At 31.6% G+C, this 72,089-nt stretch overlaps 6 protein-coding genes and 2 long non-coding RNA genes across 15 annotated transcripts in view; 4 read left to right on the top strand and 4 right to left on the bottom strand.

Moving 5' to 3' along the window:
• LOC133037362 (uncharacterized) overlaps positions 1–990 on the top strand; it is a 3,727-nt gene extending 2,737 nt beyond the window's left edge. For both annotated transcript variants that reach the window (XM_061114422.1, XM_061114423.1), the window contains exons 8-9: positions 1–37; positions 382–990. The exon at positions 1–37 is cut by the window's left edge and continues 140 nt beyond it. In XM_061114422.1, coding sequence (XP_060970405.1) covers positions 1–37; positions 382–765 — 421 coding nt within the window. In that variant the 3' untranslated portion in view covers positions 766–990. The remainder of the gene's footprint in view (positions 38–381) is intronic.
• Positions 991–5,628: 4,638 nt separating this feature from the next.
• On the top strand, positions 5,629–11,640 carry LOC133036557 (uncharacterized). Its single transcript, XR_009687159.1, has 2 exons — positions 5,629–7,275; positions 11,504–11,640. It is a non-coding gene; the product is annotated as an uncharacterized LOC133036557 (long non-coding RNA).
• A 7,943-nt stretch (positions 11,641–19,583) lies between these two features.
• On the top strand, positions 19,584–23,128 carry LOC133037363 (uncharacterized). 2 transcript variants are annotated; one of them, XM_061114425.1, is made up of 3 exons: positions 19,584–20,136; positions 20,796–21,292; positions 22,050–23,128. In XM_061114425.1, exons 1-3 carry the CDS (start codon positions 20,094–20,096, stop codon positions 22,899–22,901), a joined length of 1,392 nt encoding a protein of 463 aa, XP_060970408.1. In that variant the 5' UTR covers positions 19,584–20,093; the 3' UTR covers positions 22,902–23,128. The 2 variants fall into 2 exon arrangements, with proteins under 2 accessions (XP_060970408.1, XP_060970407.1); XM_061114424.1 differs by lacking the exon at positions 19,584–20,136 and having other exon boundaries at positions 20,637–21,292.
• Positions 23,129–37,165: 14,037 nt separating this feature from the next.
• LOC133036558 (uncharacterized) lies at positions 37,166–38,169 on the bottom strand. The gene is made up of 2 exons (XR_009687160.1): positions 37,580–38,169; positions 37,166–37,474 (listed from the first exon to the last, which is right to left on the bottom strand). It is a non-coding gene; the product is annotated as an uncharacterized LOC133036558 (long non-coding RNA).
• A 2,235-nt stretch (positions 38,170–40,404) lies between these two features.
• LOC133037484 (protein SHORT-ROOT) lies at positions 40,405–43,016 on the bottom strand. The gene has a single exon (XM_061114872.1). It carries the CDS (start codon positions 42,233–42,235, stop codon positions 40,691–40,693), a length of 1,545 nt encoding a protein of 514 aa, XP_060970855.1. The 5' UTR covers positions 42,236–43,016; the 3' UTR covers positions 40,405–40,690.
• Positions 43,017–54,712: 11,696 nt separating this feature from the next.
• LOC133037485 (peptidyl-prolyl cis-trans isomerase CYP65) lies at positions 54,713–60,524 on the bottom strand. Of its 2 annotated transcripts, XM_061114874.1 has the most exons (11): positions 60,141–60,524; positions 59,962–60,024; positions 59,753–59,856; positions 57,917–58,008; positions 57,718–57,807; positions 57,537–57,612; positions 57,070–57,443; positions 56,303–56,559; positions 55,915–56,203; positions 55,328–55,441; positions 54,713–55,216 (listed from the first exon to the last, which is right to left on the bottom strand). In XM_061114874.1, the coding sequence occupies exons 1-11, from the start codon at positions 60,266–60,268 to the stop codon at positions 55,010–55,012; spliced, it is 1,794 nt and encodes a 597-aa protein (XP_060970857.1). In that variant the 5' UTR covers positions 60,269–60,524; the 3' UTR covers positions 54,713–55,009. The 2 variants fall into 2 exon arrangements, with proteins under 2 accessions (XP_060970857.1, XP_060970856.1); XM_061114873.1 differs by having other exon boundaries at positions 54,713–55,441.
• Positions 60,525–65,010: 4,486 nt separating this feature from the next.
• Positions 65,011–66,655, top strand: LOC115715169 (uncharacterized). The gene is made up of 4 exons (XM_030643991.2): positions 65,011–65,340; positions 65,542–65,689; positions 66,133–66,203; positions 66,287–66,655. The coding sequence occupies exons 1-4, from the start codon at positions 65,134–65,136 to the stop codon at positions 66,506–66,508; spliced, it is 648 nt and encodes a 215-aa protein (XP_030499851.2). The 5' UTR covers positions 65,011–65,133; the 3' UTR covers positions 66,509–66,655.
• Positions 66,656–67,703: 1,048 nt separating this feature from the next.
• The window catches only part of LOC115714998 (adenylyl-sulfate kinase, chloroplastic), a 4,907-nt gene continuing 521 nt past the window's right edge, over positions 67,704–72,089 (bottom strand). Inside the window, exons 1-7 of one of the 5 annotated variants that reach the window (XM_061114875.1) lie at positions 72,041–72,089; positions 71,095–71,266; positions 69,923–70,072; positions 69,714–69,832; positions 69,526–69,610; positions 69,396–69,442; positions 67,704–68,919 (exon numbers count right to left, since the gene is read on the bottom strand). The exon at positions 72,041–72,089 is cut by the window's right edge and continues 521 nt beyond it. In XM_061114875.1, coding sequence (XP_060970858.1) covers positions 68,821–68,919; positions 69,396–69,442; positions 69,526–69,610; positions 69,714–69,832; positions 69,923–70,072; positions 71,095–71,218 — 624 coding nt within the window. In that variant the 5' untranslated portion in view covers positions 71,219–71,266; positions 72,041–72,089 and the 3' untranslated portion in view covers positions 67,704–68,820. Of the gene's footprint in view, positions 68,920–69,395; positions 69,443–69,525; positions 69,611–69,713; positions 69,833–69,922; positions 70,073–71,094; positions 71,948–72,025 lie in introns of those variants that run through there. The other 4 variants (XM_030643775.2, XM_030643776.2, XM_061114876.1 and 1 more) reach the window with 4 other exon arrangements.

A 72,089-nucleotide genomic window follows, 5' to 3' on the forward strand; every position in this document is an offset into this window, starting at 1 on the left:
CCCACAAAATACCATTCCAATTGGTCACATACCACATGTACTTTAGCCCCAAAATTTCTTTAATAATATTCATTAGAACAATATTCAATTATACAAATGATATTTTTATACAATATGGCTTTTTTTAAAAAAAAAATAAATAAATAATAATAAAGTAAAATAAAAAATATGAGAAAAAAACAGGTAACTGGTTACCTTAAGGAGGAGGGTACATCTCTAGTTAGCCTAAACTATTTTTTCTATATTTTTATTTTTTCCGTAAAATTATTATTTATTATTTTTCTTTTGAAAAAAATTGTAAACTTTGCCAAAAAGGCCTATAAAAAATGAAAATTTTCTTGCTTTTATTAGTTAATTAATATGTGTGTTTTTTTTTTACAGGTTCTTGCAAGCTTCACTTGTTATGAAAACGATAACGTTGAAAGGTGCCTAAGAGATGGAAAATTTGTGAGTGAAGAAATTTACAATATGGCTTCAGCTTACAGCCGATCAACTCAAGATATACTAAACGTATATCCAGACCTGCAAAGCCTGAGTGAATGTAAATTAGTAAAGGATAAGTTTAGTTATGTCGTTTTGAACGAATGTGTGCCGTTTCAAGTGGCAGTTCGGTTGCTTTGGCTCTCCATGTTGTCGCTTTCCGTAATTATGGTCGTTTTGGTCCTAATTTGGTTCATCAAAGCTATTCAAGACAAGGCTAGATGTTTCTCCTTGTGCTCTCTAATCCCTCGACCTCAACCACGACCCATCATACACAGATTTTAGAAAAATAAATTATATATATAGGATTTTAATTTTGATTAGAATTTTTTTTTATAAATAATTTTTTGAATAATCAAAATGAGAATTAAAATGTCAAAATTAATAGTCTATGGTTGTCGTAAGACAGAAGAAGTAGAGCCATGTGGAGAATATCACAATTGTAAAAGAAATTATTAATAATGTAGCTAATGAGAATATTTCTACTTTTTTTTTTGGCTTAATATAAAATTTCAATAAGAGACCACGAAACAACCCAAAGGACAAAGCCTTAAGTGGAAACAAGAGGTTTTGCCTCCTCGGAAGACAAAAAACCAAAATAAAAAACCGACCACGAACAATGAAGCACCGTCGCATGAACCTCGAACCTCCGTCCACCACGAACCCATAAACATCGTTGCACGAACCTTAGTCAACCTAAGAAAAGAGAGAAGGAGAGAGATCGATGCATTCCAAAAGGAAAAAAAGAGATCTGAGTATGAACTGTCCCTGAGGTTACGTTGGTTGCCTGTCTGTTTTCGAAAAGAGGCCACCGACCTGGGTGTTGCACGAAGATGGAAGAGGAAGGTCGTGGCAGAGAGTTGGGAGATCAGAGATGTTCAATCGTTCGTGGAAATCGATAGACATTCAACATGAGAAAAGAGAGAATAATAGAGATAGAGAGGTAAAGTTGGGCGAAAGAGAGAGTTTGGAGGAAGAGAGGGAATGTATGAATGGAAGAGATAAAATATATCATCCTAAATAAAATCCTATCGGGATAAAATAATTAGGGAAATCCTTAAATAGGGATAAAGGGTTTCCCCTTTACCTCATTTGGTTCCAGCAAAACAATAAAAAGTGAAAATTTAATTTTTCCTGTGACCAACCAAATAAGACCCTTCCTCCAAAGTGTGATAGAAGACTCATTAGGGGCGTGTTTGGCTAGTCAATAAAAAAATAATCTTTAACTTTGTTGATAATGTAATGTTTCCTTTTTTTTAGTGCTCAACCAAACATGGCCATTGTGATGTGGGATAAAAACTTTTAACATACCTTTTATCCCACTTTTTAATTTTTAAGTATAAAAAGTGGGATAAAATGTTCATTTTCTATAATAGTGAATGTTCTCGGCTTGCACAGTAGAGGTAACATCAAACTTGTTAGTCAATGCTTCCAGCACCACAACAATATTATTTTTGGCAATGATAGCGCCAACAACCCACAAACCTCTACAAGCTACATCCACAAAAATAGTAACAGTACATGTGCGGTAAATAGGTAGCAAGTCATCTTCTCTAAAAACTACTGAAAAGCTTCTGATGTTGGGGATCAAGAATCTGATTCACAAAGTTTTGAATCAAAGCTTTGACACTAGCCACCATAAGGTAAACACCCTCATGAAAAGCTTTATTCATTGACGTCCACATATCATAACACATGCAACCTACAAATATACTAAATTGCAACTTGAGAGCAAGAGGGATTCTAAGATGAAGATCGAAGTTCAAGATTCAGTTCAGTAAGGAAAAAGTATTATTAAAATGTAAATTCTCAGATCTCAAGCCTCATTAACTAAAAAACCAGACACCTTTAGTCACAAGACAATTAAAGAATAGATGTTGAAAAAAAATCATCACCTCCATGACAGATGGAGCAAGCCATATTATTACCAAAAACCCTTTGGAAGTGGCTCCCAAAAGGTAGGGCATCTCTACTAAGCTTCCACATGAAAATGTAGAGACGTTCATGGATCTTAAGCTTCTGAAGATCTTTCCACAAAGGGTCTAGATGGCTCCACTGTTGCTTTATCAAAGCACTATAAGCAAGTTTGGTGAAAAACCAACCTTCATGAGCATCCTTCTAAATGAGTTTATCAGGGTGTATGGATGGCATCCTCTTCAAAGAAAGAATTGACTCAACCAAGCTAGGCACAAACCAGTGGCGAAGCTTATCAGAGCCCCTACCACCATTTGCCTTAACCAGACAAAGGGTAAAAAAGGATGGGGAAACCTCATTAATATGATTGAAGGCAATTCGATAATTATCCCATTTAATTCAAAGAATCCACATAGCATTTCATACGTCAACAACATTATTAGAACCTACTAAAAAGCAAGTTTCATTTCTCAAAATCTCTCTAGTAGTCAAAATCCCAACACGTCGTGCTCATTAGGGTGCGTTTGGAAAGCCACAATGTAATTGGATTTGTGTGTAATTGGAGGTAATTACACAATTTAGCATGTTTGTCTGACCATGTAATTACACTATAACTGTGTAATTAGAAGTAATTGAGGGGTTCCAATTACACTCTTCAATTCTCATGGCCCCCCATGAGAATTGAATGTAATTACACTGTGTAATTACTAAAAACTTTCCATATTAAACATTAGCTACTAAAAAATATTATTTTCCCATGTAATTACTAACTATTTTACCAAACAAGATATTAGGAATTCATATGTAATTACCACCTCATATCCAAACACACCTTGCATTTTAAAATATAGTGTAATTACTAAACTGTGTAATTAACACTCTAGTATATACCCTACCTAGTAATTACACACTTACTTCCAAACACACTCTTAATAGAGCAGAAAAATTATGTGTTGCGACTATACTTGGCCAAGAATCTATGACACCAAAGGCCCTATCACATGAAGCTAATTTTCATTTGGCCCATGCTCATTAATTGAGGTATTTTGAAGATAATTCTACTTTGTTATCAACAATTTTGATTTTGAAATATAATTATCTTTGTGGTCAATAGAGATCACATGCAATTAATATGATATATATTAGATTAAAAGTGTTCTTATGATTTATTATTTATATATATAAATATAAAAAAAAAATACAATAGGAATACTTCATTTATCCCTATAAGATAGTGATATTTTATTAACTATTGATTAGGTTGACTTTTAAAAGTTTACACTGTATATTAATGGAATAGAATGCACACTATTTTAACTAAAAAATGTGCTTTAATTTTGTTAGAACTTTTCTAAAAGAATTAGAAGAAATATTGATTGGTCAATCTTTAGATTTTGTACAATTTTCATAAAATAATAATAATAATTATAATATTAAATTGTTCATGATCAAAATTTTGTTGCATCTATACAATAAAAAGGGTCATTTACAAAAATCTATGACTCTGTTGTAATGTTGATTAAATTTTCTATTATTATGTTGCTATAAAAATTTTCTATTATTATTATGTTGATTAGATTTTGTATACGAAAAAAATACATTATTGTATTTATTTATATACTAAACAGTATACATTATTATAGAATAATATTTATAGACTGTATTTATTTATTTATTTATTTATAGTCTTACGAATTCACATATATTGTTCTCTTGTTATTTTGTTGTTGATTTTTTGTTATATGTATATATTTTTATGTAGTTTTGATGTTGTTATCCTGTTACTTTTATGTGATTTTCTTGTTGTTTTATAGAATATCGTAAAAATATATATATAAAAAAATTTGAACATAAAAATATAAATATTTTACTAAAAATAGCTTTTGTGTAAATTTTCCTTTAAAAAAAAAAATTGCATCGGTTGGTAAAGCTCGCATATGCAAGCTTTATAAACTAACGCAATGCATATTATGGATGTGGGTCCCCAACGCAAAAAGGATTCCATTTTTAAAATTTTAAGATTTTTCTCGTCTTATTTTTTAGAGACCAATTAACAACTGACGTAAATTAATGATAATTTTGCATTAGTTGAAAAGCCTCGCACATGTTCTTCCCTGGCCTATTCCGTCACTCAACACTGTAAACAATCGCACAGATCGACATAAATAGTACTTTTTGTAGTAGTGTTCACCCCTATTTATAATTGTTGGGAAAAAAACAATAAACTTCAAACACAACGAAATAACAAAGAAACAAAACAAAATAATTTATTTAATTTGGTTAAACTACCAAACCCATGAAGAGAGATATATTTCGCATATCACTTTAAAATTTGTGTCTCAATCTCTCCACCCAAATCCCAATACACTCTTTGCTTCTTCTTCACTCTCACCACACAACAAACTCACACACACTTCTCTTCTCACAACTCACTATTTTTCTCCATACACATACCTCTCTTTTAGCAACAAAATTTGAACATCAAGACAACTTGAGTACAAGACATTCCAAAACTTTCTTAAAAGACTTATCAAAATTTGGCCAACAAAACTTTTCTTTTCTCTTAATTAATAATAACTCAAAAAAAAAAATTACAACTTAACAAATGTAGATAGATAAATAAATAATTTGAGTAAAACACCAACAATAATTTCCCACATAAGACAGGCTACCAAACTTGACAATAAAAAACCAAGGAAGTACTGTACCGCTTCCCTTAAACCCCTACACAACTTGGTATATATATTTAGACAACAACACAAGCAATGGGGTCAAAATGGAGAAAAGCATTCCCAGGACATCAAGGCTTTTGAAGCACAGGTTCTACTTGCATTCAATAGTTTGCATCTAATTAAAATACTTAGATTCAAAATAACATAATTAGCTGTTTGTATAATTTAAGGTACAAATATGTTAATAAATAATCTTTCTAGACACCTAAGCAATTAATATAATTAGTATAGTTAGTTAGGTATAACGACCTGATTTAACAATAATGATTATAATGATGATAAACAAAAAAAAAATAATAATAATAATACACCTCCTTTTTCAAGGAGTCCACATTCCACACCTAAACCAATCTTCACAATATATTGTTTGCGTGGCTATATTGCACTATTCATATTGATTAGTCATAAATATCATTAGCTAAATCACTTATATTAACATCTAATTAATGATAAGAACTATTATATATGCTTGCATTACATACTGTGAAAACTACTCGTGATAACTAACTAATTGATGTGTTAATTGGTTAGAGTTTCTTAGTGTTAGTTAAAGCTATTGTTAGTTTCTTAGGTTGTTAATTTTAATAGAATATAATTCTGATGTGTATATAAACACTTAATCATTCAATAATGTAATCAAGCTATTTTGCATTTCTTCTCTTTTGAGCATACTCTGTTCTTTCATCTTCTTCTTCTGTTTTGTTTCTTTATGGTATTAGAGCACTTGACTTGCGTCAATGGCTTCCTCCGATGACCACTCATCTCAAGTTGGAGCCTCTGATCCTGTTGTTGTGCCAACTCTGTCCTCCTCAATGACACAACCATGGAACCCCTTCTCAAACTCTTTGACAGCTTCGCTTATCTTGAAACTCGATTGCACGAATTTCTTTTCCTAGAAATCGCAAGTCATACCTACTGTTATAGGTCATGATCTTGATGAGTTACTCTTCGGTAACAATGCTCCTCCTTCAAAACTCATCAATAGCGATGACAATCCCCTGTTCTTGCAATGGCATCGCAAAGATCAACTATTGTTGTCCTGGCTCCGATCTTCAATGACTGAAGGAATCTTGGCTATAGTTGCTTGCTACCCCACATCGAATTCCGTTTGAAAGGCTTTGGAACAAAAATTTATAAGTCAGTCCAAGGCAAGACTCCTTCAACTCAAAAGCCAGTTAACAAATCTGCAGAAAGGTAATTTGTCCATTTTTGATTATGTTGACAAGATCAAATCCGTGTGTGATTCTTTGGCTATTGCTGGACATCATGTAAATGATTTTGATCTCATTTTACACCTGATTAATGGACTTAGTCCCAAGTTTAACTCTGTTGTCTCCTGTATTAACTCTCGAAGTGAAACTCTTTCACTTGAAGAAGTTCAAGCTCTCTTGATGTCTCATGAGTCAAAATTGGAAAGACACTCCACTGTCTTGGATCTTTCAACAAAAATGGCAGCCAATCTTACCTTGGGATCAAGAAGTGGTACATACAGACCTTTTAATGGCTCTAGAAGAGGTCAAGGTTCTGAAAATGTGCCAAGATTCCTAAATTGAAGAAATGGATCTCGACCTACCAACAATAACAAACCTCTTTGTCAAGTGTGCATGAGATTTGCGCATACTGTTGTCACTTGCCACTATAGGTTTGATCAAAATTGGGTTACTCCAAAAACTTCTACTACTCAGCCACAAGCCAATCTCACAGAGCAGTCTCTTGACTACGATCCTCAGGCCTTTGTTGCTCAAATTGTGCTAGATTTTTGTGATGATGTTGGGTGGTATGTGGATTCAGGTGCAACCAATCATATTGCACACTCAATGGACAATCTTGAGTATGTCACTCCCTACACTGTTCAAGAAACAATTGTTGTTGCTAATGGTAAGAAATTTGTCATTTCTAACATTGGTACAACTACTCTTTCCTTAAATTCTCATTCTTTACATTTGAATTCAGTTTTGTAAATTCCTTCCATAACTAAAAAGCTTGGTTAGTGTATCCAAACTTAGTAATGACAATGATGTTTTCTTAGAATTTCATAAAGTGTGTTAAGGACAAGAAAAAGGGTGCAATCTTGCTTAAAAGGAAAATCAAAGATGGTCTCTATCACCTAGGAGATGATAGCTCGAGTCTTTCCAATAAAGCTCTGCAGGTGCTGCTGGGTTTTGTGCCCTAAATAAAACCAATTTTAATATATAATCAAGTTTACTAATTAGTAAAGATCAGAAATCATTTTATGTTGCATGGTTCACATCATTTATTTCATGATTATAAATTGTAATACTCGGAATTAAGAAATGGATTAGCAAAACCCTATCTAGATAATTATGTATAATTGAGGAATTATATTATTATATAGTTCAATATATGTGATTTTATATGAATTTTAATATATTAAAGACCCCGTTGGTGAGCCAGGGGCATTTTAGTAATTATGACCCGAGAACGGTAAAATGATAAATTAATTTAATTACGTGCTTAATAGAACTATATTATTATATAGTATGCGTGTGTTGTCTTTTCAGGTGTGTTCTGACAGGTTAGCGCGGTATAGTCACAACCGGGAATTTCGGGCCTGGGTTCGGGCCCGAAATGTAAATTGGATTGATTATTTGGCATTTTATTTGATGAATGATGATCTGAAATTTATTTGAAATTAATTGAGTATTGAATGACTATTTTACCCTTGTGAGGGTGTATGTGGGTATTTAAGCCCTAAGGGCATTTTGGTCATTTGACCCCTAATTACTATGTTTGGAAAATATGATTTTTGAGGAAATGAAATGTTAATTTCTGGTCTTTTCTTTCTCTCACCCGACCCTCTCATCCTCTCTAACCCTCTTCTTCTTCAAACTTGATTTTTGAGAAGAAAGCTTGATTTTTGGCTTGTTTTGGAGCTTGATGCTTAAGGATTAATTGTGCTAAGCTTTGAATTGGAAGTTGAGGTAGTCTTCATAACTTTGATTCTCATTTTGCTTGCTGAATTTTAGTGTTGAAAATGCATGAATATGATGGTAATGAAGATGATAATTACATGTTGCATGAGATGATGTTCTTTTGTTAATTTAAGTGAGTTTTGCTTGAATTCTTTGTATGTTGTTTGTTTGAGCTCTAGATGGAGTTCTAGGGTTTCTTCTTTATCTTGAATTCAAAGTATTTGATGATGATTGTTGCTGGAAAAATAGTTGGGATGCATGATTTTGAAGCTTTAGTTCAAGAGCTTGGATTTTATGAGTTAAAGTCATGATTTGTGTTTAATTGTGGGATTTTGGATGCATGAGATATATGTTTTTAATCCTATAATATTTGCTAGCTGCTGTAAGTGGATTAATTGTGAATTTGGTTGTGAAAAGCAATTGTTATGTTTAAGTTGTGGAATATGTTTATTATGACATATATTGATGCTTTGGAAAGTTTGGGAATGTTTGGGGATGATTTGAGTGAGTTTTGGGGGTTTAAAGATTGAGAAATTTTGTGTTCTCTGCCCAGACAACCGGAATTCCGGTTGGTTCAGGGCTGCTCCATCCAGAATTCCGGTTGGAGTTCATCGGGAAATGCTGAATTTTGTTTTGGCCATAATTTTTGACTCGGGACTCCGTTTGGGACGTTCTTTATACCGTTGGAAAGCTCTTTTCGAGCTCTATGTGATTATCTGTATTTGAAATGCCATGAATTTATTTTATGAATTTGAAATCAGGGGTTAACCCTATTTGTGAAAATCCCAAATTATGTGTGACTAGGATTACCGGCACCTGGTCAGGAGCACCCGGGGATTTGGAATCTCTACTATTGCAGGACATCAGGTAAGACAGTGATTAGCACGTAGAGTATGCTCAGTGGCGCTTATATTGAGAATGATATGCATGAATGTTTAGTAACCGGGATTAGGGTTATTACCCTAATAGGAACGGTCTAATAGCCTAGGGTTATTACCCTAGTGATATATGTGTATAAATGTCATGCCATGTTAATTGAAATGAGATTTAGGGATTATGCGCTCAAGGCATAATCAGGTTGGACTCGGTACTCATAACTGAGATGAACCACTTCTAAGGCCTTAATGTACTTAGACGTGTGAGAGTAACACGTAGGTCTACGTCATGTAGATTTAATTAGATGTGTGAGCGCAACACATAGGTCTACGCCACGTAGACGTAAATAGGCATGATGAAATAATGATCAGGTCTATGCTATACAGACATATGTGAATGAGCATAATATATTTCTTATGATTTATACTGTCTTACTGGGCTTGGCTCACGGGTGCTCTACTGTGCAGGAAAGGGTAAGGCATTAGCTGATCAGCCATGAGTTTTAGGAGCAGAACGAAGAATGTACATGTTCATGCCACTTCAGACCAAGCGGGTTATGGGTCTAACAGTGTTGACTTTTGTATTCTGCTTTGCCGCTTAGGTCGGCTAGTAAGAAAGAACTTGTAATAAGTTTGTAAATATTTTTGGGATCCCAACTATTTTGAAAAGTTTAAATATATTACAAGTTTATTTTCAGTCTGTTTAATATAAAAGTTTAAATTATGCGCTATTTTCATTAGTAATCACGATTAGGGGATTAGGGTTTCATAAGCATTTTGGGTAGCGTGCCTAATTATTTAGGGCGTTACATAAATTCTATTAGGTCCAGAACATATGTAATTGTTAATGATTATAGTGTTGTCATCACAGTGGAATACAATCATGTTTATACATTCGAAAGTTTAATTCCCTGATTTGTCAGTTCACTGGATTTAGATTGGCATGATAATCAGCGATAGGTATGCTTACACCTTAGATAAGTATTATGTCCTTTCCAGGGCATTGACAAAGTTTACCAGTATCAGATGTATGGAGTATACATTGGAAGGGACAGATATTGAACTTTGATTAGATATGATAATTTTGTAATATCTATTCAATTCAATATCACCTAGTTGATCCTAGATCAAATGGTCTTAATCCTGACATGATTAGGTTCGATCTCAAGAGTATTATACATGTTCTTTGATTTGTTAGTTAAGCCTACTTTTTGGTCACGGTGATACGTACATTTTGGGAACATGGTAGTGCAATTGAGTGGGAGCGCTAATCATAGATATGGAATCTATAGCTTCTATAGGTATTTTGAAGTGAAACGATAATTTCCTTTGAGCTTGCTAAATAGAGATAAATGATAGAGCGCTCATTTTAGTGACTATATTAGTTCACTATAATATCATTTATAGGTGGCAAGTGTTTTAAGGATAAACTACATTGAAAGGGTGTAACAGTAATTTTATCCCTATGCAATGTAGATCATCTATCGAGGATCATTGATTATTGGGATTATAACAATGGATAATTTATATCGTATCTATATCGTGGAACATATAGAGCGTTCTATATGACTAAGAGTGAAATTCCAAGTTCTATGTATGGATGCAACAAGGAATTAATAAGTCAGTGAATTTACCTTGTAAGTTCTGGGTCTGCTTATTGGAAGCTCGGTTATATAGGCCCATGGTCCCCATACTAGTTGAGACCATACTGCTTGTAAGACTCAGTTAATTGATTTTAATTAATCAATTATAATTCTAAAATTAGACTATGTCTAGTTTATGAATTTTCACTAAGCAAGGGCAAAATTGTGAAGAAAAGAGATTCTAGGTCTTATTTATTAATTGAAAGACTTTATTAAGTCTAATTAATAAATATATTAAATGAAAATATTATTTAATAATTAATTTTTAGTTATTAAATAATTGAAATTGGTATTTAAGTGGTTAAATTGGAAAATTTGCGTTTTTGAGAAAATGGGATGGAAAAATGACGAAATGACAAAATTGCAAAGTGGGGCCCATTATCCACATCATGGCCAGCCACTATGTGTGCAATTTACCATTTATTTTTTTCATTATTTTAATGCCAAATAAATCTAACCTAAACCTAGGTGGTTACCTATAAATAGATAGTAATGGCTCACACTTAAAAGATGGATGATTGATGAAATTTCTTGCCTTCAAGAAAAAGTTGAGCCTCCTATTCTATACCATAGTCGAAACCACATCCCTCTCTTTTCTTCTTAAAATTTTCATACCTTGAGTGATAAAGTGAATGCCCACACACATCAAGTGGCATCTCAATCATAGTGTGTAAGACTGTGAAGAATCCAATCAACAAGAAGGAGAATCGGGCTCAAGAATGAGAGAAAGAGATCCAGGTTCAGATCTTTATAAAGCTCTGCTACAGAAATGAATCAAGGGCTAGAGATCTGAATGGAAGGAGTCATTATATTCCGCTGCACCCAATGTAAGGTTTTCTTAAACCCTTATGTGTTTATTTCATTGTTTTAGAAATTCATATTAGGATGTTAATGAAACATAGATCCTGGTAAAATATTTTCAACAGGTGCATCTTGCAACTTCAGACATTCAATCCAAGTCTATGTTGAGTCATTCTAAGTCTTGTAATCATTGTTGTACTCAGGTTGATACTTCAACCTTTTCTTGTACTAAACAGAATAATAAAGGGCCATCTATTGTCTATTCTGATGTCTTTAATCCTACTGTTTTGCTTTCACAAACTGATAATGACATAAATAATTAGCATAATAAACTTGGCCATCCAGCTTCTTACACTCTCAGTAAGATTTTAAATAAAGCCAATATACCTTGTTACCTTAAGAATCTAAAATTTTACAAAGCATGTCAGTTAGGAAAAAGTCATAGACTACCATATCCATTGTCTCAATCCAGAGCTAATCAACCTCTTGCACTGGTGCACACTGATTTATGGGGTCCTTCCCATATTTCATCCAAAGAAAATTACAAATACTACATTGTGTTTGTAGATGATTATAGTACATTTTCTTAGATTTTTCCTTTCACTATGAAGTCTCAAGCTTTTGAAACTTTTATCAAGTCTCAAGCTTTTGAAACTTTTATCAAGTTTAAAAGTCTTGTAGAAAAACAGTTTAACTTACCAATTAAAGCTGTTCAAGCTGATGGGAGAGGAGAGTATAGGCCTTTTGAAAAAAAATTAGCTGACATAGTGTTCAAACAACCTTGTCCTCATACTCATGAAAAAAATGGTGGAGTTGAGAGAAAACATGGACATATAACTGAAATTGGTTTGACACCTTTAGCTCAAGCATTTCTTGATCTCTCTTCTTGGTGGCTTGCATTTTAGTGTGCCACTCAATTAATCGAATGCCTACACCCGTGCTTGATAATCTTAGTCCATTTGAGTGTTTGTTTAATGAAACTCCTAACTATCATATTCTCAAACCATTTGGTTGTACTTGTTATCCACATTTAAGGCCCTATCATCATCATAAACTTGAGTATAGGTTTGAAGAGTGCTTATTTCTTGGATATTCTCCAAAGCACAAAGAGTATTTGTGTGAAAATGCTGCTGGAAGAATCTTCATTGCCAGGAATGTTATCTTTGATGAGTTATCATTTCCTGCTTCTAAGGTTGGTACTTCTTCATCATAGGTAAATTTTGAAACCACAGCTTGTCCTACTTTGTAGTTCTTTACTAGTTTTTCATATTACTTCACCTGAGTTTACTGTTGAGCCATCTAGTAGGGATGAGCATAAAATCCAAAAAATTGGAAAAACTGTTCAAACCGACCTACCGAACACCGTTGGAACTGAAATTGACGGAACTGAAAACCAAAAAAACCGCTAACGGTTGTAATCGCCATTGAACGGTCAGTTTTTTTTTTGGGTAATAAACCGACCGAAAAAACCGAAACCGGCCGTTATACATATATATATAAATTAATTTATTAAGTTTTTTTTTTCTTTATGTATTGTAGTTACTAATAATATATAATAATAATAATAATAATAATAATAATAATAATAATAATAATATATTATTTTATTAATATTAAAGTTAAAAGAATAAGATAATTAGTTTTTGAACAATTAATTTGTATGTTTGTAGTTGTAAAATGTAAAATAATGTGTTTATAGAATAAATTGGATCGTATTTTTTTAAAAAAAAATGGTTTGGACGGTTTAAACCGACCAAACCGTGGTTCAAAACGGTCGGTTTTAAGATACGTTCTAGATTGGTCGGTCGGTTTTTGAATTTTACCAATCCAAACCGAAAACTGAATTCTAGATTTTTATATAGAAAAAAACCGACCAAACCGACCGATGTTCAGTCCTACCATCTAGTTCAACATCAAGTGCTCCTAATATAATTCATTGTGCAGATGAATCTGTTGATAACACACCTATTGCAACAGCTGCCAGAGTTGCTATTGATACTCATGTTGCACCAACTATTTCAGATGTTTTAGCAACACCTACGCCACTAGCACCTGCACAAACAGCTTTTGCTCCTGCAGAAGTTCCAGCAATACAAATTGCTTCATCTGTTTCAGCTCCATCTCTTACACCTGTTGATCTCTTGAATCAAGACACAATAAATTCACACTCATTTGCAACAGGTTTCCCTGTACCAAACAATGTTGAACACATTAGATAGATATCTATGCAACACCCTGCACAAATAGTTTCATTTGATTCGAATGTTGATGCTACACTCCCTAGAACTCACTCTATGGTTACTAGATCCATGAGAGGTATTTACAAGCCTAAAGCCTATTTGGCTACTAAGCATAGGCTACCAGAATATTTGACATTAACCAGACCAGGATGTGGCATTCATTATCAACAAGCTATCCCAATTTATTCATGCTCCAACTAATGTTCATTGGGAAGCTTATAAAAGATTGCTTCGATACTTAAAAGGCACTTTATCTCACGATCTGTTTATTTCACCAGCAACTCATTTTTCTATTGAAACACACTCTGATGCTGACTGGGCGAACACAGCAGAAGAACTTAAATGGTTTCACTCTCTCTTTACCGAGTTACAGGTTGTGCTAGCTGATGTTCCAACCATATGGGTGGACAACCAAGGGGTTGCTGCTCTTGCATCTAACCCTGTATTTCACACTCGCTACAAACATATTGAAATTGATCAATATTTTGTTCGTGATCATATCCTCAACAATAAAGTTTTTGTTAGATATGTGCCCTCCGTTGATCAAGTCGCTAACATCCTCACCAAATCATTGCCAAAAGACCGATTTCACTACTTGAGAGACAAACTCAAAGTTGTATCTTCCCCTTTTCATTTGAGGGAGGATGATAACCAACTAATTGATGTGTCAGGTAGTTAGAGTTTGTTAGTGTTAGTTAAAGCTACTGTTAGCTTCTTGGGTTGTTAATTCTAAAAGAATGTAATTCTCATGTGTGTATAAACACTTAATCATTCAATAATGTAATCAAACTTTCCTGCATTTCTTCTCTTTTGAGCATACTTTGTTTTTTCTTCTTCTTCCTCTGATTTGTTTCTTCAACTCGAGATGCTTGTACTAATTGCATTTTCTTATTTTATTTTATTTTTATATTTTTTCACTAAAACATAGTTAGACATCCCATTTAATCTAATATTTATATTTTTTTTTTCTTAATTTGATCAAATCCAATTAGTAATTAGATTTGGAAATCATCATTCAATCATTCAATTTAATTAAACCTCAAAATCTAATTCAATTACAAATTGGATTGGTTGATTTTTCAATTAGATATTTATTTACACATTTCATTTTTATTATAAACTTAAAAACATGAAAAGAAAAATACATAAAATCTATAATATATATACATATTTTATTTAAATTTAATACTCTATAATAATATCATATTACATGTTTAATGCAACAAAAAATTTGAAATAACTACAACAATAACCAATAATTACAAATACAATAAAAAAAAACAGTAAGAATATAATTAATATATATTTAATATTTCTATTATATATGTATAAATATAAATAAGTTTTTGCAGCTTTTTTTTTAATATATATTAAATATACTTAGATTAGATTGATTTTTAATTAAATTTTGAGATTAACATCTAATAATTAATTCAATTAGGACTCGTTTGGTATACCGTATTGTATTGTATTATGTTGGATTGTATTGTATTGTATTAGTATTATTTAATACAATACTATGTTTGGTATTGACTTATATTAATATATTGAATTGTATTAGTATTTTTTAATTCAGGTTCCGGTTCCGGTCCCGGGTCCAAGTCTGGGTCCCAAGTTCGGATTAAAGATTGGTGTTGACCCCGAATCCTTTGTAAATATTATAATACAAGCTAATATGGACCATTTGTTGTGTATTAAATAATACAACATACATTGTATTAAAAAATTTAGTCGTAATAATTAATACAATACATTGCTTTATCCAAACATAGTGTTATTTATTATTTAATACAATACGACTCTTATACGGCGTACCAAACGAGCCTTTAGAATCTTATTTTGAACATTCAAGTGAATTCTTATTAGATATTCAACTTTTTGTAATTAGATTAAATTAAATGAGTTTGATTCGATGGTGGCGTTTGGTTGGGAGGAATGAAAATATAGGAATAGGAATGGGAATGAGAATAAGAATAGGAATGAAATAAAATTTAAAATGCATAAAAAAATTGATAAAAAAATCATTAAATTTTTTCTCTTGTTACATTAGAATGATCTTTCCTTCCTTTTTAAAATAGAATAGTCATTCCACCAAAATGGTGGAAAGAGCATTCTATTGGAATGTCATTCTAATACTTTAAAATGCAACCAAACAAAAAAATAAAATTAATGAAAATTATTTCCTTTTCATTACCTAATTAAACGCCACCTTAATTCAATTAAATTGAACCATGTCTAATTCTAAAAAAACACCAAACTAACATAGCTGCCCCATGAAATGATTGCTCACACACTAAACAAGAAAAAAAATCAGAGAAAAACATGCCATTCTTGTTGGTCACCTACCAGTACAACCAACACCATAAACACATATGTTTAAGAATATTCAGTACATGTATCTTTATATTGCTTCTTTTTATAAAAGACCACATGCGACATGCTTAGGTAGGTTCATAATTCATAATAGAAATTTTATTTATTTATTTATTATTTGAACTAATTAAGATGACGTTTAGTTGGAAGGAATGAAAATATAAAAATAAGAATGAGAATGAGAATGAGAATAGAAATGGAATGGAATAAAATTTAAAATTGATAAAAAAATTATTAAATTTTTTCAAATCTTGCATTGGAATGGTCTTTCCTTCTATTTTAAAATGAAATAGTCATTCCACCAAAATGATAGAAATGTCATTCCATCGGAATGGTATTCTAATAATTTTAAATGCAACCAAACAAATGAATAGAATGAAAATTGTTTTCTTTTCATTCCATTCTATTTTATTATCTCCAACCAAACACAACCTAAGTGTTAAGACCTATAGGATGTGCAAACAAATATTTTTAATGAGAAATTTGCTATATGTATTTATATACAAAATGAATTATTGTACAAAATTTACATAGACATGAGATTGATTGAAATAAGACTTAAATATTGAGAAAATATAATCATGATTTGATTATAAACTAGAATATATTTTATGATAATTTATTAGTGTCGCATAAATGCGGTAACAAAAGTTATTTATTTGGAGCTCCTAATATATTGAGAATTTGAAATATGTCTTATCTAAAAATTTTAGAATAATTTAATACATGTCTTAAGTGATATAAATTCAAAGTCGTGTGCATTATATAACAAAGATCTTTGTATGAAATAAAGATATGTAAGTAAATTATTAGTTGAAAAATACATATGATTGTCTATGCAATATAAATTCGTAAATTATATGTTGTGATAGCCTCTTGAAGAGTTTTTGATTAATCAAATTTTTATTTTTTTGTATATTGAAAAATATTAAATGTATGTACTTTATCCATTAGTAGAGAAGTCCTGAAGTACTTCATATGCATCAATAATTATAGATATATGATCATTTGATATATGGAAATTAAGATCATACAATAAGAATGGAACAAATATATAGTCTTAGAGTACCATCATTGTCACAAATAAAAAATTATATTATCATAATGTGTTATGTTCATATTACTTAAATTATTAAACTTTGGTATGAACAACAATGTATATACACATGCATAAGTGATTCAATAAGTTGAATAAATATTGATGTTCTAGGAACCTCTCATCCATAATTTAGAAGTCCACACATACTCTAGAAGAGTTATAGTGTATATATATATATAGATAATATACAATGATATTTTAAAAAGGCTAATTAGCAATTTTCCCCCCGAACTTTGACATGTACTTAAGCATGCCCCTTGAAATTTTTTGGCCGTTAAAAATTCCCCATGAACTATTAAGATTGTTAGATTTAAGGACTTTTATCTAATTTTAGTAAAAAAAATTTCTAACATGGATGAAAGTTCAAGGGACATGATTTAGTGCATATCAAAGTTTGAGGGGCGTGATTTGGTAGATATCAAAATTTGGGGAGCATGGTTTAGTACATAAACAATCACTGAAACAGTAAAATTGAATGAAATTAGACAAAAGTCTTTAAATCTAACAATCTCAATAGTTCAGGGGGACTTTTTAACGGCTAAAAAAGTTCAGGGGGCATGATTTGGTATATGTCAAAGTTCGGGGAAAAAATTGCTAATTTGATAACAATAATCTTATGAGGTATATTATCACCAAAATAATTGTACATTGTATGTGCATGAGCGGGAGAAATATTTATGTTACACTCTTTTTCTCTTAGTTCAAGTTTTTATCCCACTGGATTTTCCTGACAATGTTTTTAATGAATATGAAATATATATTGAACTATTTTTTCCTTAGCTCAGGTTTTGTCCCACTGAATTTTTCTGACAAGGTTTTTAACGAGACAACTTTAAATCATGCTAGCATACTTGCACTTTATGAAGCAAGTAGAGAATGTGTGGGAGTGAGATCATTGACATAACATATTTAAAAAAACATATGGATTACACTCAATAAAGAAGTATAAACACCAAAAGTTCTTTATGAAGATAATATGCTTGCATCACTCAACTAAAAGGAGGGTACATTAAATGAGATAATTAAAACATATTTTACCAAATTCTTCTTTATACTTTTCAAGAGAATGCATATTGGTGTCCAACATATTCAATGAGTGTCAATCTTGCAGATTTATTCACAAAGTCATTACCAATATCAATATTTGAGAAGATGATTCACAAGATTGGAATTTATCAATTTGAAGATCTCCACGAATGCCTAAATTAATAAAGGGAAGTTTATTCATACTGCACTCTTTTTCCCTTGGCCTAGTTTTTTGTCCTATTTGGTTTTTTGGTGTTGAGAATCATGAGGTTCTATCTTAAAACTAATTGGTGGTAAGTGGAATAGCTCATGTTCTTATATATTGCTCAATACTCTACCATTTATTCCATGTGGGACAATGTCCATAATATTCTCCCTCAAGATGGTGGCTTTTTTTTCTCACCAATCTTGAACCGTATCAAAGTGGACATGATCACTATCTGTATAGGTGCGAATCGGATATGATCACATGCCCGCAAGGGATATGGCTCTAATACCATGTTGAGAATCATGAGGTTCTATCTTAAAACTAATTGGTGATAAGTGGAGTAGTTCATGTTATTATATATGGCTCAATACTCTACCATTTATTCTATGTGAGACAATATCCACAATATCTGGCAAGATTTTTAATGAGACAATTATTATAGACATCCAAGGGGAAGTGTTATGAAATATTATATATATGGATGTCTATATCACCCAAATCAATTATAACATAAATATTATTGTATTTCCCTTTATTTCATTGATTTAGTTTTCTATTATTCTAGTCATATTTTTATATTAGCCTTCTCCTTTGGCTAATTAGGATTTTTGTCCCCTGAACTTTGACATGTACCAAATCATGCCCCCTGAACTTTTAAGGCCATTGAAAATACCTCCTGAACTATTGAGATTGTTAGATTTAAGGCCTTTTGTCTAATTTTATTCAATTTTACTATTTCAATGATTGTTTATGTACTAAACCATGTTCTCCAAACTTTGATATCGACCAAATCATGCCCTTCGAACTTTGACATGTACGAAATTATGCCTCCTGAACTTTCATTCATGTTAGACTTTTTTACTAAAATTAGAAAAAAGTCCTTAAATCCAACAATCTCAATAGTTCAGGGAGCATTTTCAATGACCTTAAAAGTTCAGGGGGTATGATTTGGTACATGTCAAAGTTCAGGGGGCAAAAATCCTAATTAGCCTTCTCCTTTTTATTATTCAAAAATATATATTTTTTTTAATTAAAAAAATAAAAAACAAAGAAATGACCAAAAGCCTTAATTTATGTAAAAAAAAAATTACTTGAGGCCATAGTAAAAATTAAATTTTTACAAAACCATTAATTTTAGCAATAATAAATATGTTTTTAACCTTATCTAAAAATCCGAAATTGATTGGATTCATTGGATGGTCTAGTAAATTCTCATATTAATTTTGGTTGACGTGACGTGAGTGAGCACAAAATAAAACTAAAACTAATGATACTCGATGAGGTTAGGTTTTTGCCATTGATGGAGATTGAAATTGATTTGAAAAATATATATATCACATTCCATTCCACCAAAGAAGCAACATTGTCTAATTTTTATTTATTTATTTTTAATTATTATGTTATTGTGTAATAAATACTTAAATAGTTAGTAGGTGTGCAAGAAGAAGACCAGTTACACAACGACAAAGAAACTCCAATGGTGGCCCATTTGGAAATTCAACTGTCAAGTTCACATGAAGCTCACAACCCAAGCACAGTAAATATATATATATTTTATATGAAGAAATTCCTTTAAGAAAGGAACCCAAGATTTTGGGCTCCCTTTTTCTCTAGTCCCAAAACGAAAGAGGAGGAGAGGACTATTTTCCTTCTTGGTAAGGAGTCAGCGTCATCAAACCCAGATCCAATTTCCTCAGAAGTATACTACCCAACTTCTGCTTAACCCTTTTTCCCTTTCTCCAACTCTCTGAAACCAAGCCTTTTCTTCCATGTCTGGAAATTCGGCACCGCTTTTACTTCGACTGTTTTCAGGTTTGATTCTTCAACTTCTTCTTCGCTTATGGAGCCCGCATGTAATAGATTAGGATTTAGAATTAGGACTTTAGGAGTTTTTTCTTTCCAATTTCTTAATTTCCTATATTTTTAATTTTTTATTGCGTTATGGTCGATGTTGCCAACTCTGAATTATTCATTTTTATTTTATTTTATTTTTTTGTACTATATTTAGAAAAGGATTTAGTGATGGTGGAGTTGTTGGAGATCGAATCTTAATTGTAATTATACTTTAATGACTAACTGTTTTATATTTTTCCAATCAAAATTTGGTTAAGTTTTGATTGGAATCAGATATGGAACTAAATTTTTGCTCAATTATGCACTTTGAGTTGGATTCTGATTTATGCAAGTTAGTGAAATAAGTTAATTTAGCAGGATTGGGAAGAATCATCTTTTTTTTCCTAAATTTTTTACATTTTTGATTGTTAATTTGGTTCCCATAAGCGTTCATGAAATTAATATTCTTCAAAATATAGGTTAGCGTGGTTGTGACCTATATTTGGTCAAGTTTCATTGGATCTCCATAGGCTGCATTTTTTTAGTTGCAGCATTTTGTTGGAGATAAAAATAAAAGGAAGAGAAAATGAGGATGAAGAACAAATACAGGAAACCAACCACTTTACCTTGCAATGCAGGGAGCAGATGTTCAATGTCTGCTGTTGTCTGGAGCTTGGTTGGTTGTGTTCTTATGCTTCACCTCTACTCGCTTGTTCGCCATAAAGATGTGGTTACTGGGGAGATTCAATCACATACAGTTCAGAACCCGCAATTGCGTGAACTTCAGAAAGTTGATGAGGAAAAAATCCAAATGCCTCCACCTAGGAAGAGATCTCCGCGTGCTGCGAAAAGAAAGCCAAAACGACCAACAACTATAATCGAAGAATTTCTAGATGAGAATTCCCAACTAAGAGGCACATTCTTTCCTGGTCAGAAAACTGCTATAGATCCGAGGAAGGATGGGAATGATAGCTTTTATTATTCACCAGCTAAAATTTGGTTGGATACTGATGGAAATCCTATTCAAGCCCATGGAGGTGGGATTCTATATGATGAGAAGACAATGACTTACTACTGGTATGGTGAATACAAAGATGGGCCAACCTATCATGCACACAAAAAAGCAGCTGCTCGGGTAAGTTGCATTTAAAGCATTGTCTGGTGCTCAAATTTAAATAGATTTTAGAGTATTTCTTTTTGCTTAAAGAGATATGCAAGTGTATTTATTGGTCTAGAGTTTGAGCTTCAACTAAGAACACATATTTTCTTCAAAGTATTGCATGAAGATTTACACCTCATAGTTCATCATTAGAGAAAAATCTATGTTTGACAAATTAGAGGGAGAATAGGGGGATGTATTTTCTTAACATTGAGCTTCATAAGGCAACAAAAGCTGTGTAATATGCATCACGCACAAGGGTCACCAAATTGATTTTCACCTTTTAATTTCAGCTCTCTGTCTCCAATCATTTCTTTAGTTTGCCATGTTGAAGCGAGATGAGGAGTAAAAGTATCTTGAGCTAGGAAAACTATGTACCTATCTCTTTCTGCTTATCATTAGATCATGGGAGTGTTACAACTTTAAATTGAACTAAGATTAATGATTAGACACTGAAGCTTGCATACTGGTCATATCTTTTATTTTAATGTTAAGGGTCAGAATCATATCCTAGTCTTGAGATTATATTTGTGTTGCTGATTACACTTTTTGGTCTCTTATACTGAGCTTCGTCTATCTGTTATCTGTCCTCCATTTTCTGCCTCTGTTTTCTTTTCCTTTTCAGTTATCCATGTTATATTTTGCCTTGTGTCAACCTATAGCATTAATTTTTCGGTTGTATTACTTGATTAGAATTCACAGTTGTTTAACACGGTACACTTATTTTATTTAGGTTGACATAATTGGAGTAGGTTGTTATTCTTCAAAAGATTTGTGGAAATGGAAAAATGAAGGTATTGTGCTGGCAGCAGAAGAGACGGACGAAACTCACGATCTCCACAAATCCAATGTTCTTGAGCGGCCAAAAGTGGTTTACAATGAGAATACAGGCAAATATGTTATGTGGATGCATATTGATGATGCCAACTACACCAAAGCATCTGTTGGTGTTGCTGTTAGCGATTACCCTACTGGTCCATTCGACTATCTATACAGCAAACAACCTCATGGCTTTGAAAGCCGAGACATGACAATTTTCAAAGATGATGATGGGGTAGCATATTTAATATACTCATCTGAGGACAATAGTGAGCTTCATATTGGACCGCTAACAAAAGATTATCTCAATGTGACTCCCATAGTGCAACGGATTCTTGTGGCACAACATAGGGAAGCCCCAGCATTGTTCAAGCACCAGGGAACTTATTACATGATAACATCAGGCTGCACTGGATGGGCTCCAAACGAAGCACATGCGCATGCTGCAGAGTCAATCATGGGGCCATGGGAGACTATGGGAAACCCATGTATTGGAGGGAGCAAAATATTTCGACTGACCACATTCTTTTCTCAGAGTACATTTGTAGTTCCTCTGCCTGGATTGCCTGGTACATTTATTTTCATGGCAGACAGATGGAACCCAGCTGATCTGAAGGACTCAAGGTACGTATGGTTGCCTTTGATCGTTGGAGGGCCAGTGGATCGGCCTTTCGACTACAATTTTGGTTTCCCATTATGGTCAAGAGTGTCAATATTCTGGCACAGAAAATGGAGACTTCCTCAGGGATGGCGTGTCATGAAATGAATGTAGGGTCTCTTGCTATAATCTGTGTATAATAATGAAAGCGTTTTACCATTTTTTTTTTCTCACTGGCTCAATAGCTTTTGCCAATGATTTTTCTTTGTGGTAGTTTTGTTCATAATAGCTTTGAGGAAGATTACTAGTTGCCTAGAGAAAAGGTTTATTGTTTGGAGATTTTACCAATAATCACCTCCACTTTTAACATCATATGTCATCATTCGTCACTTAAATTTGTCATGGTGCTCTTTTCATACTTCATTCATAGGCCTCGTGGCCACAAAACTCGAGATTAAAATCGGATGGTCTAGTTTTTGGGCATCATATCAAATGTCCTCATTGTTGGCCAAAGCTTGGGCTTTGTGTGGAAAGAAAACCAAACAGGGCAGGAAAAGGCCTAGAAAAGTAAAAAAAGAATTAGTGAAAATTACACATTTTATAGTTATGCAGTTTGTGCAAAATTTTATTTTTTTTTAAAAAAAAAGGTTTATTACGTGGGAAAAGTTGAAAAAGAAAAAAACAAGTTAAAAATATGAAAAAAAAAAAAAGAAAAAGAAAAGAAAAAGCAAATAGTATTAGGCAATTTGAAATAGTTTCTCCAAATGAAAAGGTTCCTGCAATTGTCTTTTCTGGAAAGATGTTTACCCTCGGTTGCTGGTCCTGAAAGAAGTCTTGGGGAATGATAGTTGAGTTCAGAAGGGAATTTTCAGATGACTATCATGTCCATTTCGGGTCCAGTCTTCAGGATAACTAGTTTTTTCTTAGAAAGGAGTTCCAGCTGGCTATTCCTCCTGGAATGGTAGATTTGGATAGTCGACTTCAACAGACTTTATCCTATCTAGAAGTATCTTCAACAAGTGTTCTTGGTCTGCAAGTCTGAAAGCTCATCCACGTTCCTGGAGGCCCTGATACTTAAGTTGACGTGGAGACTTCGCTCTAAGAGGAGTTGGTTAAGTTAGTTATTTCTAACTAACTTAACAACCTTGAAACTGGTAGCCACTGATTTTAGGATCTTGATCCTAAGCCTATATATACCACCTTACTTACCTTTTGAGAAGCGACAAAATTCTGGAGTTTTGAGAATTCAGAGAGATGAGATTGAGAGTCTAAGAGAGAAAAGATTCAAAGGTATAGAGAGAGGTGTAGAGAAAAGAGAGAGATTGAGTTTGGGTTTTTTTTAAGAAGAATCTTCTGTAGATGAAGAAGATTATTGGGTGTAAAGTGTGAGAATTGAAATATTTTGTGAGAATTCAATAAAGAATCTCATCTCGACTGTATTGTACCTATTCTTGCTCAATCAATAAAGGATGATTACAGTGGTGTTCTAGAACTAGGGTAGAGCCATAAATCACGTCGATATATCGATCTTGAATCAGTATATATTTTGGTATTAATTTCTTTATTTTCTGCATTTATTGTTTCTAGTTTTTACATATTCTGTTTGCCTCTATTTTTCATTTGAATGGTGTTCTCAATTTTATTAATCTTATCATTGCTAATTAGTTAATTGTTTAAAGTTTATTTGTTTTGATTTTGTACTATTAATCGTAATTTTTCTATAGTAATTAGTTACTTTAAAAAAATATATAAGGTAATTGATTGCCTTAAATTATTTATATATATATTTTAACTTTTTTTAAAAAAAGAAAATTACACAACATACATTATTTTTATGAAAAAGACCATATTTTTGTAAATTTGCCAAATATATATCATGAAAATGAAAATTCCCCAAAGAATTATTACCTTTCCAAATTGTTTTGTGACAAGTCTTACTTAGGCAAATACTCAATCAGTACCCTATACTTTTAACAATGTCCATCTTGTAATTTAAGAATTTAAATTTAAAACCCATATAGCTGAAAGTAGTTTAGTCATATTGATAAAAGTAGGGGTGTTCATCAAACCGCTCAAACTGTCTGCACCGCACCACACTGCCAAAAAATACAGTTTAAAATTCTTTGTGGTGCGGTCGCGGTTTGAATTTTTTCTGAACCGCGCGGTGCGATGCGGTTTGCAGTTTTAAATTATTAATATGCGGTTCAAACCGCACCGCACCGCATATTATAAAAATACTAATTTTTATATTTATTTAGGTCCAAGTGTGAATGCCCAACCTAAGCCCACTAATTATTGTATTGTTAAACTTGAAACTTTTTTTTCATATTTATTTTTCAAGCCTTATGGTATTTTTGATAAGTGTTGCACAAATTTTATTGTATTTGTGATAGTTTAATTATTTAGTGATAGTCCCCAAACCGCATAAACCGTACCGCACCGCACCATTTTTGCGGTGTGGTTTTTGCGATTTTTTAGTTTCCCAGTACGGTTGCGGTTTGGGAAATTAAAAAAACTGCATGTGCGGGTTAATTTAAAAAAATTAGTCAAAAACAACACCACCAACACCGCGAACACCCCTAGATAAAAGTACCCTACAATTTGAAATTATATCATAAGAATGAGTATTATTTATCTTTTTTTAAAAAGAAAAATATCACTATTAAAAAAATATGCACCAAGTCTTTTAATTTTGATAAAACACGGTAACAACTTCGTATTCACTTGGGTGTGTTAAAAAGGTTTGCAATAATCGTCCTAACCAATATGACAAAACTAACAAAATGCAACTATAATAACTCAACAAAAATCTAAACTAAATAATGAACACATACGGTGGAGTGAATTTTATTCTACCTAACCAATATAATCCAATAAAATTTATAAAATTATAATGTTAGTTGAAAACTTTTTATCCGAATAGTATGATTAAGTTGGTCTGCCCTCGAGATCCGTAAGTTTCCACTATAAAACTTTTTACTTTTAGTCACAATAAAATTTGTGACTAAAAGTAAAAAAATTATAACTAATTATAAATTATCATTCTTATGTTGTGACTAAAAGGTTCGTGACTAAAGGTATTAGTCACAAAAATTATAATTTGTTGTGACTATTTTTGTGTCTAAATGTATTTTTAGTCACAATACTTGTTGTGACTAAAACTAAATTAATAACAACTTATATCTAGATACTAAATTTTAGTCACAAGTAAGTTTTTGCTGTGACTAAAAGTCACATTTAATCACAAAAAATTATATTGTAACTAAAAAGTTGTCACTAAAAGTAGCAGTTTTTTGTTGTATTTGTTGGTGTTCTTCACCCTGTGTGGCGAGTTAGTGTGAGAAATAAAGCTCGAGTGTTTTGATGGTTGAAGGTGAGAATGACAATGTGGTTGATGACATTGTCAACCGAACAAAGGACTTATTAGTTGAAACAAAAGAGGATGAGTGGGAAAATATTGATTCTCTAGCTAATGTTATGGGGAAGATGTCGATGGTGGGTAGAGTTCTTGCTTCGAGATCTTGTAAGGGTAACTTTTTGAAGACCTTTTTTGGACGAATTTGGGAGAGAAAGATTCGGTGGGATGCTATTAGTTTGGCACAGGAAGAGGCATGCACATGTGTTGGTTTCTACATTGATGATGACTGGTACAAAAAGAAAGTGATGGATCGATTATCATGGTCTTTCAATGGGGGATTACTTTCGGGGGAGGAATGACCTAAATCGGGGTTATGGACTGATGCTAAATTAGATTCAGTGATGTTCGATTAGGATGACTAAGGTTCATATGAAGGCTCTAACGATCAATAATGTAAGGTGTTTGGGTGAACTGGCAGGCAAAGTTGTAAAGGTTAAGTGGAATAATACTCAATTGGTCCTAATAAAAATGTAAGTGAGAGCTAGAATTAACTTCCCAACAAACAAAAGTGCCTTCGTTGGACATTATCCTCCAGTGAAGGGTGGTAAACATTGGGTCCAGTTCAAGTTTGACTTTTTAATATTACTCTGTTTTAAGTGTGGCTTCTGGGGTAATGATCAGAAGATTTGTGCTAAAGTAACAGTGATGGTGGAGGACCTTATGGGAGATAGAAGGGTGATGTATGGTGATAGGCTTAAACGAGAGGATGATAGAAGAGATGACTCAATCTTAACTGATACTCATAGTAATATTCGTATTCCCCAAGTGATCGAAACTCATACTAGTTTTCAATCTTTAGGCCCCTCGGTTGAGAGTCAAATGGTGGCAGAAGGGGTGATTAATACCGAATTTGATAGCTCAGTATCCTCATGGGAAAGGAGAAGTCAATGGGACATAAGCTTAGAATCTAAATTTGGTAGGAAGGGTGGCTATTGAGAAAGCCACGATTTATCAGAGGACAGTTGACGGATCTATTGGGATCATAATAGGAAAGCCTCCACCTAGGTTGACACGTACACCTATTGGAAATTGTTGGTTCAAAGTTGGTGGGCCAACTTATGTTGAGAATATGGATTTGAATAATTTGACAAGTGGTAATGGGTTGGGGTCTTTGGGTCGGGCAGATGGGCTGCAAAAAGGAATTATTTTTAGACTACTGTGTGTTGGGAATTTTGGGTTGGCCCATGCTAGTGATAATATGGACCAAGAAAACCAAGTGAGATCTCATTAGATAAGCTAAGTATTTTAAGGGGTTCGTGGAATCAATTATCTCGACCTAATAGACAGGTTTGACGATGTTAAAGGGAAGAAATGAGAGGGATATGGGATGCGTTATGTGATGGAGATTGATGATCGTGGTGAGAAGAAAATCAATCCGAGTTCTTGAAGAGTGGGAAATGAGGCCGGTGATGGTGATCTTCCATTGGGTGAAGGTGTTGGTGGGTTTCATATGGTTAACATTGGGGTACTCCAAGAGAAGAAAAGACTAGCAAGAAAAAAGGATCGATCAAGGATAAAGCTTGCCATTTAGGTGTGCGCTAAGGGGGCTCGAAGCTAGATTGTGGAGAAGGTAAGTCTGATGGGCTTATGGGGCTATTTTTCAGGGAGAGAGTATTTCAAAGGATTCTTATTTCTCTTCTCCTACTAATATTTCTGAAGCATCGAGCTTTGCTCAGCAAAGTTGTCGAAACAATGAAAGTTACACTAAAACTTTCTCGCCTATTTTCACTAAAGATTCATTCAGATTTATTATGGTTGTAATTGCGCATTTTGATTAAGAGCTGCATCAAATGAATGTTAAAACTACTTTTTTGAATGGAGAATTGAGAGAGCAAGTCTATATGTCTCAACCTAAAAGATTCAAGGAAAATAGAAATGAAAATTTGGTTTGTAAATTGAAATGATCCATTTATGATTTCAAACTGGCATCTTGCCAATAGTACTTGAAGTTTGATAAGGTTGTGATATTGTTTGGTTTTATAGAGAATAAGTTTAACAAATGTATTTATATGAAGATCAGTGGGAGTCGTTATATTTTTTTTATTTTTTCCGTGGACGACATTTTACTTGACAGTAGTGATTTTTCATTATTAAATAAGACCAAAAAATTTTTTGTCTACCAACTTTGATATTAAAGATCTTGGAGAGGCATCTTTTTGTTTTGGGGATTGAGATTTATCTTGACAAGAATCAAAAAGTTCTTGGCTTATCTCAAGAAGCTTACATTAATCGTGTCCTCAAAAAGGTTCAACATGAATTTGTGTAAGGTTGGTTCTGTTCCTATTCTGAAAGGGGACATTTAGTAACATCAATGCCCTAAGAACGACTTGGAAATGTATGCAATGAAGAACATCCCATATGCAAGTAGAGTAGGGATTTTTATGTATGCTTAAGTTTGCACTAGACCTGACATTACTTTTGTAGTCAATGTTATTGGGAGATATAAATTTGATCTTGGGCATGATCATTGAGTTGCAGCCAAGAAAGTCATGAGATATTTGTAAAGAATAAATAGTTTTATGCTTGTGTACAAGCATATCGACAATCTCCAAGTTGTTGGTTATTCGTATTTAGATTTTGGTGGTTGTGTAGATGATTCAAAGTCAATTTTCGGATGTATTTTCACTTTGACTAGTGTAGCTATATCTTGAAAGTATTAAATAGACTTTAATCACATCATATACAAAGTACGATGAGTTTGTTCCGTGTTATGGGGCATGTTTGCGAGCTTGATGGTCAAAGAATTTTGATTTTAGAGATATGATTAGTTGATTCTATTTCATCTCCTATACTAATCTATTGTGATAATAATAGTACTGTTTTCTTTTCAAAAAAATAATGATATTAGTAGTGCTTCCAAACATATGGAAATAAAGTATCTCACTATTAGAGACTTGGTCAAGAAAGGAGACATTGTGATATAATAATGCAAGACCAAGTCAATGTTAGCAGATTTTCTAACCAAAGGATTAAGTGTCGTGTTATTTTAATTTTTATTTATTTTTTTTTGAGTCAAAGTGAAAAAGTTTTATTTAAACACTTTCAGCCATTACAATAGACTTAAAACCAGCAGAGACATTATGCTGATTAAAAACACAATCTGACGAAAAACAAGACTCTCTAGCAAGACAATGAGCAGCCCTATTTGCAGATCGTTTAACAAACTTTAAAGAAACATTATTCAAAGATGAAAGTAAAGCCCGACAATCCCCAACAAGTAATCCAAACTGAGAAGGCATTAAAATTGAGCTATTAAGTGTCGTGTTATTTAATAAACATGTTTATACGAGTATTTTATAATCTTTAGTTCTTTTGGGTTAGTAGGAGTTTCTTGTTCTATCTTATAGTTCATGTTATGAACTACTTGGTGGGACAATCATTTTTTATTGTATGTTTATGCTTTTAATTATGTTATGTTATATTTTTTAGAATGATTGAATTGAAAGCATGTAGTTCATATCTTGTCGTGATTATTGTCTTTTAAGTTTAATTACTTAATGACAATAATATTTTCTTGGATTAATTGTTAAGCATGTTTAGTGACACTGATTTATTTATTAAGTAGTGTATGTTTAATTTCACTAGCTTTATTTACTAAGCATCACGGTATCAGTGGAATTGATGATTAATAAGAATATTGTGTTATTTTAAATTGATCACATGCTGAACATAATTTCTTACCACACTACTAGACTTATTGACCATGTCGGTTTAATACTTTGGTATTTGTGATTATGAATGTCTTTTGTTGTTTTAGAAATAATATGATTTGTTAGGGTTATAAAACACTTAAAGAAATATATAAATCACAGATCTAAACATATTCCTAAAGTGCTTTAATATAGAAAACCCTAAATCATAAATCCTTTTGCTAAATTAAAGAAGAAGATGATGATAAAAGATCAGCGGAAGCACTAACCTGAAGCCATTGTTGGAGATTGCAGAGAAGGTTTTGATCTTCCAAGAATATACTATTTTCTAGAGTATTTTCTCTGATGGGGAAGGAGAGAATACAGAAACCCTAGTGTTTCTTGGGGACCACTACCTATTTATAGACTCATATTAGAATGAGTTTTGGATATTTATAATTTGGCCCCTCAACAAATTATAAATTAACTTATGGTATCTACACATTATTTCCATGACAATTTAATACCCTTTTGATACCCATAACATAATTGGTCACTTAATTTTGTATCACACTTTATAATAGCACATACATTATACATATGTGTCCACATAGGATTTTTAATCCAACAATCTCCCACTTGGGCAACATATGTTACCTGATAAATGTATAACCTTATGAGCTCAAAATTTGCTATTATGTAAAGGTATTCACAACAATCTCGCCCATCAACTATACCCATATAGGATCAAAGCGATTTTCGTCATATCAATCATGACTAAACCCATCAATGGTCACATATACAAATATAGCCAAATGACATAGATCAATCATGGATGTGTAGCATGGAAATTACATGCAATGTGAACCGAACATGCCTATTTCCAACTGGTCCTCCTTAAACCAAAGTGAGGTCAAACTTAAACATAACAAAACAGAGTGAATAAACTGAAAACTTTATTTCTGATCAGAAAATAACCAAATACATAAATATCTTAAACAAACATAAAGCAAAGAGAATACAAACTCCCACTAAATCATGATATCCTCAAGTAATACTACACCCATATGAGCAGTGTGCTCATGAAAGACCTTGGGTGGTAATCCTTTTGTGAGCGGATCCGCTATCATGGAGTTTGTCCCAATATGCTCTATGGAAATCTGTCCACTCTGCACTCTTTCTTTCACAACTAGGAACTTTATGTCAATATGCTTTGACTTGGATGAGCTCCTATTGTTATTGGAATACAGCACTGCTGATTTATTGTCACAAAATATCTTAAGTGGTCTTTCAACATTCTCCAAAATACGCAGCCTGGTGACAAAGTTTCTCAGCCATATTCCCTGATTTGATGCCTCATAACACGCTACGAATTCAGCTGCCATAGTGGAAGAAGCTACAAGTGTCTGTTTGACACTTTTCCAGGATATAGCTCCTTCAGCTAACAAGAAAATGTAGCCCGATGTAGACCTTCGCTATCTTGGCATCCAGCCGAAATCGAATCGGAATACCCTACGACCTCCAAATGATCTGATTTCCTGTATGTGAGCATGTAATCTTTTGTTCTCTGAAGATACCTCATAACCCTCTTGGCTGCTATCCAATGGTCCATACCAGGGTTGCTTAAATATCTGCCTAACATCCCAACAATGTACGCAATATCTGGACGCGTACATACATGAAGATACATTAGACTCCCTATAAACGATGCATAGGGAATCTTTTTCATTTCCTGAATTTCAAGGCTGCTTTTAGGGCATTGTCTAAGACTGAATTTGTCTCCTTTAGCAACAGGGGTATCACCTGGTCTACAATCTTGCATGCCAAATCTTTTGAGTACTTTATCGATATAGCTCTTTTGTGATAATCCAAGAATACCCCGAGAACGATCTCGACGTATTTGAATTCCTAATACAAAATAGGCGTCACCAAGATCTTTCATCTCAAATTGCTTAGAAAAAAATCTCTTGGTTTCGTGCAATAAGCCTATATCATTAGTAGCAAGCAATATGTCATCGACATATAGAACCAGAAATATGTATTTACTCCCACTGAACTTGTGATATACACAATCATCAATAATATTCATCTCAAAACCCAATGAGATAATTACTTGATGAAACTTGTGATACCACTGACGAGAAGCTTGCTTGAGTCCATAGATGGATTTCTTTAATTTGCAAACCATATTCTTTGGGTCACCAACCACAAAGTTTTCTGGTTCCTCCATATAAATTGTCTCATCAATGTCGCCATTGAGAAACGCTGTTTTAACATCCATCTGATGTAACTCAAGGTCAAAATGAGCAACAAGTGCCAATATTATCCTAAAAGAGTCTTTCGATGAAACCGGAGAGAAAGTCTCTGTATAATCAATGCCTTGTTTCTGAGTATAGCCTTTTGCTACAAGACGTGCCTTAAATCTCACCACATTACCATATACATCCTTCTTGGTTTTAAGTATCCACTTACAACCAATTGGTTTTACACCTTCTGGTAATGGGACAACTTCCCAAACTTTATTGTCTTGCATAGACTTATTCTCTTCATCCATGGCATCAATCCACTTTTGAGAGTTAGAACTTTTCATGGCCTGATGCAATTGGATCATCTTCCATCATTCCAATTTCATCCTCATGTTCTTGAAGAAATACAAAATAGTCATCGGAAATAGCATTTCTTCTCTCTCTTGTGGACCTCCTTAATGGCTCTTGTTCTTGAGGGTGTTGAATTTGTTCTTCTGGAACAATAGCCTCATTTTGATTTGGGAGTTGTTCAACATTGTCTTGTTGAGGTTCCGGATTCATTTCTTGATCAATGACAGGTGTGGAAGCCTGAACATTGTCTAAAATGATAGTAGGAACTGAGTTTGAATTCAATTCCTCCTCAAAAACAATGTCTCTAACCTTATTTCTCCCCAAATTCAACATCCTCAAAAAATATTGCAGTTCCCGTCTCAAATATATTTCTGACAGTGGGATCATAAAACTTATAGCCCCTAGATCGCTCAGAATAACCAATAAAGTAGCTGCTAACTGTTTTGGAGTCCAATTTATTTTCATGTGGCCTATAAGGCCTTGCCTCAGCTGGACATCCCCAAATGTGGAAATGCTTTAGACTAGGCTTTCGACCTGTCCAAAGCTCATAAGGTGTTTTTGCAACTGCTTTACTTGGTACTCTATTCAGAATGTAAGCTGCTGTCTTTAATGCTTCTCCCCAGAGGGACTCAGGTAAGGTAGAATGAGCGATCATGCTCCTTACCATATCCTTAAGAGTCCTATTTCGTCTCTCAGCAACACCATTCATGCTAGGTGATCCTGACATGGTGTACTGTGGGACAATACCACATTCCTCTAGGAATTTAGCAAATGGTCCTGGACGTTGTTCACCTGAGCCATCATATCTACCGTAGTACTCACCACCACGATCAGATTTGACGTTCTTAATCCTTTTGTTGAGTTGATTCTCAACTTCAGCTTTGTAAGCTTTGAACACGTCCACAGACTGAGATTTTTCATGAATGAGATATAGGTACCCATAACGTGAGTAATCGTCTATGAATGATATAAAATATTGTTGACCATTCCAAGATGTCGTAGGGAATGGCCCACAAATATCTGTGTGAATCAGTTCTAAGACTTCTGAAGCTCTATTGGCACCTAATCTCTTAGTTTTGGTCTGTTTTCCCTTGATACAATCTACACAGACATTGAAATCTATGAAGTCAAGAGACTCTAAAATGTCATCAGACACAAGACGCTCAATTCTACCTCTTGAGATATGACCCAAGCGTTTATGCCATAATGACGCTGAATTTTCTTTATTTAATTTGCGTTTAGTACCTCGTGATTCCACATGCAAGGTTTCATTATAGGATGCAATTGTTTCTAACAAATAAAGATTGTCATAAGTATTCAAATAATCAGTTCCAATAATATTTGAATTTAAAGACAAAGTAAACTGATTGTTTCCAAATGAACAACAATATCCAAATTTGTCCAACAAAGAAACAGAAACTAAATTCCGTCTAAAAGACGGCACAACAAAAGTGTCTTTCAAATCCAAATAAAAACCAGTTCCTAATAACAATCTGAAATGCCCAATTGCTTCCACTTCCACCGATTGTCCATCGCCCACAAAGATGTATCTTTCACCATCACTTGGCTTTCGGTAGCTCAGGCAACCCTGCATAGAAACACTTATGTGAGTAGTAGCACCAGAATCTATCCACCAAGTGTTTCTAGGTACTGAAACTAAATTAACCTCAGAACAGACCAAAGCAAGATTAATACCTTTCTTTACACGCCATGCGTGATATTTGGCACAATCTTTCTTCACATGTCCAGGTTGGTCACAAAAGAAACAACCCTTAGAATTCTGTTGTTGTTTCTTTTGAACTGGACCCTTAGCAGCTTCATTCTCAAATTTCCTTTTCTTGCCCTTATCCTTAGGAGTAGTGGCCAAATGAGCACTTTCGGTTTTGTCCTTTTTCAACCTTTCTTCCTCTTGCACACAATGAGAAATAAGCTCGTTGAGAGTCCATTTCTCCTTTTGACAGTTGTAACTAATTTTAAATTGGTTAAACTGTGGAGGAAGCGTTAACAAAACCATGAGTACAAGTACATCATCCGAAAGCTCAATCTTAAGTGTCCTTAATCTTGAGACAATATGATGCATTTCCATAATGTACTCCCTTACATTTCCTTGACCCTTATACTTCATGTTCATTAAAGAACCAAGAAGTGTTGTCATTTCAACCTTATCGTTTTTAGCAAAACGTTCCTCAATTTGTTCAAGGAAATTCTTAGCCATAGTAACCCCTTCGGATTCTGTGCCCCAAAAGGCTTCTGGAATGCTGTGTTTCATAATCATTAGACTCATGCGATTTGAACGATCCCACCTCTCAAATTCCCTTTTATCATCATGGGAACTTTCCTTAGTGAGAGGTGCAGGTTGTTCATTCCTTAGTGCATGGTCTAAATCCATACATCCCAGAACTATAAGTAGGTTCCTTTTCCAATCCTTGAAATTGGTCCCATTAAGCATAGGAATAGAATTAATGTTAGCAGATATTGAAGCAGCAGAAGATGAACTAGCTGAATATAGAACAAATAAAACAAGCTCACATTAATATGCATAATTAAACAATAAATTCAAAATTTGGTTAATCCCATCTCAAGATACCAAACACACATTAATATCAAGTCTTTGGACAGTAATATTAACTGTAAGCGGTACTCTCGGTGTAGCAATCAAATATTGACAATAAAACTGTGTCAAACAATAGATTAATCTTTGGACTAACGTATTGCTCACACAAAATACCTTATAATTGTCACACATTTATCGCCACATGTATGTTTGAAATCTAGCAAAATATTCACTTACCTTTGGGCTAGTCAATATAAGCATCAATTACAAACACACAACCAACCTAATATTTAAATAAATTAATCTACACAAAAGAGGTCACTTTGGCGACATATTGTTTCAATTAATTTACTCAAAATATTAGTCATAAACCAACACCAAAATTTGAATTAAATTGTTTGCACAAAAAATATATATTTACCAAACTATACGGTAACATATATATTACATAAATCAATCCGTAACCATTAATCAATAAAAGAAAGAAACATTCAATATATATCTCTCTATTAAAAAAAAATTGAAACTATATATATATATATTAACAGAAATCTACAAATCTGGAAAAACTGAAAGCCAAATATATACGACAGGAATGGAAACGTGAAAGAAAATTCCATGCCGAGATAGATGAAACAATATATCTAATCCGAAACATATATACGTATATATAGTACAGTATATAAGACAAATATATATATTTATATGAATCCACTTAATTCTGAAGCCACATCAACAACAAAAACGACATATTGTATATAACAGTAAATAATCATATACACAAGATTAATCACCAAACGAAATTGCCGTCAGTATAAAAGAAATTGTCATTAATATCTATCGTATCAATATTCGATTTCAGAAAACAAATCCATACCTTATACATATAAATTGCATTCTTTATAAACCGAATAATAAAAAACAAAGTCTGACGACAATAGTATTCAAAGATCAAAAATATAATTTAAAATTTCCCAATTTTATAAACAAAATCATCAGATCTTCAATCAATTTAACAAAGGTGGCTCTGGTACCACTTGTTAGGATTTATAAAACACTTAAGAAATATATAAATCACAGATCTAAACATATTCCTAAAGTGCTTTAATATAGAAAACCCTAAATCATAAATCCTTTTGCTAAATTAAAGAAGAAGATGATGATAAAAGATCAGCGGAAGCACTAACCTGAAGCCATTGTTGGAGATTGCAGAGAAGGTTTTGATCTTCCAAGAATATACTATTTTCTAGAGTATTTTCTCTGATGGGGAAGGAGAGAATACAGAAACCCTAGTGTTTCTTGGGGACCACTACCTATTTATAGACTCATATTAGAATGAGTTTTGGATATTTATAATTTGGCCCCTCAACAAATTATAAATTAACTTATGGTATCTACACATTATTTCCATGACAATTTAATACCCTTTTGATACCCATAACATAATTGGTCACTTAATTTTGTATCACACTTTATAATAGCACATACATTATACATATGTGTCCACATAGGATTTTTAATCCAACATGATTGTCATAGTTCAATATTAAAGGTTAAATTAAGTCGGTATGTTGAGATGCTATCAAAGAACTATTATTTTTAAAGTGGTCTCAAATATTTTTCTATTGTTGAGCTCATGAGTTATTTTGAAAAAAATTAGTTATATATAATATATACATATGTATTAAAATTAAAATGTAGCCTAAGTGGAAGAACATTAAACTTTTATTTGGGCTAACATTAATTTTTATTGGTTTTATTAAAATTTGGGTTGATTGAATAGTTTTTTGTTGTGTGTTAGCTCATATTGTTGGTGATCAATAGTTAATGAGCGTAGTATCTGTGTGTGTAAAGTCAAGGTGAAGCAGAAGTGTGGGCTTTTCTAATTAACTGAAGTCTTTGATGAGCAGAGCCAGTTTAATTAGAATTATGTAGCTAAGTCCTCTCTCTAACTCTATAAATACATATAGTCTCATCACAATTGTATACTTTTGATAATCAGATAATATGAAAACTACTTTTAATTTTGAAGACTCAGGAGAAAGTGATAGCATTATACTATTAAGGGTTATTTGCGGCAAAACCTCCTAAAGTGGATAGGTTTTCGCAACTAACCCCCTAATCTAAAATTTTGGTGGTAAAACTACCTAAACCACTAGTCCGTTAGCAGTTAGCCCTTTCCATCTATTTTTGGCTGTTAACTGCCATGGTGGAATGTCTACGTGGACCCAGTGTACACGTGGCACAATTTAATTGGTCCACATAAATAAATATTTTAAAAAAATAAAAAAAAAATTACAAAACTATTTACAAAAATAAAATAAAATAATAATTAAATATATACAAAAAAAAATTTAAAATTAAAAATAAATAAAATAAAATAAGTTATTATTTTTTTTTTCTTTTCTTCTTGGATCTCTCTGGTTCATCCACCATCATCACCATAACTATCATTTGCATCATCATCCACAACCGACCACCATCATCACTACAACTGCCCATCTCCATTACCATCCATGATCATCAACAGCCACAATCTATTCCTTTTATCCAAATCAACACCAAAATAAAATTAAAAAACAATTCCATTTTCATATATAACCTAAAAAACTCAAATCAACTAAATAAAACTCTAATCCCTCATTTACCTTTCTCTCCCCCAGCCACCCACACCGCTGCCTCCCATCACCGGCGATCAAAACGAAGGCCACCACTATCTCGCCTCTTTCCGTCGAAGCTCAGCTTGAGAAGAAGGAGAGATTAAGCGAACCCGGTCCAGATTCGACTGACCCCAGTCTAGATCTAACTGGACTCAACCCAGATCTTCCCATATCCAACAGCCACCTGCAAGAAGAAGAAGAAAAAATACAGTTAGACGGGCTGGGCGAGAAGAAGAAGAAGAACAGAAAAAGAGATGAAGAAGATGAAGAAGAACAAAAATAGAAAATAATGAAGAAGATGAAGTGGTGGTTTCGAAGGATGTTGGTGGTGGTGGATGCCGATTATATGAAGAAGATGAAGAAGAAGAAAAATAGAAAATGGTGGTGGTGGTTTCGAAATTGCTGGTCTTCGTGGGTTTGATTAAGGAGGAAGAAGGGGAAGAAGTGGTGGTGGTGGTCAGTTTCAGTAAAACCAAAATGGGTTTGATGGTTTGATTAAGGAAGAAGAAGGGGAAGAAGAACCAGTGTTTTAGGAGAAGAAGAAGAAGAACGAGAGAGAGGGTGAAAGAAATGGGTTTGATTAAGGAGGGTTTTTTTTCTTAATTTTTATTTTATTTTATTTTATTTTAATTTTTTAATTTTTTAAAAATAGAAATTTTTTTATATATTTTATTTTTTATTTTAAAAATAATTAATTTTTATTTTTTTAAAATATTTACTTCCGTGGACCAATAAAATTATGCCACGTGTACACTGTGTACGCGTGGACATTCCACCATGGCAGTTAACAGCCAAAAATGGATGGAAAGGGCTAACTGCTAACGGACTAGTGGTTTAGGTAGTTTTACCACTAAAATTTTAGATTAGGGGGTTAGTTGCAAAAACCTGTCCACTTTAGGAGGTTTTGCCGCAAATTACCCTACTATTAAATTAAGGTAATTATTATACTATTAATTATTATAATATTATAATTGTATTCTATATTATATAGAAAATATAGCAATGCTAATAAATTCAATGAAGCTAAGCTAGATATCATGCCATAATTAATGAGCTGAGAAGCCTGAGATTATACATTATACAATTTACTCACCCCCTAATTTCTACCGCAAGGTAACAACGGACATATTAATTCTTTATTATATATTTACTTAGAATTTGTCTTCTTTGAGTGTTTTGTTTTTTTCGTTCACATCATGCATTAAATTAAAATATATATATATATATAAGAGAACAGTACTGGTGTTAAGACAGAAAGCAAAAAAGATATTGTTTGAATGATTTAACAATTTATTAATTAATATATATATATAGAAAGAAAGAAAAAAGAATGCATGTTGAGACTACAGTGCTCTCTTTTGAAACCCAAATCTTTCTTCAACGTGTTTTGTTTCCAGAAAGAAACGTTTGTCTCCCATGAGAGACCTACTATTCTTCTCTCTTCTCTTCCTGAAATATTTCACACCAAAACTGGTCAACGTACTAATAATTAAAAGTTGTGTCTATACATATTTTACTAAATATTTCTCCTTTTCTCTTTTTCTTTTTTATTTCTCTTTTCTGTATATATATATAAGAAAGTAAAAGAGAATTCATGAAGAGAAACAAAGAAAAGAAAAGTTAGTTTCTGAGATGATAAAGAAAGAAAGGTTGGAAAAGTGAGATGTCAACGTGGAGGGGGCAAGGATCTTATCAAAAGATTAAAAATTAAAACATTTTAACCCTAAAAAGGAGTGTTTATAATAATTTTATTTCCCACTTGAATTATATATAAAAATTCATATAATTTTTTTGCTGGGGTTGGCTAGCTAGCTCTATTCCTTTTGAGCTTTCCGTGGGCCAAAAGAACACTACATCTGAAAATGTTATAAAGATAAAGAAATTAATATAAGGAGAGAAAGTGTTCTCTCTTGGTCACTGAATGGAGCTGGTGGGTGTGGGGGCCATTACCCATCCAACAGCACAAAAAAGTTTCAATTCCTTTTCGAATAAAAGAGGATAAACCTTTTTTTTTTAATAAAGAAGAAATTTAAAAAACAAAAATGAGGTAATAGCTAAGGGTATTATTATTATTATAGACAGAGATATTTATATAAAAGAACCAATATATTTACATATTCACACATCGATCGTGCTGGCCACTAACAACTATATAAGACTACCACACCTTTTTTATGAGAGATTCCCCAAACACACCATCTCAAAACTCAGTCTCAGTGGCCGTCCTAAGATTCTAGATAATGACCCCTTTATTTATTTTTGTAACTTATTAATTAGAATATTAGTTTGCACGTAGCTATTAGCTAATTAATTAATTAATAAATAAATATATATTATAAGTTATATGATAAAATAAGCTGCTGCTGATATCAGCTTTACTTAACACACCAAAATATACCAAACCTCATTTGGACCCCATTTTGTATAAGTAATATACATAATAAAAAGTCAAGGAAACTACACAAGTTAATTATAAGTGTATGGTTTCAAAATTGTAAAGAACCAACAAAACAAAACATAAATAAACATAATCATGACAATGACTATTTGGCTATCGATCTTCTCTTTTGTCTAGTTTATTATATATGTTCAATAGTGTTAATTTGGAATCATCTAATATATAAATTGAAAATTGAAAAATATATTTAACATAAAAAGACAAAGAATTAATGTATACATAAATCTAAAGATATGTGGATGATTAATTATTATCTTATGATCAAAACCCATTACCTATATATATTGCCATTGAATAAATTTAGAGAGGAAAAATAACATCACAAATTTCACAATATAAATTATAATAAGGACTATCATGAAGATTAATTAAATTTCCTTCATTTTTCGATCCAAATTAAACAACAATTAATATTCTCTTCTAAAACTCGATCGATCCACTTTTTTTTTCTTTTTCACCATAATTCTTTAAAACACAATCATATCACAAACTCCCTAACGCTCCCATGCACGTGCTTAAAATAAAAAACATACTACACGTGTGAATCACTCTCATCAAGCATGAGAGATAATAATAATAATTAATTAAATGAACTTAATTATGCTTAAGCCAATTAATTAATAATATCACCATCATTATCATCACGGCTTCCAAGCACTTGTCCAAACCACCGGCTGATCCTTCCACGTCAGGAATATTCCGGCACCGGCATCGGAACATTGCGTCATAGCCCAACCCTCCTTATACCTCCTCAACAAGGCCCTAACATCATCCAAAACCTCGTCGCTAAACGCGGCCGGGCTAAATCCGGCCCCATGCAAGCGTCGGGACCACCTAACAGCAGTTTCCCTACGCTCGACTGAGTCGGAAGGAGAACAAGCGATCAAGTCAACGACGGCGCGTCCGGCGGCGCGTTCAAGCATCAGCCTCTCGTTACTAGTTCTAGGAAAGCTCTCATCCAAAGCTTCAAAGTAAACCCTAAACCATCTCACACATTCCTGAAAACCTCTAACGAACTCGATCCCATCGTGTCCGACGTCGAGCTCGGCTTCTTCCTCAACCACCGTAACCACCCTAGGCCTCAGGCTTCGGAAAGCAGCCGCCAGGTAGTCACGTCGGTTCTCGACGGCGGCGACGGAATGCAGAGTGTTGACGCAGTTGACGGCCAAGGCTTCGTCGTCTCTAACGTCAAGCTCAGCCAAATTAAGCTCGGAAAGGTCACCATAATGGTGAACGACGTTAAATTTAAACGGAACTCCCATCAGCCTAGCGAACTTCTCCATTCTCGTTCCAATCTCTTTCATAACCTTCTGTACGGAACCACCGTCGGTTCCGCAATTCCTGGCGGAAACAACGGTGGTTAAACGAAGGTGTGGAGTGTCGTCCGTACGAGTAGCCAAGGCTTCTAGAAGAGTCGGCCACTGAGTGCAAAAAGTGTTGCTTATATCAATGATGTGAAGCTTAGGTTCACCTTCGAAGGCTTCCATGATTGCACCGTTAGACGCCACGTGTCCGAAGGTGGTCCAAGGGCTAACTTCCTGGAATTTCAAAACCATCTTCCTTGTTGACTCGAAGGAACACGTCTTATCTGAGGCTGAGAGTAAAGTCCGGTAGCAACGGTTTCCAGAGTCGTTGACTCGGCTAAAAAGGGCTTGGAGAAAGTAAGCCGCGAGCTTCTGGTCAGCATCGCCGTAAGGTGAGCTGAGCTCGTTGAGCATCCATAATAGCTGTTGTACTCTAGAGCTGTTCTTGTCAGCCACGGCTCGAGCCGTCTCGAGGAGAATCTCAGGGGCCCACTTGTTTCCTGATGAGAATATATCAAGGTTAGTGATAAGATCACCGAGTGGTGAGAAAGAGAAATCAGTAGTTGTGGATGTGCTGGCGTTGGTTGCCGTTGTGGTAGTTGGAGTTGGAGTTAGGGCTACTGGGGTTGGAGTTGGAGTAGTACTTGTAGAAGGATGAGGATGGTTATAAGGGTAATAGTGTCTAGAAGAAGAAGAGGAGAAATCTTCTTCATCCATGAAAAAGTTGAAGCATTCTTCTTCTTGGTAATATGGTTTATTATTATTACTAATATTATTATTATTATTTGTTGAAGAAGATCTTGCTGAGCTACTTGAAGTTCGGCTTGAGTTAAAGGATTGTTGATCAGATTGAAGACTCACTAATCTGAATAAGGTATCCATTTAAGACAAGACACACCAATACCATTCGACCCACATCAAAATAATACAAATAATTTTCTCTCTTTCTTTTTTTCTTTTTCTTTTGAGAGTAGTTTTCGACTCCTCTCCACTACTCTACTCGATTATTTGGTGTGTGTTGAGGGGTAGGAAGGTTTGAAATAATACATATATGGGGGTGTTTGTGTTTTTTTTTTATATATATATATATATATATATATAACTGTGTGATTAGGAATAATAGAAGAATTCAATTACTTGGAAAAGAAAGAGAGAGAATGGGGATCTTTGAGTTGGATTTTAGCAAAAGTTAACTAAAAAAGAAAAAAGAAAAATATTAAGAGGTAGGGAATGAGGAAGAGGGGGGGTGTGGGAATCTATATACTATAAAGCTTAGTAACATATATGCTTTATTTCTTTTTTGGTGTAATCGATGATGAATTATGTGGGGAGCGGGGAGCTTTTAATATAATATATAAAATAGATAAATGTAATAGCCTATATAGTTTGGTTTGAATGAGAGGACTAGATAGATAGAGACTGAGTGGCAGATCTTAATAATAAGATTATAAGACCAAGAAGATTGTATCTTAAATATTGAATATTAAATTGTATTAAAATATGCTTTGAGAGAAAAGAAAGAGAGAGTGATTGAAAGAATGTGAAGGAAGGAAGGAAGGCTAGGTGGGATTGATGGGGTTGGTTTAGAAATAGATCTATTCTCTTCTTCTTCTTAGTGTCTGACAAAAAGTTAAGGAAAAAGTTAAACAAAGGTCGAGATCACCAAATGGGTTAGTGGATTAGCTTTTCATTCTTATAAGCAGAGAGAGAGAGAGAGAGAGAAGAGAGAGAGAGAGAGAGAAGAGAGAGAGAGAGTTTCGTGAGTGGGAGTAGGCGTGCCAAATGGGTTAGAGAGAGAGAAAGAGAGAGAGAAGAGAGTAAAGCTGCCGGCGTGCATCATCATCATCATCAAAGCCACCATCACACACACACACACACCCTACACCTGCACATCCCACTAACATTCCTTGCCCCCTAATCCCACTCCAAACCCTGCCAAAATTCCCATCCCCCCACCTTTTTTTTCACAATTATATACTCTATATTATACTCCTATATTATATCTATATCCCCCATAAACCCCATATAACATTATGTATAATATCAATATTTATATGTATCCTTCATCAAAATCTAGGGCATGCTCTCTTTCACTTTTGATAGTTTATATATATAAACACATCACACATGCACCATTAATTAGAGTACAAATTAGCTGTGTCTATAGAAATATAGACCACCAACGTCGACCATATAGATCATTAGATCTCCTCTTCATTGCCATTATCTCTCTCTCTTTTTTTTTTTTTTTGGTTGTGTGGTCACCTACATTGAGTTCCTAAAATCTGTATAAGAAACCACTTGAGTAAATTTCTCTTCTTTCTTTCTTTCTTTTTCTCAATTCCTATATGGTCAAGTCTACTGATCTTTATGATGATTGCAACCCCCCAAAAAAAATACAATACTTGATTTCCCCTTGTCTTAACATTGTTGTCCTCAAGCTATGTTTTAATTCTCTCCAAATAGAAAATTCTTTGTCTCCTTTGGCCCAGGATATATAACACCCAGAATTATATATGTATGTCTCTGATTCAAAATTTTGTACTGTACAACTAATTTTATTTTTTGTCCACATCTTTGATTGTTTTTCTTATAAGAAAAAACTTTCTCTTATAATATATTATTTTTGTAACTACGTTGTTTGTTTTTCTTCTCAACTACTAGGAAAATCTAATTGATTTGGATTTTTTCAGCTAAAAGGAAACTTTTGGGGTAGATTAATTCCTCATATAATTTGGAATCTTAGGGGTCATTTAAATTTCCATAAAATTAAGTAATTATTTGAAGAGAAAGTTATAGTTGTAAATCCTTGCTTTATTAACTTCTCATATATATTTTACAATGTTTAACAGAACAAAATATAATAACACAAAACGACAATGACCTTTTAAAGTTTCTTTTAGGGAAAGACTTTCAAAGCTTACTAATTGGTGGGTGTTTTATGAATTTTATGAGATCTTATATAAATATATAAAAATATATTATATATTCTTAATTTAATCCGGGTTTTATGAGGAATATATTATAATTGCGAAATGGTTGATAAAATGTCACTACCTTAACCATAATTCGAAATTTTTGTTTGAATATAAGATGGTAGTTACATGTGTGTTGTGCTAGTCTGGTTTGTATTTTGAAAATTTCATGGAATTAATTAGGGTTGTGCTGTGTGGGGTCATGGAAATATATAAGTTGTGCTGTGTGGTGCTAATAAAATTTTTATTTTAAAAATAATTACAAGGCACAATTTTTTTTATAAAAAAAAAATTATATTTTTATATTTAAAGAATTTTTTTTACATTTTTACAATTTTCCATAGAAACAACAAGAAAATTACATAAAGTATAACATGAAAATAACATAAAAAAAAAGGGAAATTTGATTTTCTATACTTACATATACCTAATATTTTATTTCTAAACTAATACATATCATCATTGAAAATATATGACCACTTTATTTAAAACTCAAAAATACCCCTCTCAAATTTTCCATACTTTTTTTAGTGCAAAAACATAAAAAAAACAAAAAAAAAAAAAAAATTAGTAGTCCGATGGGGTCCGCTGGTAGCCCAATGGTGGTCCGATGGTCACCTGATGCTACTTTTGTATGTACAAAAACATAAAAAAAAAGAAAAAAATTGGTAGCAAATCGGGTCCGATGGTGGTCCGATGGGTGGTCCGATGGATGGCCCGATGGGTGGTCCGGTGGGGTGGCCCGATGGATGGTCCGATGGGTGGCCCGATGGGTGGTCCGATGGTGTAAATGGAGTGATGTAAATGGGGGTATTTTAGGGATATCATAAAAATTGTCATATTTTACAAATATTAGTTATTATTTGTTTAGAAAAAAATAACAAAAAATAACATATAAATAACAAAAAAAATCAACAACAAATTAACAAAAGTATAAAAGACCATATTTTCTGTAAATAAAATCGTAAAAATATTTAAAATTCCATAAAACTGCATTTTTATAATTTTTTTGTTGTTTTGTGTATCTGTGAAATAATCCCATAATTTTATAAGTAGGAGTTGGGTACGATTTGTAAGCCTAGTATTTTTATGTCGTACTTTTTTTCGGTTGACCTATTTTTCTTAAACAGACTATAATCTATTTACTTATACGGATTTGAAGTCGTGTTCTACATTTTCATATTTTTATTACGAAACTAACTACTAAAATAGAGTAATTTGCGGCATAAATACTTAAGTTTAACTTCCAGCTACAAATAAATACATAGATTTAATTTTTGGCGGCAATAATATCTAAGTTATATTTTTAAAACTTTGTAGGTACCTAATTGTTAAATGTTAATTAAGTAAATTACCACGTGGCAATCTCTGATTGGTCCAAGTTATAAATTTTATTTTTTTAAAAAAAAATTAATTTAAATATACCAATAAAAAATGATATGTGGATAATAACTTGACATTTAATAATTAGGTACCTACAGAGGTTCAGAAATATAATTTAGGTAATATTACTGCTAAAAATTTAAGTTTAATTAAATATTAATTTACAACTAAAAATTAAACTTAATTATTTATGCTGCAAATTATTCACTGAAATATTTGTGTTTTTTATAATTTCAATTTCCTTTATATGATTTCCAACAATAACTATCAACAATCGTATAAAAAGTAATATATAATTATTAAAATTTAAATATTTACATATTCAAAAAAAATTACTATTATTTTAACTAATTTATATAAATAATATTTATTATTATTATTATTAAAAGTAAATTGTAGGATTTTTTTATATTTATGTTTTTGATATTCATATTTATGTCGTGTCATATTGTCATTCCAAACTCATATTTTTTTGTGGCATGTCGTAAAACTAGTGATGGTCTTGCTTTTGCTTACATGATAGACTATGGGCTCGTTAGTCACAGCTTTTGGAAAAATTAAAAGTTACTTTTTGAAAAAAAAAAAAATTGTGATAAAAATGTGTTTGATAAGTAATCAAAAAATAGTTTTTTGAAATTTTTTTAGAGAATCTATAACTAAAAAGCTAAAGCTGCTCCAGCCAAACTTTTAAAAAAAATTATTTGATTAAAAGACTATAATAAACTTTTTTTGTACTAAAACCATATTTACTTATTTATTATATACTAAAAAATAAAAATATTTAAAATAAATTAATTATAATAAAATAAATAATTATTAAATCTCTTATTTTTAAAAAAAAATTATATTAACAAATAACAATAACCTAATTTTTTTTTATATACTCTAGTTTCTAATTTTTTCTACATTTTATAAATTATAATATAAAAATACAATAAATTATTTTTATCAAGTGCATATAAATTTATATTTAAAAAAAAATTAAAAATATATAGAAAATAAAATATTTATATAAAATAAATATTTACATATATATTTATGATTATAATAAACTAAATTATAATATTATCATTATTATTATAATAGATCTTAACAACTAACATTATTTTGAAATTTATAATTTACCAACACTCCGTTGAGCTTTTTTCCACAGTTCTACTGTAGCTTCTTTTTCTCACATCACAATTGCAGCTACTTTTTCCCACAACTGTGTCAATCTGGCCCTATAACTAGTGGATTTAGTACACTACAATAAATATATATTTACTATTATTTTAATTGATTTATAATTGATAAATAATATTTATTATTATAATTATTATTAAATTATATGGCTTTTTAATATAGGAACTTTTTTATTACACTTCAAAACAATTTTCTTTGCATTTTTACGAAATTATATATAGAAACACCTATTGCAACTAGCGCTGCAACTTAAATTGCAACAAAAAATCGCATAGAAACTCTTATTGCAAATAGCGCTGCAACCATTTTAGAAACCCAAACCGTAAATTTGAAAAAAAAAAGTTAAAAAAATAATATACAGGGTAATTTTCCTTTAATATATATGTATCTATGTTATATTAAATGTGACTATATAATAAAAGTATTATTTTTTTCTTAAACATTACAATTCAAATTTAAACTCACTACACATAATTTTCTTTATCTTTTATCTTATATTAAATGTGTTTATATAATATTAAGTTTTTTTTAATATTACAATTTAAATTTAAATTCTTTACACATATTTAAAAAATATCTTTCTATTACTATTTTTTAACTAAACAATATATTTCTATTATTATTATTTAAAAATAAAAAAAGAAAGTGTTTGATATGTCAAAAACAAGAGTATTATAAAATTAAAATTATTATGGTTTTTCAAACTAAAATTATAATTAATTAATAATAAATTATTAAACATTTTCTTAATAAAAAAAATAATTACACAACAAAAATATATACATAATTAAAATAAAAATTAACAATATAATTAAGTATACGTTGTATCTAATATTAACCAAATATATATATATGGAATAGTTCTCAATAGTGATTATCCATTGATGGTTACTAAATAATTTAACTATAAATATTAATTTTAAAAATATATTAGATTATTAGATTTTGATCCATTAATGAAGAATAAAAAAAGAGAAATTTGAATTTTTATACTTAATTTAGTTACTTAATTAAAAAAAAAAATATTAAAGAATATCACTTCTTACACTATATATATCAAAAATATAATTATATACAAAATACTTAAGTCAAACTCAACATTTTTTTGCCGAAAAACTTTTTTTCTTAATTTTTTTTTTCAACCGATGGAACAACATCAACTCATATAATGTAAAAATAAAAGATTTTTTTCATTAGATAAAAAAACTAAGCATAAGAATTTCAATTTTCACAATATTACCCGTAAATAAGTAATACTCATTAAGAATGCATCCATATATATATAAAGAGGAGTACTAAGGAGACTCTCTTTTGTACTCTCTTTTGCACTCTCTCTATAATTTAGTGACAAATGTTATTCTTTGAGATTACTTTATTTGTATTTAATAACTAGACATAATATTATTACCTTATTACAACTATGCCACCACAATAAAATTATCCTACTAATTTTTTACTTAGGGCAACTTCAATGCCAAAACTTAAATTTAGTGTTAAATCAAACTAAAAGAGTACTATTTTAGCACTAATTTTTTTTTCCTAATTCCAACCACAACACTAAAAATTACATTAAAATTTATATTCTTTATTATAATGTTATTTTATTAATATAATAAAAATATTTACTTCATAAATGAAATATTTAATTAAAAAAATTGAAGCATTTTATGGAAAAAAAAAATTACACTAAATATAAATTTTTAATTAAAGTGTAATTGAAAATGATTTTAAATAACCTGAATATATATTAAAAAAAAAATCTCTAAAACAAAATCATAACACATGTTTACAATTATTTAGCAAAATGAATAGTCACAAGTCACAACAATATATGTGATTATTATTTTATTTATTAAAAAAAATCATGTCCATATAGGCTAAGAAATAAGCATTTATATATATGTTTTTGTAATATGACCTAAAAAAATTTTAGCAAAAAAAAAAAAGGAAAAGATATAATAATTTGTCCAATCAATTGTTTGGAAAAAATAAATTTATTTTATTTTAATATATTCTTTTTATATGTATATATATCACATAAATATTATTACATTTTTTAAAATCTTATTTTCTATATTTTGTAGTTTTTAAATTTATTTATCCTTTTGATTTATTTATTGTGCTCTATTTATATTATTTTTCCTAAAAACAAATCTAAAAGATTGCCAATTTACTGTTCAATAGTTTTTGTTTTTTTTTTTTGAGGAACTGTTCAATAGTTATCATAATGTTATTATTATATTTTTTCTATTTTTATCCGTTTAGTTCATCAATCTTTTTTAGTTTATCTAATTATTATATTTTTTTTATTTATATCTATTTACTTTGTTTAATCAAATAATTTTTTTGTCAAAACAATTATTATAAATTTGAATACAAACAATTCATTTTTTTTTATATAGTTTCTAATTTATAGTTATATTGATTTATTTTCTTTTTACATTGAAACAAAATACAAGTGATATATGTGTTTTGAATTAAACTAATAATAATAATTAAAAAAAAAAGTGTTGTAAAAAAGCATATAAATAAAATAGCTTCAACTACTATTTATATGATTATTTAAATTATTAAATAAATTCTAATCATACGTTATAATTTTGTTTTTTTTTTAATTAAATGGTGTTATAATTTTGTTTAAGATATATATTTATATTCAGCTCTAAGTAAATATTTATGATAATTTTATTGTAATGGCATAGATGTAATAATGTAATAATATTATGTCTAATTATTAAATATAAATACACTAATTTCAAAGGATAATATTTGTCACTGATTAATTTATAGAGAGAGTACAAAAGAGAGTCTCCTTAACACTCCTCGTATATAAATAACTTGATACACATAGAATAAGGATTAATTTGTTTTAAGACCAGTATAGTATACTACTTATAAAATCAAAAAATTGAGAAAACAAATATATCTATTCTATATAAAATGTGCATATATAACTGAATTCTTGGTTTATGAGAAATTCATGGGTGATTTTTTATTTATATTAAAATAAAATGATTTATTATTAAAAATAAAATAGTTTAGGAGAAATTCATGGGTCACTTTTTATTTAAATATAATAAAATAAATTTCATTAAATCTGAAAAAATATTCATGACTTTTTATTTATATTAAAAATAAAATGATTTACTATTAAAAATAAAATAGTTTAGGAGAAATTCATGGATCACTAGATTGGGTTTTTGCTGTTGTACATCTACGATTTTTCTCTTCTGCTCTTCTAGAATTACCATTTTCCTATAAAAACACTCATTAAAAGAAAAAGTTATATTTTAGCACATACAATATAATTAAGAAGCCATAAAATTTATAATTTCGTCTTCTGTTAAATAAAAATAAAAGCAACTTAAAGCATTATTATAATTATACTGCTTTGTACATGTTGCGACAAAAAGGAATGTCAATCTCATTAATTTCTCCATGTTCTAGCTATTAATGCAAACCAGAAAAAGAAAAACATTTACTAAAACCCACCAAAACTTATCATAATTAAACCTGAGGCATTAGATGCAAAAAAGAAAAAAACAAAAAAAAAAAAAAAAAAAACCAAATCAGAGAGTACATTACAGCACTGTTTTTGATCACGTGCTCATGAATTAGAAGCACAATTAAATATATTAGCAAAATAGTGACTAACATCCAAATTTCAGAGTTGACGAAAAATCTGCAACTAAATGAGGTAAAGACTACTACAATATTTACTTTATAAAAATTTTGTTTTAATATCTTACAATTATTAACACCATTTGATTTGGATGTAGAAAAAATATTTTTGGATTGAGGCGGCAATAAAAATAACTGATACTGTCCAGAGTTTTTATTACATGTCATGTGACGCATGTCATAAAAAAAATAGATTTATACAATCGCAATGAAAAAATTATATGTGACAAGCCAACATGCGACCAGGAAGGATTTCCTACACTACGGTATATTACAAAAAACATATGATGTTATTGAAATTAAGTTAAAATAAAAAATAATAATAATAAAAAAAAAGATACTAACAATCTTATTATGTATTTTACAGTGCTATAGCATATGTTGAACTTGATGACAATACAAAGAGCCTATCTGCTGTCATGTTCGCAGATATTGTGGAAAAAATATTTTCGTGTATTGCTGCCCAACTAATGAAATATACTGCAAAGGTGTAATTTTTAAAAAATAAAATAGTTTTACATGCCTTTCATAAGTTGATTTTTTTTAATTAAATAAGCTATGCACACCATGTCTAATCATTTTAAATGAAAAATACATCACGGTTTGCAGGAACACCGCCGCTTTGTCGACACTACCATATTCAATTTATCAACGAAAAAATAGACAATCCAGATATATGCGGACCAGGCTAGAATGAAAAGTGCAAAATACAAAAATTACACTATTGTCTCTATCGAAGCAAATGAAGATTGAAATCCACCAATGACTATCATTAGTTTTCTTATATACAATTTTTAGACAAATGTTATCTTCAATTATCAATAATTTAGAGATTGATTTTTAATTTTCCTTTTATCTTACACCCATTTAAGTAATGTTTCTTTAAGTATTGGAACATCAATTTTTAATTTATTTTTGGATTAACTTAAGAACATATTTCAATCATAAAGTTTTCTTAAACATTAATATATTGCATTCGATATTCATCACTTTAATTGACAACATTATAAACTATAATATTTAGATACACATAATAATAATCTCACCTAATAACTAATAATATTTTTTCTTTAATTTTTAATTGTATCACTTTCAATTAACATAAAAAAAAACTAGCATAAAATTTAGTATACGTGCCTTGCACGTAGCTTTTTGCTAGTATATATATATATGTACTAGTTGGATGCCCCCACACCTTAACCAACCAATACTATATGAGTTTCTTCAACATGGAATGATATACTGCCGGCCTTTAATTTCTATCATATATATGATTAGCTTTTCTTTGATTTTTTTTCTTCTTTTAATTATATTATTCTTTTTTTTATTTTCCAAGTTGATGTTGATGATGCTTGGAAGGCTCTCTTTTGAGTTTAATTTAGAGTTGTTAACCAAATTAAGTTGTATGATTGTTCTTCGAGTGACGTTGCAAAATATATAAGAGCCATGTTTAGGATGGTTTATTATTTATCTATTGATCCAATCTTATGAAATCGTTAATTATATGTCATTGTTTACGTAAGTGCCATATACTAAATTAAATTACTAGGGTTAGGCTATATTATTTTTATAGGAAGTGACTTGCAAATGTGTATAAAACCAAAAAACATATTATGAAATAGATAGAAGAGCTATGATATTCCTTTTCATTCGGAAAATTTTGTTCTTATTAATTAGGAATAATAATACCAAAAACGCTTATGTTTAATATATATTATCAAAATCATTTAATATGAATATTATTGGGATTATTTTACAAATACACAAAAACAATAAAAAAAAATTACAAAAATACGATTTCACAAAATGCTAAATATTTTTACGATTTTTTTGATTTTATTTACAGAAAATACGGTCTTTTTATGTTGTACACTTGTTAATTTTTTGTTATTTGTATGTTATTTTTTGTTGTTGTTTTGATGTTATTTTCTTGTTACTTTTATGTTGTTTTCGTGTTGTTTCTATGGAAAACCGTAAAATATATTAAAAAAAAAAAATCTATAAACGTAAAAGTGTAATTTTTTTACAAAAAAATGGTACTTTATGTAATTATCCCAATATTATTACTGGTATAAATGTTGTTGGTTTAACTCTATTGTAAACACTGTAATTAGGGTAAATATTATTTTGGATAATATGTTTTGTATAAGTTATTGATAAGACTTTCTACATTGTTAAATGATAAACTGAATCTTGTATTTTTTTTAAAATAGTATTAAATAGTACCTGAACCCGATATAGAGGTGTTGACAAAACTAGTTACGTTTTATATATTTATTCATCCTAAAAATTGTCTTCAAGTTAGTTATATTAAAAAAATTATCGAAAGTTGAACTTATGGTCCTATTTGTACTATTTAAAAAAATAATAGTCAATTTTGTCATTTAACAAAACAGATGGTTTAATTAGTAACTTTTACAAAATACAAGATCTAAAATAGTATTGATTCTAATTTTATTTGATTTCGTGTGAAAATAAAATAGCAGTGTTCATGGATAGTAGGTGCTTTAGCTATGGTTGTGTGGCTCGGGATTCTCTTGGTGCGGTGGTGAAAGCTAAGCGTGGTAGTAGAGAGGGTGTCTTTGAACCGCTCTTAGTTGAAGCGATGAGTATTAAAGAAGCGCTAAGTTGGATTAAAGATCATGGATGGACGGATTAGATACTTGAATCGGATTGCCTTACTGTGGTAGCGGATTTGAATAATAACAAAACATAGTCTTTCCTTATGGCTGTGTTCTTTTTGATTGTAAGACTATTATTAATAGTTGCTCTTTTACGTTGAATCTTGCGCACATGTTAGCACAATCTTTTTGTTTTGAGGCAGACTGTAATTTTTGTTTGAATACTCTTTTTCGTTTTGTTTCATCCTTAGTTTTGGATGATATTTAAAGTGTTGATTTTTATTTAAAAAAAAAAATAGCAATATGTGGTATATTGACAAAAATATAATCAGTTTAATTATTGACAAAATTTTAAAGATGAAGGCAAAAGAGGTATTATAATTGCTTATAATTATGTGTTATTATTTTCTAATAATGTATTATAATCATCTTTATTATTATTTAATAATGTAAGAGGATCACAATACATAATGTAACGACTTACAATGTAAAGCTGTTACGAAGCCTTAAAATTTAAAACAAATGGTAAAAATATTAATTCCACTTCAATGACCTAAGGATCTTCACTAGCTAGTTTCAAACAACAGCAATGTCTCCTAATCTAGTTAAGAAAGTATATAATCTAGTTTGAGTATCTATTCGAATTTAAATACATAACCTCTTTATGTATTAATTAATTTATTTTTTTTAACAAAAAGAAAGAAGACCCAAGAGTACTGGGGGAAAGTGTCTTTTGTTTCTAAAGTTGAGTACAGCATAGCATAGCATAGCTTAGCATACAGGGGCATCAAGAATTGGGTTAGGTGTGTTGTGGGTCTCATTCATTCTCTCAAAGAGCACCAAAGTTAGCACATTTCAATTCCATAATCGAATACAGAGCAACACTTGATTGATTCTGACACTTTGGCATATACAGCAGATGAGTATTTCAGGTGGAAATGATAAAGAAAAAAACCTGCTCCATTTTCCAGCTTACCAAACAGAAACCCTTCGTTAAAAGCTTCCACAAAGTCTCAGGCTTTCGATGGGAACTTGAACATTGGTAAAAGGGACGACTACTGCTGTCATCATATATTTTAGGGTAAATATTTTCTTCCTGTGCTGTACATATGCAGTTAAGCCCTCTTTCGTCTATATTATTCTATAGAATAGACTCTATAGCTAACCAAACCCAACAACAGTTAGAGAAAATTCCTTTGTCATAAGGGAATAAAAAAGATGCCCACATGAGGACCAGTGTGAGGAGGGTATCAGGGGATCCCACTTTGGTTGGCGCTGGTCCCGGTGCAACCCCAGTCCCCACTCACTCACTCTGACCGCCATGAATGACGGTGCATGAAACTTGAAAGTAACTCTTTGTCCACTTTTGCTTATTATTATTTTTCAGAAATCACAGACAAAAACGACAAGACATAGCATTTTGTAAACAAAAAAAGAATATATATTTGTTAATCAGTGTTGAATTTCATCTCACATCAATTTTGATTTATAACTAGATGTTGAGAATAGAGAGATGTTAGAGATGATCACTACTATAACAGGACAAAATTTTAATGTTTATTACAATACAACGCAGGCCATTTTCAAGGAATACATTACATGTCATTGTACATTTATAGATTTGAAAACTAAAGAAAACAGACGTCCCTCTTCAAAGGTTCAACCTGTTCTTTTTCTCTCTTTTTTTTTCAAAAAATTCTATTTGAAAAAGAATATATAATGACACTGGCTTAGGCAGACCCACATCTCCAAATTTCAAATCATTTTTTTAGTTCCTACCTATGTTACAAGTTTTTGGGATTATTTACAAATTACCACGACGAGAAATCTTTGAATTCTGCGGTAGAAGTTCCCATCTTCCTCTTCTTTGTTTTCGATGCAGCTGCTGAACCATTGTCGACAACACTAGATTCAGCTTGAGCAGTCCTTGCTTTCAGATACTTTGCAACACCACCACCGACTGTTCCCGATCCCGTGCTTCCAGTGCCTGGGTTACTATACCATGACCCAATCTTGTCCTGAGATAACACAAACACAATAGCAAGAAGATTACTGGCAGTTGAAAAAATAGAGAAAGTTAATAGAATAATTGCTCTTGACATGATAATGTGATATCGTTTACTACTAACATTGTCTTCATCCTCAGCTTTCTTCTCATTTTCAGCTGCTTCTTTTTCCTCTTCCTCGTCAGGTTCCGAGTACGGATTCACAAAAACTGAGACACCTGTTATCTTAATTTCCTCCTGCATAAAAGCAACAGAAGCAAAATTGATAAATATGATATATAGCAAAGTAAATTTATCCACTATAACGGATTGTGCAAACTCACACGTGAAAATAAGATGCCCAATACCACGAACATGCTAAAACAATGTTTGAACTATTGAAAACTTGTGTTTAAAGAATAATGATGCATGCCCAATAACACAAACATGCTAAAACAATGGTTAAATTATTGAAAATTCGTTTAAAGAATAGTATCATGCTACAGTAGTAACAAATTGCTAATATCTCAGCATGAATTATAGAATCCACACTGAAAAGCTTTCGAACAATAACAAATGATATGTTCTGCGAAAAAAATTAAATATACTATCAAAGTAATACGTTTCCCATTAGTCTGGCAGATTATTAATGATGACATGGGAGAGCACTGAATTGAAACTAAAGTAAGCTCTAAACACAGTTGTGAGAAAAGGATAATACAAGAACTCACCAAAGGTCGATCATCGTCATCAACAGGAACCTTTTCCATTGTTGCCAGAGTCGTCAATCCACCTACAACTCCACCAAAAACAGTATGTTTGAAGTTCAAATGATTTGCAGACTTGTACAGGATAAAAAACTGGGAACCATTTGTGTGGGGACCACTGTTTGCCATACTAAGAACACCCCTTCCAGAGTGAAGCAACTTGGAATTGACTTCATCTTTAAATGGCTGTCCCCAAATAGATTCCCCTCCTTTCCCAGTACCAGTAGGATCACCCCCTTGAATCATAAAATTCCTACATGGACCAAACAACTTGAAATTAATCACATTAACAGACAAAAGCTTATATATAGAATGCATATGAACATATAAATTTCTGAGGTATGTATCATACCGGATGTTCCTATGGAAAGCTACTCCATTATAATATCCACGTTCACAGAGAGTGAGGAAGTTCTCACATGTCCTCGGAGTTATATCACAGTGCAGCTCAATGTTTAAATCACCATGAGTTGTGTGCAGTTGCAAATATCCTTTCTTCTTGGGGTTCTTCTCAACTTTGACATACTCATATTCATTTTTAGTCACGGGATCAAAAGAGGTAGAAGTGAAGGATCTCGAAGCAGCACCAGTAGTATATTTACTCTTGACCTGAAACAGATAAGTCATTAATAATGGTCATAGCACCTAGTAAAGTAAACTAATAGTAGGATTAATAATGTTGCATCCTGCTTGTCCAAAGGACCAGATAACAGACAACAGTGTAGTTTACCGAAACAATTAACCTCAAATAACAGCAGTCTCCTCTTCAAGAAACATAAAAGCAAAAAAAAAAAAAAGTAAGAAAGAAAGAAACATAAGCACCAAAAAGAGAAGTCTATGTACAATTATTGTTTTTAACTAGTACGAACAATTTGAATAGTTCGGATTTGAAAACTTCAAATAACTAGACTGTGAAGATATGCATAGTTGGCTAGATCTATTGATAGGAAACTAAATCTCCAAGAACTCTTTTCATATGTAGAAGAAAATATGGCAAGGCGGACTAAATTTTCATCGACAGCAGTCTTCTCTTTTAAGAAACAGACTTTTTACACTGGAACCTCAAACAATTAGTATCCCCTCAATTTTTGAAAGATATCAAGTTAAAGACAAACTAACCAGCTTAGCATTCAATGGTGTTCTCTCACCAGCCCTGTGCATAGCAATTCGAGCAGCAGTTTTATCACTTGATCCAGCTTTTGCTGCAGCGGCACTTCTCCCATGTACAGAAGCAGATGCAGCATCTACTATGCTGTAAGCCTGAGGGGCATTACTCTCTCCATTTGATTTTTTGTCAGAATCTTCTTTTATACGTGACCTCGCAGCCAAAATGGCAGTAAGTGCTGCGGCCCTTTCATTCTGTGCCTTGCTGCCACCTCCTCCTAGCAGTGCAGTTTGCTTTGCTTTCTCTGTACCAAGCTCCTTCAACATCTGCTTGATGTCTCCACTGACATTTATGTTATAGGATGGATCTGAACCCATTTTCTTTAACTCTGGGAAAAGGAACTGAAGAGGTAAAAATGACAATGGTAAAATCATATAATCAAAATTTAAGAAACTCCTGCACAATGAAACATGAAACTTACCTTCATCATCAAGTGTTAAGCTATTTTTCACATGATCAAAATCCAAGAGTGTTTTGCCGTCAATTGCATTAGGATTCTGCAAAGGATACCCATAAGCATACATGTTATATTCAAGCAAGCAAAAACTACTCAGAAGAGTTCTGAAAGAATTGGATATGTTTCGAAATTCAAACTACTTTACCTGAATAGTTATAAGGTCCCCTCTAACAAATGGTTCGTCAGTAAGGAGCTCCTTCCAGTTCTTTGTCTTGATGTTTAGTTCTTTAATTGCCTATAAAGCGAAATTCAAACAAGGAACTTGGAGAACTTATACATCAACAGACAACTATATGTTTATTCATTACAAACAATCAATGGTAAGAGTCGGTGGAAATACAGACCTCATAGCAAAACACGTTTCCTGTAGTCTTCACAGCAACTATGTGTGTAAATTCAGTAAATACTTTGTTCAACACTGGGCACTGAAACTCTCCTGAACCGGGAAAAAATGAAATAAAATTGGTGAAAGGTTTAGAATTAGCTAATCCTCAGAAGTAAATTAACAGATAAACAAGCTAAGCTATGAAGCTAGGGACAAAACAAAACTTCGTGAATGAAGGGAAAGCCATATCAAATTATCAATACACCCACATTACTAGCAATGTTGCTTCTCCTATGCATACTAGCAAGGTGATAAATTAAAACTCACAGGCTCATAATCAAGACAAATTGAGGAAACTGCTTCTAAGTATATATTATAAAAAAGAAAAGAAGAGAGAGAATCATTCGAAGCATTTTCAAAAACATTTCATTGCATAAAGGTGTCCGCAAAGAAATAATTGAAGCCTTTAAAACCATAAGCTAATCACAATAACTCAGAACAGTCTAATTTAAAGTAATAATTGTGATTTTATTAAAAAGTATACGGTATCTAATTTAGCATATTTTAATTAAAAAAAGTCGTTGAACCCTCAGGGATTGAATTTTAGTTCCAATACATAATAGTTTTTATAAGTCTCTTATTTTAATTAGAAAAGTATGAATAAAAATTGCACACAATTCACATGTCCTTCACACATACGGAATACAGTCATAGAGTTTAGCATCATCATCATCATCATTGAACCCCATAGGTCATAAGATCCAAATCTCAATTAATAAAGTCATCAAACAAATGAAATAAACAAAAACTACCCATTAAAAATCAAAATAAAACAAAGAAAAAAAATAAAATAAAACATAAAAATACTTTCTCCTCAAACTTAAAAGAAACGGTGTCCCCACTTGTGTACTGTGGAGCAGCAGCAGTTACAGCTACTTTTCTCTTGTGTTCTCTGAAGTTTAACAAGCTTTCCAATCATCCAATAGTATATTTATGAACCCCTAAACCCCTATTTATATAATCCTCTAAAGATGGGATTTGAAATACATTCAAAATAATGTTTAAATTTAAAAATTCATACGCCAGGCGATATAAAGCCTAGTATTGATTTGGGGCTTTTTGCGATTTTCGAACAATTTCTCTATAGCAGGTGCAGCGATATGGCGCCTAGTTCTTGACGCCATATGGCCTGGAACACAAATTCATGGATTGTTGATTTTGCAGCATCATTTCATTCTTTGGTTTCATTACCTCATTCAATTATGTCCATTATACTCCAAATTCACAACAAATTTTACAATTAAACACAAACCTGCACAGCTACAAAAAACATAGCTATACAAAAACTCAAGAAAGAATACAGCTTTTCTTGGTTAAAAAGATAACAATGAGTACACAAAATATGCACTCATCACATAATACATGCCAATGCTTAGGAATGTAAACAGGGACTTCAGAATCTCTTTTCTCCTTTTATCAATTTAAAAGAGAAACATATCAGCACCTATAGGAGTAAACAATCACTGTATAGAGAAATACTGCATCTAAATATTTGGTCTGCTGTTAAAAAGCTTGTGCTCATCTGCTCATAATTGATAGCAATGAAACTGACAGCATCATTATGAGCAAAGGTTGTGCCTATTTTGACAGAAGCATCAACACCGACCCTTGAACATTTTCTACACTTATATCTAATTGATTAAGTTCAACAATATCTATAACTCATTTTCTCCTCTCCACATAGTTCTAACCTTACATCAACTAAACTCAAACATGACAGATAGTTAATTTCATAAACCACAATTCCAATCCAATAATTGCATAAGCCCGAAAGGAAAAAAATAAAAACACCAACCTTCAGAGTTCTTGTGAAAAGTTAGTGGAATAAGATCCTCCTGCTTCAAGGGAGCCCCCGTCACTGGATTTTTCCCGTACTTTCTAATATATGGAACTATATGCCTGCACCCATTTCGAAACAACAAAGCCAAAGAACATTACTAAACTAAGCAGCCTTCCATCATGACCCCAAAAAAAAATGCAAGAGCTACAGATTGAGATACCCACGTGATTTCAAAGACACTGCCATCAGCAGTGCAAACAGGATCCTCGAAAGGCGTAAAGGTGAGCCTGCATCAAAAATTCAATAAGCCATGACTAAATCGAGTTAAAAAATTTCAAAATTCATACTTTTATATAAGTAGACATTTGCAAAAAGCTTATAAGAATGAAGATGAAGAAAGTACGCGCAGCAATAGAAAGGGAGACGTTTGAAGGGAGTGGAGGTTGATTTGGGTTTGGCGCCACCCCATTCGGTGGCCCACTCCGTGTTAGTGATGAACATTCGGTCCTTGCTGTGCTGTTTCTTCCCCATTGTGTAATATCAATGGGACTTTCGTTCAAACCCTAAAGAATATTCGAAACCAACTATTGAAATTGGACGAATTGATCAAGGCTGGAGAGCTAGATCAAAGCACTCCAAGTTTAATCCAGCTCCGCGTGATCGGAGTTTGATATTTTGTAGGAAGACCACCCTGGCCTCGCCGAGTAGAGTGGAGTAGACGTTCTGATTCTGATTATGATTCTGCCGATTTCTGATTCTACGCGAGGGCTTATCACGTTCCAAGCCCAGTATAAACTAGCCTACCCAAGCTGTTATTTATTTTTTTTATTATTTTTTTAAGATTATTTTACAAATATTCAAAAATAATAACAACAAAAATTATAAAAATACGATTTTACGGAATTTTAAATATTTTTATAATTTTTTTTAATTTTATTCACAAAAAATATGATGTATTCGCGGTGCAGGTGGTGCGGTTTTTGACTATTTTTTCAAAAGCACATGCGGTTTTTCAAATTTCTCAAACCGCACCCACACCGCGAAATTAAAAACCCGCAAAAACCGCACCGCAAAAAATAGTGCGGTATAGTGCAGTTTTTGTGGTTTATGCGGGTTGGACTATCACTAAATAATTAAACTATCACAAATACAACAAACTTTGAGCAAAAGTTGTCAAAATACCATAAGGCTTGAAAATAAATATTAAAAAAAAAATTAAGTGTCAACAATACAATAATTAGTAGACTTTAAGTTTTTTTTCTAAAGAATAGTAGACTTTAAGTTGAATATTCACATATTGGACCTGTAGAACCTCTATTTAAGAATACTCTATTCAAGAATAACCTCTAATTTGTTATAAAAAAAAAAAAAAATCAAGTCCCGATTTAGGCCAGTTATAAATAAGAATAACTTCTAAATTGTAATTAGTTATACATTTTCTAAGTCCCGTATTAACAAAGTATACCTCTATAAGAATAATTACATCTTAATAAAATATATACATGTATTTTGTAAATTTATTTATGTAAAATTAATAATTGTATTTTAAATTATAATACATGTATGAAATTATATTTACTCTAAAATATTTCTATTATGATATAATATTAATGATTATTTATTGTTATTATTGTTACATTGATATTTTTTAGTTTTTTAATTTTTCTTTTCTAGTGTAACTCTATTTAGTTATAACCTCTGAATTAGAATATAATTTACTTGGTACCAAGTGTATTCTTGGATAGAGGTTCTACTGTAAATATAAAAATTGGTATTTTTATAATATGCGGTGCAGTGCGATTTGAACCGCATATTAACAATTCAAAACCGCAAACCGCACCGCACCGCGCGGTTTAGGAAAAATTCAAATCGCGACCGCACTGCAAAGAATTTCAAACCGCATTTTTTTTGTGGTGTGGTGCGGTGCGGGCGGTTTGAGCAGTTTGGGCGATTTGATGAACACCCCTAATTTTTATATTGTGTTCTTGTTAATTTGTTGTTGATTTTTTGTTATCGATATATTACTTTCTGTTGTTGTTTTAATATTATTTAGATTTTATTTTTATGTTACTTTTATGTAGTTTTCTTGTTGTTTTTATGTTATTTTTATGAAAAACTGTAAAAAATAAAAAAAAAAATCTTTAAACGTAAAAATATAATTTTTTTTATAAAAAATGGTATTTTATGTAATTATCTTTTTTTTTTATATAAAATTTCTTTAAGAATAAAATTAGGTTTTTATAGGAATAAAATTGAGAAGTATTTTTTTTTTATTACATACTAATTAAATATAATTTTAATAAATATTCTTTTTCATAATTAAAATATTAAATACAATCTCATATAGCTTAATTAAAATTAGAATTCCTAATACACATGATAAAAATTAAGATAAGTTAAAAAATACATTTTTTTAGGGTTAATTTCACAAATGCACAAAAACAACAAAAATACGGTTTCACGGAATTTTAAACATTTTTACGATTTTTTTGATTTTATTTACATAAAATACGGTCTTTTTATGTTGAAATTTTGTTCATTCGTTGTTAATTTTTTGTTATAAGTATGTTATTTTTTGTTGTTATTTTGATGTTATTTCATGTTACTTTTATGTTGTTTTCTTTTTGATTTTATGTTATTTTTTGGAAAACCGTAAAAATGTAAAAAAATTATTTTTTGAATGTAAAAATATAAATATTTTACAAAAAATGGTGCCTTATGTAATTATTCCTTTTTTTATATATATATTAACCAAATTTACTTTTAAATAAAATTTAATTCAAATATATTTTTTTAATATTGTACCTAAATTATCTTCACACATTTGCATAACTAACATATAATCTAAATATAATAAATTTTTATTATCTATTCTATATAAAGTGTGTCTATATAACTAAAATTCTTGGTTTTTGAGAAATTTATGGGTGACTTTTAATTTTTATTTAATAAAATAATTAAATATTATTTATATATAATAAAATAATAATAAAACAAATCTCATTAATATTTGAACTGATATTTGGGTGACTTTTAATTTTTATTTAATAAAATAATAAAATATTATTTATATATAATAAAATAATAATAAAACAAATTCCATTAATATTTGAACTGATATTTGATGCTAAATATTCGAGAATCACAACACATTTAAAAAAAAAAAAACAACCCGAGATTTGATACTCTGAGACTCTCAATTAAAAAAAAAAGTAATATGCTCATCAAATTTGTATTTATTTTTAAACATGGTGAAAAAATGAATTATCTTTCATATTATTCAACAGAGTAAAACAAGTTTTATATTGGTTTACTATTCAACAACCTTGTCAAGAATTCTTGTAAGTTGTAACCACAAAATTGCCAGGTCAAACCAACACTTTCATTGCAATATTCACAGACTAACTACAAAATTATTTCATAGCATTTACAGAACCGCACACCCCTAATCATCTTTAATATGGATGTATCAGAAGCCAGATCATTAACCTAAATTGGTTAGTTCTATTATGTTTTGGAACAAATCGTCTATAATATAAAAAACCCATCATACTTGTATCTTGAAACATTCTTCAGGAACCAAGATTTTAAAACACAATTGTTACCTCCTTAAGGTCAACCCACTCCCAAGTCTCATTTGTTGTATTTATATCATAGACCAAAGCATGTCGGCCCTGTAAATAATAAGAAAATCAAACGTGGTTTAAATCTCAAGGCAATAGAGCCTTTTCCGTTAAATCTCAAAGATACATAAATATACAAGATAAAAAAGCCAATCTAAGAAGTGGGTGCCACGTTAAAGCTAAGGAAACATTAAGCAACTGTTAGGCTTGTTTTACAATTTATGGTGTTTTAAAAGAACATATCGAAACAGTATCACATAAAAAAACCTCCACATCATTTAATTTTTTTAAGGTAGTGTTCAACTAGGAGATCTAACGAGTTTCGCCCCTTCGCTAATGGTTTCTAAGAGTTCAAATTCCAGTATTGTATAAATCTTCAATTTGTTCTATTTCTTATATTAAATGAAATTTTGCTACTTTTTTTTTTTTTTTAATTTACAACTTTATTGTTTATATATTATTAGGGACATTCATGGAAATTAGGGTTTCTTTAAAATATACAATTAATGAGCATTACTTTTTGATCATAGTGTGTTTTCCATGACTGAAAACCTCAATAATCTCTATCATTTGATATCAAATAAAATAAAATTATCATGATGTATACATTATGGTTATTTAATGAGTAATTAGTGTGTTGAAATTGTCAAGCTGATATTTAGAATTGTTTATAATTGAATTGTTTCTTTGTCAAAATTAATATTAAGTATATTTATATGTTTATAAGTTTATCTATTTTCTCTTATGCTCATATAGCAATAGAATCATACTCATATAGACATGTTATTTTCATTTTGTAATTTAGATCTTCTTAGTCATTATTTAGTTCACTTAAACCTTTTCCGATTATGCTAACTGAAGTTTTGTTTCTTTTAGGTACGTCATTACAAAGATCTGTATTACATGTATTGTTTATTTTTGACTATGAGGAGGTGGATTTCTTTATTGGGAAACATATAGTGTGACAAATTATTGTTCATATATTTAATAATTCTTTTTGATTAATGAGATTCATATATATAAATGTGTATATTGAATTCTTTATTCAAATAATTATTTTTGATTTTTACGTGATTATTTATTGTTTTTTATTCAAATAATCTCACCTAATAACTAATAATATTTTTTCTTTAATTTTTTATTGTATCACTTTCAAATGACATAGAAAAAAACTAGCATAAAATTTAATATACGTGCCTCGCACGTAGTTTTTGCTAGTTTATAGATGAATGTATAAGTTTATTAAAAAGTTGAAAAAAAAATTGATTAGAAAGATATCAAATTAAAAGAAGTATGTAGTAAGCTATTTGGGAAGCTTACAAAAATATTGGAATTTGGATTAACTTTTACAAAAATACTGTCACACAGAAATTTTTTCAAAAATATTGTGTTTTTATAAAACACCAGTAAAACATAAAGCAGAATAACTCAAAACAACAGTAGAACACTAGTAAAATACCAGTAGAACACCAGTGAAAACTTAAAACAGTATACTGCAGTATAAAACTTATAAGAAAACACAGTAAAAAAGTAAAAAATACCATCTGGTAGTATTTTTGTAAAAAAAAATGGCAAAAGTTAGTATACCATGTAAATTTCTCAGCTATTTTGCATCTAGGCCCATCCTTAATTAAGGCCTTCCAAGCCCAATATGCTGGTAATATCCATCCCAAAACCAGTAATTTGCTGGAGCTGAGGGTTTTAGGTAGGCGGTAACTTCGCCAATCGGAACTGAGTCGCCGCCGGCTATCTGAACTGAGTCATCAATTGGTAATGGGAGACCCGAGTGATAGTAGTAGTGGTGAGGAAGATGGAGATGCCGCGTGGAGAGCAGCAATCGATTCAGTGGCCACCGCAACCTCTACTTACGTCTCTTCCATTATTAATGGCTCTTCTGACATGGCCGCCAAGCGACGTCTTACTTCGGCCGATGATGGCAATGACCGCCGAAACAAAAAACTCAAACACTACCAAATCAAGGTCCTTTCTAATCTCCTCCTTTTTCTGTTTTTCGCTATGTGAGTTCTATAGGAAATGATTGTATGAATAATATATTGAATTAGGGCTGGCTTTTATCTTCCTTTTTATGCTGAATGATAGTCATTGAAGAAATTTCAATGGAATATAATGAGTGAATAATTAAGGTTTCCTGACTTAAATAAGTGTCTTGAGTCTTGACAGGCACAGAAGCTTTTGAATGAAATCTTAGAGGAAAGTTTGGTGATGGTGAAAGATCATCCTATTAATGAACCAGTTGACGATACCATCAATGAAGGTGTAATTCGTTTGTTTAAGAATTCTAACCCTGGAATAGAACTTGATCCTACCGGTAAGTAACTAACTGTCAATCACTATTTTCTTCATTTGAAAAAGCTTTGGGCTTTAAGCCTCGAAATACTCATAATGGGGACTCTTTACCATGAATCTCCATTTTTCTTCTTCTTTGCTCAGCCAAGCTTACATGTTCTTACACACCAGGTCCTAATTAATCATTATCCTCCTCATATTAGTAATTTATTATCTTATTCTTGCTCATCTTGCATTATAGTTTAGTTTGTCTTGTGAATTTTTTTTTACAAGTTGCATTCTACAAAACTGGTTAGCTTATCAAGATCTTTGTCACAATCAGTATATGACTGCTTTGAGCACACCTTATTGAAATCGAAATTGCCATATTACACTTTGAGTTTCTTCTCTTGCCCGGTTAATCTTGCCAGTTGCTGTCATGAAATTTTGAGAAATTGTAATTGAAAAGTATGTTTATATGACCAGAGGAACCTCAAGAACCAAGAAAAAGACCGAAAATTCTTCCCGGAAAAGAAATTGATGAGAAATCAAAGAAGGTATTATGTATGATGGATTTCATTACTTTCCACCTGATTTTAATTATGACATTGCCTCAAGTTCTTTTTGGTTTGGGTTACAGTTCAAAAAAAGACTCCAATCTGTTACTGTTGATGGAGAAGATATAATGGCTGCATCAAGAAAAGCATGCCAGAAGTCATTGGCTAGAATGGAAGCTAAAGAAGCAGCAGCAAAGGAAGCAGCAAAAAGGGAAGAGGAAAGAGTAGCCCAACTGAAAAAGATTAGAGGAGAGAGATGGCTACCCTCTCTTGCCAGAGAAATGCAAATGAAATTTCCAACTTGAATTGTCTCCATTAGCCACCCGTACCAAACTATTTGATTCTATGTTGTTGTTATTATTGGTTGTTTTTATATGAAATAGAAAAAGGCCGCCACTGATAAAATTACATTTTAAAAACCTTTTAATGTTATAGAACTTGATCTTCAAAAACTACATTAACTTAAAGTAACACATTTTTAAAAGCTATGTTGCAAAAAAACAACGTCAACCACCTTCGAATCTTTGATGAACATTTTGTTACCAAATAAAATTGTGCCGTTATTGTAGATTATATTTAAAACTGATATGTCGTTTTCCAACTTCAACGTGGATAATCGTTATTGGATAAACCATTTATCACCGTTACCAAACTAAACATCATGTTAGATAGCTAGCTTGATCTTAATTGTACATTGTAAAAATGAAAATTGGTATATTTAAAAATACATATTAAGAACAACCTGGATAGTATACTTATTACAAACCTCTAACAATGATCTAAAATTATTAGAATAGGAATCTCAAATTGGAAGAGCAATTACAGTTACTAAACAAAATAATTTAACACTAAAAGTCTTAATGACAGGTTTCAATCCAATACCATCATCAGCATCACACATTCTACTTCAAAAACTTATTTTTCTTTCTCTAAAAGCTCTAATCTAATACCACTAAAATTTAAATTTAACAATAGTTTGTTTTAGAAAACATAACTAATGGTTTCATTGATTTTTTTTTATTATTTGCTAAGGCCTAAGATCTTATCTAGTCCCTACCATTTGCTCCCCAAAGGGCCAAAACCACAATCATTATATCTTGTACGTCACATAAGAGTGGGGAGTTCTCTATCTCTGTTTTAGAATTTTTGGTAGCCAACTTCACCATCAACTATGGTCACTTAGTAGAAAACTACTAAACATAACAATATATAAATTTTAAAAATATAAAATTTTGAGTTCCTATGTAATATCAGTTCTATCAGTTACAACTTAACAAGGTTCCAAGCCATAATTATTATTACCTTCCTTCCAAGCAACCCCTTTTTTTTGGCTGTTCATGGATTTAGGAAAATCTTTGTTTTAGAAAGTATGACATTAAGAAGCAACTTGGAAGCAACGTAAAATAAGTTCTCTCCTCAAAACCCAACTTTCCTATTTCAAAAAAAAAAAATAGTAGTTAAAAAGCATATAAAAGAGTTCAAGGATCCCCTACCATCATCATTCCTTGCTTAGACAGATCACTTCTAAGTGGAAAAGGATTGGTTTTTGCAATCTTGGAGTGTGTATTTGGTCTTTCTTTTCAATCATCTTTCCACCTTCTTCTGTGTTTCATTCTGCTAGTTCAAGGAATTCTGAAGTGGATGGATCGCTTAGAAATGTTTCTTTGGACAATTTGGGGTCTTCAGGAGAGACGATTCTCGATCACTTTCGATGTTGTGAGCTCAGTTATGGTGTCCATAACCACTTCACTGATGCTATGTTTTATCTCCCTTCGTCGTCACAGAGGACTGGATTTCTTATCTGCTATGCCTTATGCCTATTCATAAAGATATAGACAAGCAGAAGAAGGGTTTTTGCCAAGGTCATCTGATGTTCCATTCTTTATAATTGAATCTATTATCCTGGTTACTTGAGAAACTTACATTCAGTGTAAGCTAAGGTATGATCTTAGTTATAACTTTCTATGTATTTGGCTCAGTAGAATTAGCATTGTTCGTTTGCTTTAGCAAGTGTAGAATGCAGTACATTCTGAGGTTATCTCATATAACATCTCTAGCAGAATATATAATTCAATTTTCAGTATAGCCCAAAGCACAGTAGTTCAGGTCCTTTTTCAAATAAACCGAGCCACAAATTACTAACCAAGGTTCATCAATCTGCTAACTATTTTTCATTATTAAAATGGCAGAACTGATCAATCAAATCAATGCATTTACATTACTCATATCAACAAATGTTTAGCAAGAACTTCACTCATTTACTAGAATTCATTTATTAACTGATATAATTCACAATAGAACAAAGCCAATTCCTTCCCCCTGGTTCCTTTTATTTGTTTTTGCTAGAATAAATATTGTTCCCTAACTTTTTTATATGGCAATGAAGTGGGATGAAACTCCTTTTGCCATATATGAATTCAATTGGATAGTTGGGATGTATTACTAATATAAAATAGGGAGCCACTAACCACAACACAAACTGACTTACAAAGATTAAAACAAATTAATTGATCGATTAATTACCGGAACCAGATATGGTAGGAAACGAGGAATTTCCTATACTGGGGAAGCAATAGCTTTGGAAACCAGGTAGTGGCGCCTTCTTGCTGTTTGACTCTCAGGCCTGCAGATACCCTTTTGCCTCCAAGTACGATATCACTGTTTGGGCCATTTCACATGGAGAAACTATGTCTTTTGCCTTCTGTTTCAAGACTATCTGAGTAATATAACAGACAAATGCAAAAGCAAATTAACGTAATACTGAGAATAATACAAGTAATCCTAAGGTGCCACGACACTCAACCAAATGAACAACTTATGTACTACAGATGGGGCATGATTTCAAATTGCATATCATTTCAAAGTTACTTAAATAGTAATCATTATGTTGTGTAGCTAAAAAACTGATCACATATAATTAGTGTAAACGTTAAAGCTCATACCAATATACGAGCAATAGATGAAAACCAAAAAAATAATAACCATACGTACGGGTTTAAAAGTGAAGAAAATAAATGAAAAACTTGACACATTTAGTTGAATCATTAAATTATTAAACTAGATAACAAAGAAGTACCTATTTTAACCTCCCTAATTTTGGCTCAATATGCAGAAAATAATACTTAAAGGGTTTCTTCTAGCAAAAGTGAATCTCAAGTTTTTGTATTGAGCTAGCTTCCTCTATTAACATACCTCACAATTTGATGGTGGTTCATACGGATCATCAATCCCTGTAAAACCTGCAGCATGCCAAATTAATGTTTCAAAACAAAGTATTCAAATAGACTATATCTTAATTAATACAAAATTTCTAGAAATATACCTTTTATCTTTCCTGCACGTGCAAGCTTGTAAAGACCCTTCGGGTCTCTACTTTCACACACTTGAAGTGGCACATCCAAGTATACCTGATATTGCAACAAGAATAGTATAGAATATCATAGAAACTATGTCCTTGTTCAATTATACTGAAAATCAGCAAAAGAAAATCCCATTAAGATAACCACATACCTCAATGAAATCTCCTTCTGGTAATAGTGCACGGCAGGCATCTCGTTCTTTTCTGTATGGAGATATTAAACTAGCAATGCAAATGATTCCAGCATCTGCAAATAACTTCGCTACCTCGCCTTTTGAAGAGAAGAAAAAAAAAAGAGTACTTAGAGAAAAATAAATAAATTTTATATAAAAATATGTGTCAGAAACTAATATAGACCCACCAATACGTCTTATGTTTTCTGTACGATCTTCTGATTTAAAACTAAGATCACTATTTAGACCATGTCGAACATTGTCACCGTCAAGAACATAAGTAAGCTTTCCTCTTGAGTGCAGGCCATGACTCAGAGCACACGCCAATGTGCTTTTACCTAACAGACGAAGATATGTGCTTACATGAGAGAGATTAAGAAAATGTACAATGGAATTATATAAGAAAGCACTTCCACATGCATCTTTATAACATATATGGTATATTATCCAAACACTTGGATTGAATAAGAACTTATGAACACTTTTCTTGATCTATTTGCAAATTGTATGGCGTACCAGGGTGATCTTGCAGGTTTCACACATATAAATTGAATCAATAAGTTCGTTACTATGAGACATTGATCGGAAAAAACTTGAAGAGGTAAATCAGCAAAAGGTTTTGTCCTAATTGTTTGACTGCTCAATTACTCATATTTTCCGGATTGATTAAAAAAAAAAAAGAAACTCATTGTCAAATTAATTTAACTAGAAGGCTGAGTAAATCCACATTTAGTTCTTTGTATGACTTACTAGTACTACAATCAGGGGTAGGCTAATTGATATAGTATGCTAATTTGTACTACAACTAACTTGATTTTAAGTCAAGACTGACCTTGGAACACAGGTTGAAAAAGGTAAAACAAATGTTCAAAATAACACTCTTATCAACAAATAATGTGCAATTAACAAATACAAAACAGACAAAATCAAGGTAGACAGATACAATGCATACCAATAAGATATTGTTCCTAATCTCTGAGAGTGGGATCCATTGGTTTACATTAGCACAACAACAGTCAGCCAAGTGGAAAATGAGTCAGATAATGACATGTCACCAACTTGCAATTAAAACAAAAAGCAGCTACCTTTTATGATTTATTGACATTTGACACGTCTAATTCCATAAAGGACTTAGCTTACATGAATCGCTGATGCAAGAAGTATACATTATACAACATTAAACAACCCAAGAAAATGTAACAAGTACAGCATAGCTTTAATTAGTGGTATGAATTTACACCATCTTTGTAAGTTGAAGAAGCACTACAGTATAAAACAAGAGTTGCTAGGATAACATTAACAAATCATGTTTAGAAGGAAAAAACAAAAGAGAGATAAAGGAATTGCTCTATTAACAAACCTGAACCACTAAGACCAGTAATCCATATGACACAGCCTTTCTGCTGAAGTAACTCTTGCCTGTCATGTTTTTCCACTGAGCTTTTGTGCCATGTAATGTTTGTTGAATTCCCAATGGTTGACATCTGGTGGAGATCTCTTCCTAGTTAGAACGATTTACTTAAATTAGAACCCTAAACAGACCCATGTGAGAACAAAACCACAACAAGAAGAACAACACACACCATTCAAGCTGAATGCTTAATGATTTTTGAGTTAGCTGAAAAAACACATTAATCTTCATCAAATTCTAAGTACACACACTAGTGCTAATGAAAAACACCCAACAAATAATTCGTCCAACAAATGAATTTACAATCTCGACAAAGGGTATTCCTATGGTTTTGAGAAGCTATATTTTAGATTAGGTGCCTTACACCACAACAAAAGAAAATTCCCAAAAGGCAGGTTCACTGAGTTTTGCTTTTTTATGGGTACCGAGAATTTTTACCTCAAGTCAAGTCACTTTGTAGCATAATTTAGTTTTGTCCAGAAAATTCAGTACAGCTGTGCATAGATGATACCATTACAAATAAATAGGTCTATAGAGTGGGGTTAAAGATTTAAACTACCATTCAAAAAGGTGAAGACTTTTCAATTGTCTGCTTAAATTGCCCAAAACAGTCTTCCTTTATTCAACAACAACAAACAAATAAATAAAAATGTCCCTTCCCTTTATACATATAGTCAGTCACCATCTAATTTTCTAATTGACTCTACAATTAATCCATTTGATTTGACCTTGTTTTTTCCTTTTAACAAAACCAAAAAAATAAAACTATAACCTGAATGCAGACCACTTACCGAAAAAAACCATGAAATCTAAATCATTGAAAATAAGTTTGCTCATTATAACAAAAGAATATGATTAGAAAAAATAAATGGGTAAGTACCAGAAATTGAAGCACAATCCCACATGGGGTCCATGATAAAGCTTGCTCTTACACTTACCAATTG

The sequence above is a fragment of the Cannabis sativa genome, chromosome 4 (genome assembly GCF_029168945.1).
Source record: "Cannabis sativa cultivar Pink pepper isolate KNU-18-1 chromosome 4, ASM2916894v1, whole genome shotgun sequence".
Taxonomy (NCBI): Eukaryota; Viridiplantae; Streptophyta; class Magnoliopsida; order Rosales; family Cannabaceae; genus Cannabis; species Cannabis sativa.

What these genes read in the sequence shown, in the direction of transcription:
- LOC133037484 (XM_061114872.1), bottom strand. Translation starts at nt 42,235, where the DNA reads ATGGATACCTTATTCAGATTAGTGAGTCTTCAATCTGATCAACAATCC.
- LOC115715169 (XM_030643991.2), top strand. Translation starts at nt 65,134, where the DNA reads ATGGGAGACCCGAGTGATAGTAGTAGTGGTGAGGAAGATGGAGATGCC. An exon ending in TCAAACACTACCAAATCAAG is followed by an intron (nt 65,341 to 65,541) that starts GTCCTTTCTAAT and finishes GAGTCTTGACAG; the next exon opens with GCACAGAAGCTTTTGAATGA. An exon ending in AATAGAACTTGATCCTACCG is followed by an intron (nt 65,690 to 66,132) that starts GTAAGTAACTAA and finishes TTATATGACCAG; the next exon opens with AGGAACCTCAAGAACCAAGA.
- LOC133037485 (XM_061114873.1), bottom strand. Translation starts at nt 60,268, where the DNA reads ATGGGGAAGAAACAGCACAGCAAGGACCGAATGTTCATCACTAACACG. An exon ending in CTCCCTTTCTATTGCTGCGC is followed by an intron (nt 60,025 to 60,140) that starts GTACTTTCTTCA and finishes TTTTTGATGCAG; the next exon opens with GCTCACCTTTACGCCTTTCG. An exon ending in ATGACGATGATCGACCTTTG is followed by an intron (nt 55,442 to 55,914) that starts GTGAGTTCTTGT and finishes GCTTTTATGCAG; the next exon opens with GAGGAAATTAAGATAACAGG.
- LOC133037363 (XM_061114424.1), top strand. Translation starts at nt 20,744, where the DNA reads ATGAGGATGAAGAACAAATACAGGAAACCAACCACTTTACCTTGCAAT. An exon ending in ACAAAAAAGCAGCTGCTCGG is followed by an intron (nt 21,293 to 22,049) that starts GTAAGTTGCATT and finishes TATTTTATTTAG; the next exon opens with GTTGACATAATTGGAGTAGG.